Source organism: Zootoca vivipara, chromosome 2 (genome assembly GCF_963506605.1).
Source record: "Zootoca vivipara chromosome 2, rZooViv1.1, whole genome shotgun sequence".
NCBI lineage: Eukaryota > Metazoa > Chordata > Lepidosauria > Squamata > Lacertidae > Zootoca > Zootoca vivipara.
This window is the reverse complement of record NC_083277.1, coordinates 111,991,247-112,058,461: the sequence shown is the minus strand read 5'-3', so window position 1 is coordinate 112,058,461 and position 67,215 is coordinate 111,991,247. Positions and strand designations below refer to the sequence as shown.

The following is a 67,215-nucleotide window of genomic DNA, read 5'->3' as shown; positions in this document are numbered from 1 at the left end:
ATTCTTTTGTGATGGTAAATAATTTAATTCCTGAATCCAGGTCACAGGCTTACCCTATTCATACACAAATACGGCCTTAAGACAGGTAAGCAAAAGACAATGGAGAGGCTTTCCCATTTCCTTCCCATTTGAGGTCAATTTGGGAGAGTCAAAATGGCTCCAGGACTGCTCTCCTGCACTATTTCAGACACGTGGTCCATATACTTATGTATGTGTTTGCCTCTGGAAAGCAAAAACTGGAAACACCAGTTGTCAAATATCTCCAGATGGTCTGAAACAGATGGAGGCAGATGGATCCAGGTTGAAAAAGAGAGGAAGACAGACTTGGAAGCCCTTTCCAAACCCCCGTAGGGGATGGCCTTGGGCAAGATCGACTCATAACTTTTAGAGACATCTGTCTCTATGGTAGTCCGCCTCCTGCTTCCCCTCCCATAACAACAAGTTTGCCTTTGCCTGTGTCAGCCTAGCATTCCTCCCCACATATCTGGCTGCTCTTGCTTTCGGGTGGAAAAATATGGAACCCAGGGGCACCAGGAGATAGGTAAGATTTACTAGATGTCGCAGTTTGGGTGGTGGTGGTGGAGCGAGGCAAGCAGCTGCTATTTTAGGCAGCAGCCGTGCATCTCATTTGACCCCAGCCTGGTGTTGCTTCTGACCAGCCACTAATCCTCCAAGCTTCTGAAAACTTTGCCTCCCTAGGGAAGGGAGTCTGCACCACTTCCTGCCCCACTCCTCCCCACTGACTACCCCTTGACCTCCTTCCAACAGTTCTTCCAACATAGACTATATAACCCTCTGGAATGGGAGCGCATCGTTTCTGTATACTGCCTAGGTCCCTGGCACACTCTGGGTGCTAAATAATTAGCACTTTTCGGTACTAGCTTCCTAAGGGTGTTATCTGACTAGGGGAAAGTCTCATGCCTCTGATTTCATCAGCGGCTCTCAGCCAGGCGCATACTGTGTGTTCCCTTTGACTCCCTGCTCTTCCCGCCTGCCTTTTGCCTATGTTTGTGTCCAGACACCAGAGAACTCGAGCCAGGCTTGTGGTGTTTCTGATCTCTTCAAGGCTAAGGCTCCATCTAAATAGACATGGCTCCTATTGGGCCCTTCCTGCTCTCTCTCTCTCTCTCTCTCTCTCTTTCTGATGGGGCAGGAATTTTAGGCTTTCTGGGCCCCCACCCCCCCAGCCACAGCGTTTATTTAATATCCTGAAAAAAATTAAAATAACTCCTGCGGCTGCTAGGAAAAACAAAGATAAATATAATAAAAGTGAGACGAAAATAAAGCCCCAGAGAAGGGACTGGAAGCTTTCCTAACCAATGGCTGGGATCCAGGAGGGGCATAAATGGAGTAGTGATCACACACACACACACATACTCACATGCACAAGTAGGTGCACAAACGTGGGCTTGCACGATGAAGCAAAGATCATGTGGACGGTGCCACAATATTCACATATGACTGCACAAGAATGCTATTGCATTCGGCTCGCATTACCTAACCTGTACAAACATGGATGCACAGAGGCACACATGCTCACATGCCCATACACACTTAAAATAGGGTTTTGTGGGCACGACAAATATGGACAGCCAAAGCTGCTGACACCTCTCTTTGGGTATGTAAATCCTGACCCATCAGAGCAAAGTACTGGAAAGTAGAATAAACAGATCTGCAACAAAATGTTGCAGTGTTTTTCCTGCCTGAGTGCATAATTCTTTCCCCATCCCACAGTTTTCTTTTTCCTTTCTTTTCTGTCACTCTACAGCAGCCTTCTCCAACCTGGTGCCTTTGACACGTTTCGGCTGGGTCTGATGGGAGTTGTCGTCAAAAAGATCTGGAGGGCACCATGTTGGGGAAGACTTTTGTGCAGTCTGTGGCAGGCGTAACTGAGTGTGTTCAGTCCTGTGTGGGCTATTTGGGGTCGGGAAAGATGGCCCCTTCAGTGTTTTATTTTTTAAAACTCTTTTTTTTTGCACTTCTGCAAACCTTTGGGTTCCATAAACATGCTGATACCGTGTTTCCCCCTTTTTAAGACACCGTCTTATAACTTTTTTTCCTCAAAAAAAACCACGGTGTCTTATTTTCAGGGGATGTCTTAAGGCTTGGTGCTCTGTGCAATCACACATGACACTTTCTGGCACATGCAGATACAGATCAGCTGTAGCGCTGAAATCAGCTGTTCCTGGTTCAGGTGTAGCGCGCGCCCAGCGAAGTCAGCCCTGAGAAGGGAAAATGGCATTTAAAAATGCCATTTGAAGTGATTTTAGCCTGTCGCCCAGAACCGGCTGCTGCAGCGCGGAGCGCCCAGCAGCGCCCGGGGGGAGCGCCCAGCAACACGGACAGAGCGCTCAGCAGCACCAGGAGGAGCGTCCCACCGTGCCAGGCGGCGGGGTGGCAGGCCACCTTGGCATGGCGAGGAAGAGACAAGGCCGCTGGCTCGGGCGCTCCTGAGTCCTGACCCCAGCCGCTTCTACGCGGCAGCAGCAAAAGAGCCATGCGGCCACATGGAGAGGCTAGCGCCCGAGCGGGAGACGCGATCTCTGCAAAGCTCTGCACTCACTTCATCCGCCCGACGGGAAAGCGAAGTGGGGAAGAGAAAAAGAGAAAAAAACGAAGCGGCTCTTTTTCTCTTCCCCACTTCGCTTTCCCGTCGGGCGGATGAAGTGAGTGCAGAGCTTTGCAGAGATCGCGTCTCCCGCTCGGCCACATGGAGAGGCGAGCGCCTGAGCGGGAGACGCGCTCTCTGCAAAGCTCTGCACTCACTTCATCCACCCGACGGGAAAGCGAAGTGGGGAAGAGAAAAAGAGCCGCTTCGGTTTTTTCTCTTTTTCTCTTCCCCACTTCGCTTTCCCGTCGGGCGGATGAAGTGAGTGCAGAGCTTTGCAGAGATCGCGTCTCCCGCTCGGGCGCTCGCCTCTCCATGTGGCCGCACGTCTCTTTTGCTGCTGCCGCGTAGAAGCGGCTGGGGTCAGGACTCAGGAGCGCCCGAGCCAGCGGCCTCGTCTCTTCCTCGCCATGCCAAGGAGGCCTGCCACCCCGCCGCCTGGCACGGTGGGACGCTCCTCCTGGTGCTGCTGAGCGCTCCGTCCGTGTTGCTGGGCGCTCCGCCCGGCGCTGCTGCGCGCTGCAGCAGCCGGTTCCAGGCGGCGGGGAGGCAAGCTGAAATCACTTCAAACGGCGTTTTTAAACGCCATTTTACCTCCTGGTTCCAGGCCCCCAGTTGGCAGGCATGGGGGTATGTCTTATTTTCAGGGTATGTCTTATATTTCTCAAATGCTTAAAATTGTTGCCCTGGCTTACTTTTTGACTACGTATTAAAAAAGGGGAAACACGGTAACTCTCCCTTGTTCACTCGGTGGCCCTGTTTTCCCTACAGTCCTGTTGGCACTCATCACATGAGTTTGGTATTGGAAGAAGTGACTAGATGTCAGAGACGGAATGGTGGAGACTGCCTCCCCTTCCTGGCCCTTCCAGGAAGGCCTAGTCTGGAAAGTGGCCTAGTCTGCAAAGCCGAGGCGAGATACTGTGGAGAGGGCAGGTTTCATCCCTGTGTCTCCCCTCACCCTGTTCTGACCCATTACCTATCCCTGCCCCTATTCGGCCCCCCATCCCCCCCCAGGCAGGCCCCTACCTCCACTTGGCCTAGTCTGGAAAGCGGCCTAGTCTGCTGTGGCCTAGTCAGTCTGCTGGGCAATGTTGGGCCTTGTTGCTTGCAAAAGGCCTGTTTTCAGTTGGTTGCTGTGGAATTTTGTGGTGTCATCTGGTGGCGCGGCTTTGGAGGCAGCAGCGTGCGATCTGTCTTTCTGTTGGATGCTGTTGGAGTCTTCAGACCTTCTGCTGGTGATGTATAATTTGGGTGCCACTTTTTGTGTTTAATCATTGTTAGGGCAAAATTCTGGGTACGAGAATGCTCAGCCACCCAGCTCATCAGGCAAGGGCCTGTGGTCGTTGTGGAGTATAAAAGGAAGGAGTCCAGCCACAATCCGGAGCAAACAGCAAGGTTTATTACTGCGCAGCAGGTTCAATGCCAGACTGAACACCGTGAACAGGGCTGCAAGAATTTTTAAAAGTTCCCACCACCATCCCATAATGCACATCAAAAGCATCATACATACATCACTTGTGACAGGGTAAAACGTGAGTACCTGGCGGGGAAAACAATGAGTCCAGGTGTGTGTATTGCCTCTGGCTTCGGAGGGTCGGGAATGGCAGGAGATGGTACCTGAATGGATTATGGATATGCAGAGGAGCACCACCCTGGCTACGTGACCTCTTGCTTAAAGGATTATGGCTGTTCCCTGCATCCCTGAGAGCCCTTGGCCAGAGTAGCAAAAGGGGGTTTCATTTAGAAATACAGATACATGGTATTCATTCATAAAGAAATATGGTTACATAGAGTCTCAGGCAACAGAGAAAGGGTAGGAAAGGGAGCCTTTATTACGCAGGGCTTGATTGAGGGGTTCGTGTAGGTGCGATACTAGAGTGGTGTTGTAGGATCAGACGGGGTCCCCTTGAGGGCATTTGTGCCAATCTTGATTCCCAAATGAAGCCTCGTTTGGCTGCCCCCCCCCTAAAATTCCCTAACAATCATTATTTTAGGTGTGAAAGGTGTGCTTTTTTGGAAAAAAAAATTACGCCAGATGGGCATGGAATGTTGTGGCCAAATTTGTTGGAATTCAGTTTAGCGGTTACAGGGGAAGGGTGTTACATCCACACACGCAGTGGGAACATTTATATATAGATAGATAGTAAGGATAATGATAATTCAAGTGGGCTCAAGATAATGTTTTTATACACAGAGCTTTAATGCTGCCTTTCAGCCCCTCTGAGGCGACTTCCATGACCTCAGCCAGCGGTGGGCATTGTTGATGTGGAAGAGAGAGAGAAGCAAACAAATGAGAGGGAGCTCTCCAAATGCAAGCGATGGCCTTCTCCTTTATATCAGTCTCACATTTCGATGTGTGTGTGCCTTATTGATTGCCAAAAATTGGAAATGTCAAGAAGGACCATTACTAACAGATTGGCAATGTAAATTCTTTGAATTTATTAAATTACAGTAACAAAAATGATGGCAACAATTAGAATGCAATCAAATCAGAATCTGAAACAAGAATGGAAGTGTGTAGAGGAATACATGGCTAATAGATGCTCCAACAAAAACCTATTGATATGCATTGATTGATCTCGCAAAGTCAATATAGAATACAAGAATAAATGTTTAATAAACAAATCAAAGTATAAACACAATAACAATTTTTAAAACAAAATTAGGAAGTCTTCAAGTCACGAGGGGGGAAAGTATGACACAATTAAGTAAAAACTAAATTTGGATCTACAATGTACAGTGGTACCTCTACTTACAAATAACTCTACTTACGAATTTTTCTACTTACGAACGGAGCTCCGTCTGCCATCTTGGATGCGGTTTAGATATGATTTTTTCTACTTACGAATTTTTAGATAGGGTTGCTTCGACTTATGATTTTTTTCTCCCAATGCATTCCTATGGGATTCGACTTACAATTTTTTTCGACTTACAAATGTGTGTTCGGAACGCATTAAATTCGTAAGTAGAGGTACCACTGTAATAGAAAATGTGAATGTATAAATATAAGAAATGTGAAATTATATGCAAATATTATGTATATGCATTGGAACATCAAAAAATGGTTCATGAAAAAAAGTGGGTGCCCAGGCCCCCCTGGACTTGGCACCTATGGATGCCAACCTGAACAAAATATTGTAAAAAAAAAGTCATCTGTGGCGGCTGCCATCCCGAACAGATGACTCCAATGAGCAGGAATTGACAAATAGATTGGCAAATAAATTACTTCTAAATTTAATCACTTCTACATTTCCATACACCAAGAGCAGGGCCTCTAAAAAAAGAGAGCACCCCTACTCCTCACATTATCTCGTTGCCACAAAAGAATTGCAACCTCTTCTGGGACATTTATCCCATTTTACGAGTGGCTTTACAGCAGTGCTTCCCAATCATATGGCCCCCTGGCCACCCCCAATTATTCCAAGGGGGCCACAGGTGAGAATCGCATGAATCAGGACCCACAGCATGGCACTTATGAAAATCACATAAATGGAAACACATGGCACATGACTTTGGGGTCACAGTGAGAAGTGAAGAAAACAGAAGTGACCGAGGAAAAAAACAGAAAAGGAAATGATGTATAATGAAATGAAAAGGATGTTTAAAATAACCTTTGTGTAAAAAACAAAAAAAAAACAAAGCAAAACACCAGAGGCTTTTCTTTGGGGAATTATAGGAACAGAACTACCTAAAACGTATAGAAACTTATTCACGTATGCAACTACAGCGGCAAGAACGTTACTTGCCTCAAAATGGAAAGAAGCAGAAGTCTTAGCAAAAGAAGAATGGATACAAAAACTTATGGAGTATGCAGAAATGGCGAAACTTACCAGAAGAATAAGAAATCAAAATAACAATTATTAAATAAAAGAATGGAAATGGTTTATAAATTATAAGCAGATAAAAACATTGGCAGGATTATTGCAACAACCTGCAGTTTTATAAGAGTATATATTTAAAGATGAATAAATGAGCAAATTAAGAATTTGAATATGCAGAAGATATGAAAAATAAATTTAAGGAACTGTAGAAGGCGGGGTAAGGAAGTCAAGTTTTGAAATGTCAAAATGATTACAAAATTAGTGACATAAAATTAGTGAAATGTATAAACTTGAAAATACATAAAATACATAAAAAAGAAAACAGAAAAACAGCGGGGAGGGAATCCTGGCTATGTCCATGCATGCAAGTCTTACTGCGAAAGGACGTATGTTGCAGCGCACAGCACCACATCGCCTTGTGGGGCTGGCCCTTGAATTCAATAGTATCAGCCTGCAACCCGCCTACGTCTTGCTGTGTGTTGCAACTGGGCGTCGGTCTCTTAAAAAAAGGACCGCGCGCCGGACTGGGGGAGAAAAGTGCTGCGCTACCCGCCAGAACCAGTAGGTGGCGAGCTCAGCCATATGTAATACAAGCTCTCCCTCCCTCCCTCCCTCCCTCGACTGCGGCTGCGCGAGGCGTTCGCTTGCTGGGCTCTTATGGCACCTCGCGGCTCCCGTCGCCGCTGCCCGAACGGCGCCCGGGAAAAGCCAAAATCGCCTGAGAGGCGTTTGCGGCGCTCGCGCACGTCGAAAGCGGCGGGCCTGAGGGTGAGTGAGGGCCGCTTCCGAGGCGGGTGGTGTGGGCAGGCCTGTGAATCCCCTATTAATCGATCAATTGTCAGGCAAACCTCCACCTGTTGAATTCCCCCCCCTCCTCCTCACCTGTGGAAGCGCAGGCGTCGCCGCTGCCCTCTCCTTCACCAGGCCGCCCTGCCTCTGCAGCGCAGGGCCTCGGCCTCCTAGGGTCATAGAGTCGGAAGGGACCTTGAGGCTCGTCGAGTCCAGCCCCCCCCCTCCCCGCATAGCAGGAATATATAGCTGGCCCATACAGGGGTCGTTATCTGGCCAACAGGAGCAGCTTGCTATTCCTTCCTGCTGCTTTTATTGCATTTTGTCCATGGCATTGTGACGCTCATGGGAGGCAGCCAATAGCTAATAATGCTCCCCGGGCTACTGAGCAGCATTTAAAAAAATTCCTGGACTAAATCCTGCGTTAACGACAGTTTTCTGTGCCGCCGTTAAGGGTATTCGCAGTATCGTCGCCACAAGCGAACTGAACCCTGGAAATAAGTTTTAACTCGCTCTTTCTTTACATCGCCAAAAAAAGGAAGCCATATCTTTGGGTAGTGTAAAAAAATTAAAGAAGTTCTGGAATAAGTATATCATCGTTGTCATTCGTTGAATTTGTTAGTTTCCTTATCTTGCTCAGGGCGACCTGAAGCAGCTTAACAACCAAAGAAGGGCGACCAAGATGATTGAGGGTCTGGAAACCAAGCCTTATGAGGAATGGTTGAGGGAGCTGGGTATGTTTAGCGTGGAAAAGAGGCGACAGAGGAGATGTGATTGTTGTCATCCATCTGTCTGAAGAGACAGTGGAGGAGTGTGCTTTTGGGGGTTAAAGTCAAACCATTGGAGAGTCACAGCACCTGCTGATACAGGAGAGACATGTTTTGTTGCAGATGGAGGTGTCCAGTTTCACTGTTGCAGGTGCACCATGGCGTTTTCTTTCCCTCCACATTCCTCCCAGTGTTCATATGATAGCTTTCTTCAAGTATCTCAAGGGCTGCCCCATAGAAGAGGGAACATGCTTGTTTTCTCCTGCTCTGGAGGGTAGGACCCGAACCCAGTGGCTTTAAGTTACAAGAAAGGAGATTTCGACTAAGCATTCGGAAAAACCTTCTGACAGTAAGAGCTGTTCGGCAGTGGAACAGATTCTCATGAGAGGTGGTGGACCCTCCTTCCTTGGAGATTTTAAAGCAGAGGTTGGATGGCCATCTGTCATGGATGCTTTAGCTGAGATTCCTGCATTGCAGGGATTGGACTAGATGGCCTTCAGATGGTCCGTTCCAACTCTACGATTCTATAATTTATGAATGGACCAACAAAGAAAACAACAACCCATCCCACGCAGACACATTAAAGCCAATAGGAAAAAGAAATGCATTAAAAACACGCTGCCCACTTCTAAACAGCCACAGATAGTTGAAGGCCACAGGCCTGATTATAGAGGAACATTTTAGCATGTTTAGTATGTTACTGGGGACAAAATCCTCTGGTTGAACTTTACATTGCAAAATATATATACACGGAATCAGACCTATGGCATAGTGTTCTGGGGCTACTCACCTGGTGACATTGCCCCTGCATTTCAGACGCTTGCTATTTACAGTTTCCCTTACTTAACAAAAGTGGATGGTGGCCTCTCCAGACTTTTTCTTTTTTTTCAACATGTCTTTGACAAAACAATAGTGCATTAATGGTTTTCGTTGAATCTCTCTTTAACGCCACCTGAGAACAGACTTAGAGCCTGATCCTGTACATATTTGCTTGGAAGTAAGTAACACTTTCTACAGGGAAACAACTCACAATTGTATATATTCCTAAGTATTTTATCTCTTTCTTTCTTACACTACACAAGCCCAATCCAGGAGCTGTAGCACTGGCTGGATCATTGGTGATAGCACCAATTCAGCAGGGGGAGTCTGGATTCATTCTGCCCTTTCCCACTAAACATTTACACTACCGGTAGTCAATGTGATTATGTTCTCCCTGTAAAGACATGCAGAGCACACTGGGGTGGTTGGACTTGTTAGGATACCTCCTAATGAGCACATATATCTTCTAAGGCATCTCAATTCCTAGGAGAATCTGAAAATGACTCCCCTTCCCCTCAAAAATGAAAGACTTGAAGTACTTTTGAAGTGGTGGTTCTTCTAAGCTGCATGGAAATTCGGTAAACATATAGTCCAAATCATACTGAATACTAGAAAAATATGAAAATGGTACATTTGATGGCATTGAACAAGCAAAATATTTTCTCTCTCACTGCAACGTGTGGCTTTTTGTCTGGATCCCCAGGAGGATGTGTTCCCTAGCACTCTTCCCACCCCCTCCGCCTCCGGGAGACATCACACTTTATGAATTTAACAATGCCCTGGTTTCTGGCCGCAGCTATGAGAAGCTTCCACTTTCTTTCCAAGGACAGGTAAGCAACAGTTTTCAGTCACAGGAAGAAACTAATGTTAGGTGGCGAGAAAATAGACCAGGCATCCCCAAACTTCGGCCCTCCAGATGTTTTGGCCTACAACTCCCATGATCCCTAGCTAACAGGACCAGTGGTCAGGGATGATGGGAATTGTAGTTCGAAACATCTGGAGGGCCGAAGTTTGGGGATGCCTGGAATAGACGTTCTAGCTAGTACTTGAGTCATTTTGGCTATTTTATGTCAAAAGGCTTCCATAACTACTAATTGAACATGCTGTTTGTCAGATAAATGTGAAGCCAGAAAAGGAGCAGTCATCCAGAGGAAATTATTGAAAAGAATACTGGTGGGGATATTTAGTAAACAAATATGGCCAACTCCTATTTACACAGGGGTTACGTTCCAGGTCATGGCGTGTGTCGGTGGAGTGCATGTAAGCCTCTTCTGCCCTTTTCTGGTGCTGAACATGGTGCGTGGATCCGTGGTTATGCATACTTCAAACATGAACAAGATGGGAGTTGCCTGTATCATGTGCTCAATACTTAAAATAGGAGTAAAAAGTTATGCTGCACATCTGAATTCTGTGACCTACACATCTTATGCAGATTTGCACACATTTTCACAATTCATTCTACATCTGCTAGTCATAAGGAAGGACAAAGTTCTATGCCGTGCATGAAGCTTCACACCTTTAATAAGAAAAGTCCTACGTCGACCCAGTTTCTGGCTATTTTTATTTCACTATGTGTCGCCTGCACATTTTCCAGTGCATCAATCAGCTTGAAGGACTAGAAACGTGCTCCTCTTCTCCCGCAAAGTGCAAGATTTTACCTATTCTGAATTCTGCACCCATGAATTCCAGTTCCTGCATCTGTGGACTGCAGTGCAAACAAAAGTTTTGCTTTGGTTGATTCTCTCTCCTACTTTTGTTTGTTTGTTCAAGCATTCCTCCCCCTCCCCCCCGCCTTTTCACTTTCTATTGATTGTCTCGGTTGGCTATACAGCTAGAAGACTTGCCTGTCCTGACCATCCCCAAAGAAACTCTGAAAGCTCACAGTCGACAGGAACACAGCACTAAGCCTGCCTTCATCCATCACCGTGAGTCACTATGGAAGAGGTGCATCAATGCCTGGTGAGTATGGGCCAAATTTGATCTGACCTGCCTGTTAAAACAGATCTGCCCCAGTCACATAGGAAAAGGGATGAGCTAGGAAGGCTGGGGAGGGGGGAAGAACTCATTATCAGCAGATGGGGCACAGAGGGGAAGAATGCAAAGTCCTCCTTCCTTCTGCTCACTGATTGCCTCCCCACAGCCCATCATGCAATGCTTTCTCACTTAGGCAAGTATTGTGCTGCTATCAGAGCATCACTGAGGAGAAAGCACCTTTGAAGAGCAAGGTCAGACTATTAGGGAAATAACTGGTCCCTGGGAGGAAAGTTTTGCACTCCTTACATGTACACCCCCCTTTGCTATTAAATAGCATATTTACCCATTAGTAGCTTGCACAATGAAAATAACTTTTGCACAGCACCGCCTCCCCCTGTTGATGTGCAGGAGATTTCACAATGCGCTCTGCCCCTAGGCGTGACATTGGAATCGCTGGAGTGCTTGAAGAGCTTGCATATGCAGAGGAGGAGGGTGACTTGGACCAGGAGATGGATGAGCTGCCTTGGACAGATTCTGCAAAGGAGCTAGGTAGCTTTCAATACAGTTGTACATATTGGACCCATTCCCCACTTCAAACCAGGTACAGGAGAATTGAGGCATCTAGATTTTATTGGACTCCTACTCCCATCTACCTCAAACATTGCAAACATTGGCCATGCTGACAGGGGCTGATGGATGCTGTTATGCAACAACAGAGGGAGGGCCACAGGCTCCCCATCCCTGTTTTAAACTCACTGCAAAGATGCTTCGATGTCACACTGTCTTTTTCTTTGGGGCTGCTTTTAATCTCCCCACCCCATCCGGGGTATAGGATTAAGATCCATTGCTTGCCAAATCCTGTCTTGAGGCTCCACACTGCTTTGACAAATGACTCAGATTTCTTCCACCATCTCCTTTCCTTGCCCTTGCAGCTCTCCGATGGATGAAAGCAGGATCCCGCTACACATTAGCACTCTGCTGTTGGGTCTCCTCTCTCCATGGCTCCTTCTTTCCCCATTTGTCGGTGAGGCTTGTGCAAAGTAGGCCTGAGCAGGACCAAAGAACAATGGCAGTCGGTGGATAATCTAATGATCCAAAGTGGGAGCAGGGCTGGGGTGGAGGGGAGTGGAGAACAGCCATGGCAACTGAACACTAATTGCATGGTTTCCCCTCCCCTTTTTTTCTAGAAGGAATCTTATTCCCCACTCCACTCACATGTTGGCCACCCACCAGTTCCCTTGACACTGTGTTCAACACGTAGCTTGCTTCAGATCCAGATTTAAAGCTGGGTCACATCATGAGTGACTGCTGTTAGAAGTACAGTACTAATTTTTTCTCTGTCAATCCTTTCCTCCAAAGCTGCAAAGTGAAGACATGATAGCACAGTTCTCCCAGGCTGTGGATTGGTAAGTTATCTCTCCCCTGCCCCGTGTGTGTGTGTCTGTGTATGTATGTGTACGCTTCTTGGCATGCATATAGGGTGTTGAGCAGTTTCCTATCTATATAGGTGCTAGGCAGGGGACAGCAATTTTTCACTGGCTTTAACGGACTGTCCAAAAAAAGAGTTGCCATCAGGGCAAGGATTGCCCCTGACCTTATGCTACATCTCGGAATTCAGTTCTAGGGGGAAATCGCCTTTCAGCTCTACGTTTAGAGCTGTGGGGGTGCAGACAAGCCCCCCTCCAACAGCTCAGAGGCTTGCTCTGCCCCTGTACAGAAGGGGCACTGGGAGTATCTCTCGACTGTAGAGGCAAGCTCCCTCCTCTAGCTTGGAGCTAAAGAGGAAGAAGAGTTTGGATTTGATATCCCGCTTTATCACTACCCGAAGGAGTCTCAAAGCGGCTAACAATCTCCTTTCCCTTCCTCCTCCACAACAGACACCCTGTGAGGTGGGTGGGGCTGGGTGACTAGCCCAAGGTCACCCAGCAGCTGCATGTGGAGGAGCGGAGACGCGAACCCGGTTCCCCAGATTACGAGTCTACCGCTCTTAACCACTACACCACACTGGCTCTCTCTGAGCTGGAGATGGCTCAGCTTGCTCTGCCTCTTCCCTCCAAGCTCCAAGTACCCAGTGGGTGTAGAGGAAATCTCTGCTTCATCTTCGATTTGAAGCAAGGAGGCAGTGGTACATTTGTTTACATCTTCCTGTACCTCCTGGTGAGATTGAACCTTGGATCTAGGCACTAAAACTGTGCAGTATAGGTATGAATGGCTTATTTCCGAGTGGTCCCTGCAGGATGATCTGCACCCATACAAACATGCTTTGGCCTTTCCCCACTCTTATATTCACTAGATTGATGAAACTGGAATAACTACCACTCATTGGTTCTTCATTTATAATTACCAGCACAAACAAGGATCCTCACTTCACCCGCAGTTTCGCAATGAAATATTGGTGATGGAGGAATTCCTCCTTTAAACCAATACTCAGCCATCCTGCTTATGTATACGAGATGAATATACTCTGCTCAGGGGTAACCAGTTTGCATGTAGCCTTCCTTGAGTGTGTACTCTGGGTCCCATCCTCCCAAATGTGTCTAGCTTCCACATCCCCTAGCTGCCATCCGACTCTTTGTGTAATGAGACTTGCCTAATGCTCCCTTACCCTCTTCCTGTCTTCACCCTCCAGGGCAGGCTGCTCAATCCGAGCCTTCGCCTGGCATCCTCACACCAGCAAGTTTGCCGTGGCCCTGCTGGATGACTCCATCCGTGTTTACAATGCAAGCAGGTGAGAGGGTTGGGGTTTTCCTGTCCGCACGTGAGCAAGCAAATTTCTGTTAGGATTGGCAGGGCCTCATCTACCTGCTCACAGGCAACTCTGAACAACTCTGAACCAGTGAAGGCGGTGAAGGTCCTGTGTGAGTGCTTGGAGGCGGTTGGAGGATGGATGGCGGCTAACAGATTGAGATTGAATCCTGACAAGACAGAAGTACTGTTTGTGGGGGACAGGAGGCGGGCGGGTGTGGAGGGCTCCCTGGTCCTGAATGGGGTAACTGTGCCCCTGAAAGACCAGGTGCGCAGCCTGGGAGTCATCTTAGACTCACAGCTGTCCATGGAGGCACAGGTCAACTCTGTGTCCAAGACAGCTGTTTATCAGCTCCATCTGGTACGCAGGCTGAGTCCCTACCTGCCCACTGACTGTCTCTCCAGAGTGGTGCATGCTCTAGTTATCTCTCGCTTGGACTACTGCAATGCGCTCTACGTGGGGCTACCTTTGAAGGTGACCCGGAAACTACAACTAATCCAGAATGCGGCCGCTAGACTGGTGACTGGGAGCGGCCGCCGAGACCACATAACACCGGTCCTGAAAGACCTACATTGGCTCCCAGTACGTTTCCGAGCACAATTCAAAGTGTTGGTGTTGACCTTTAAAGCCCTAAATGGCCTCGGTCCCGTCTCCACCCCCATCGTTCTGCCCGGACACTGAGGTCCAGCTCCGAGGGCCTTCTGGCGGTTCCCTCACTTCGAGAAGCCAAGTTACAGGGAACCAGGCAGAGGGCCTTCTCGGTAGTGGCACCCACCCTGTGGAATGCCCTCCCACTAGAGGTCAAAGAGAACAACAATTACCAGACCTTTAGAAGGCATCTCAAGGCAGCCCTGTTTAGGGAAGCTTTTAATGTTTGATGGATTTCTGTATTTTAATGTTTGATGGATTTCTGTATTTTAGAATTTCTGTTTTGTTGGAAGCCGCCCAGAGTGGCTGGGGGAACCCGGCCAGATGGGCGGGGTATAAATAATAAATTATTATTATTATTATTATTATAACAAAGCATGGAGCTTGCATGCCAGAATCTCTCTAGCAGTGTGCAGCAGCACGCAGCAGTGCAACCTAGCATAATGGTTTGCAAATTTGTCATCTCAGGGCAAGGGCAGGGGGGGGGAGGAGGGAGGGGGGAGGTCAAACCCAGCTTAAAATGGACCCCTTTGTTTCCCAATGCCCATGGGTATCACTGGGGGCAGAAGTGGTCTTGTGGGTGGAGGGAAAATGAAGGGACAGAGTTTATTGTATATGCTTTGTATGTTTTGTTTTTATTTAAAAAAATCAATAAAAATTATTATATATAAAAAAAGGAAAATAACTGAGTTAAATTCAAATAAAGCGTAATCTTTCTTTCTTTTTAAACCCAATGAGTGAGTTGAGCCTCAAAAAAGAATACAGGCGCCCCCTCCCTTATTTCCACGGGGGTTATGTTCTGGGCCCCTGCATGCATAAGTGAAAATCGCGCAAGTGGGGAGCACCCTTTAAACATCCTCTCTGCTGCTCTCTCTCCAATCCATACTAAAAATACTGTATTCTCAACTAGAATTGAAGCTCAGGGGCCGGCAAAAGGCTGAAGGACACATAGGAAAGCGGCTGCTGCTGCTGTGCTAACTCTCACATCAGCTGTCATGCGGGGAGGTTGAGCAGCATAAACAAAGCCTCCCTCCACCTCTGGTCTCTTCAGGGCTTCCTCCGCCCTCACTGACATCCTCTTCAGGCTCTGGGGAGGGTCTCCTCGCAAGCCATGAGGACACTCCAGCTCTCTCCTGTCATTTCTAGGTTTGAATTGAATTATGTAATTATTTCCCAGCCTGTAATAGGTGGGCAGACCTCAGTGCTGACATGGGACTAAGCTGGCCAAGGGTGTTGGGGATACAAGTTAAAGTTCCCAGAGGAGTGTAATCTGCCATACGGGTGCTCTGACCTTAGTCTTGAACAAAATAGATATATTTTAATTAATCCAGTGACCTCATGTTCCATAGATGCCTTCTGAACTTTACAATGCAAGAGTGCATACACCAGATCTCCTGTCAGTTAAGCATAACTTACCTTTAAGTGCTCCTGAGTGTGAACTCTTTAGAAAACAAGAAGTGTCTTGCTGACTGGGTCAAAGCCAGATTGAGCTAGTCCAGCATTCTTTCCAAGGATCCTAGCAACCTGCAGGTGCTAATTAACCCCCCCCCCAAGGAACAGACCGCAGGAGACTTCTGCACCATCTTTTGCCTGTGCCCTCTGTAGAACTCAACACCATTGGCCATAGCACCGTTGGCCATTGTAAACAAGGAGTTAATGAGCAGAGGTCAGGTCCACCCTGTGAACCAGCAGAACGCTGTGGCCAAAAGTTTTGGGCTTGAATGTGACTTCAGAATCCTTGGCTATGAAGATCACAGGGTGGCCTTGGGCCAATCAGAGCTGCCAGTTCTTGTTCTGATATAGCCCGTGGCTATCCCCTTAGCTGGAAAGTTTCTGGTTCAATTTCTTCTGTGGTTCCCTCTTCCCTGCTTCTCTTCTGCAGTGCCACCATCCCGATCCTGAAGCATCGCTTGCAGAGGAACGTGGCATCAGTGGCATGGAAGCCGCTGTGTGCATCTATCCTTGCCGTGGCATGCCACAGCTGTGTGCTGGTTTGGCATCTGGACCCCACTTCGCTTTCCACCAGGTAACCAGCCACTTGCTGCAGGGCCTGTCTGATGTTTGACTGGCCCAGGGGCTGCTTGTTGCCACGGCCTGAGCTGTAAGGAAACACTTAGCAAAGGGGTAGGAGAACCCCCCCCCCCGAGGCCTTCATATGTTGCTTGACTGCAACTCTCAACATCCCTAATCATCAGCAATGTTGGCTGGGGCTGATGGGAGCTGGGAGTCAGCAATGGGAGAGCCCCCACAGTTTCCCCCATTCCCCGACTTAGCAGGTTTCAGGTGCTTGAGATCGTCAGGGATTCCTTTCTCAACCTGGGCTATTTCTTTAAAGGGTATCCTGTTGTTGTTAATTTATATAGTGCCCTATACCCACAGGTCTCAGGGTGGTTCACAGCATAAAACCACAATATTAAAACACAAAATAAATGATAAAAACAAAGACAGAAAGAACCCAATAATTCCCCTCCTCCCGAACACATTTTAAAAGGGCATCAGATGTCAATCAGCCAAATGCCTGATTAAAGAGGAACGTTTTTGCCTGGTGCCTAAAGGTGTATAATGAAGGCGCCAGGTAAACCTCACTGGGGAGAGCATTCCACAAATGGAGACCCACTGCAGAAAAAGGCGTGTTCTCGTGTTGCCACTCTCCAAGTAGCATCCGCAACCTTTATCCACCTGTTTTTCCACATTTTTCAGAAAATGGTCTCTACCTCTCTAAAGGCCCCCCCCCAGCAATCCAATCTGATAAGATGGTGCAAGCAAATCAGTACACAACGGTTGGATCAGGGGTGGGGAACCTCAGGTCCGTGGCCTGAATGTGGCCCTCCATGCCTCTCTGTCTGGCCCTCAAGATTATGACCTTGACCCTCGCCCCAGGCCTCAGCTCTCAGTGACCTTGCTGTGTGCCCTCCACTAGTGGTTCTTCCTGGCTGGAATGTCTCCCTAAATGTCTTCCTAAATGTCTTCCTAAATAATAGCTCTTGCTTGCCTGGATAAGGATGGAGAGCATTTTTGCTCTGACTACACCCACCACTGTTATGTGGCCCCCAGAAGGTTGCCCACAAGAGACCATGGCCATCAGGTTGCAAAAGGTTTCCCAACCCCTGCTTTTGATGTTCATCTCTGGCTCCTGGTATTTCACTAGGCAATGTGCATGTTGCCGATTTCTATAGCTGCCTATGCAGTGAAAGCAAGCATTCTCAGGATGGTGGACTGCAGGACAGCTGTGTAATCTCAGATGTACAGAATGTCAATAGCCCTGCTTATTACTGCTTCTTTGTTTGCATTCCTCCTGCCTGTGGAGGAATGATATTGTCTCCCTCTTCTGTCCCCCAACAGGCCTTCATCTGGCTGCGCCCAGGTACTCAGCCACCCAGGTCACAGCCCCGTGACCAGCCTGGCCTGGGCACCCAGTGGAGGGTTGCTCCTCTCAGCCTCACCTGTTGACACTGCCATGCTTGTGAGTAGGGCAGTTCATTTATTTACCAGATGTATTACTTGCCTGCTCCCACAGCCTTTAGATGATGTGCAAATGAAATGTTAATAATGATCCAATGTAACAGTATACCCATTGGTCAGTAGAAGCAACACACTGAGCCAAGCAACTAATTCCTCCATACCAGAGAAGGAATCACCATCAGTTCACAGGGGAAAAGAAATAAAAGAAATAATAAAGCAGTTTAAACGACTTGGGAGAAAAGACAAGTCCTTTCATGGCATCGAAACAGCACTAAAGCAGATGCCAGGAGGGCCTTTTGGGGGAAAGAGTATTCATCATTTGGGGCCACTACTAAGAAGAATCACTCTTTCATTGCCACCCTTTGCACCCCGGAAAGCCCTTGGAGGCACAGGTGGGAAGAGACTTTCTATCAGAATACTGGGGTCCTTCACCACATTAGGGCCATATAAGCTAACAACAGCATCTCCAGAAATTAATGTGGAGCCAATGCACTTAGTCCCTGTTGACAATCTAGCCACCATATTCTGTGCCACGGGCAATTTCTGCCTTTATGATGTGGGAGGGAGACCACAAAAGTGGTGGCGGTCAGAGCATGTAAAGCTGTGGCCATGCAATGACCTCGTGTGCCCGTAGCTCACAACCACAGGAAAAGAATGAGAGATTACTGGGCATCGGCTGTGGAAGCAGAAGGGCTTCCAAGCTATCGAAGGAAAGAGACATATTTGTGTTAAAGCTAGACAGAAAATAAAAGTGCAATACTGCTAAGAGCAGGCATCTCCAAACTCGGCCCTCCAGCTGTTTTGGGACTACAACTCCCATCATTCCTAGCTAACAGGGCCAGTTGTCAGGGATGATGGGAATTGTAGTCCCAAAACAGCTGGAGGGCCGAGTTTGGGGATGCCTGGTTAAGAGCGATGACTGTGGTACTCCTCTCTTGATTCTCAGCTGCCTGCTGGAGAAGGCTCTGCTCCTTCCAAAACAGCTTCCTCTGTTTGACCTTGTTCCCTTTAGGTGTGGGATGTATCCACAGAAAACTGCATCCAGTTGCAGTGGTTTGGAGGAGGTGGGGTCACATACCTGGCTTGGTCTCCTGACGGCAGCAAAGTATTAGCAGCCACACCTTCAGCAGTCTTCAGGTGAGTAGAGAGGGCCTGGAAGCCAGCAGCATGGGATCAACCCCAGGAGAGGCTGCTTCATTAAAGTAAATGAGGCACACTGCCCCACCAGCCTCAGTCTGTCCTCAGCCACCCCCACCTTCTTACTTGCAACCGGTCCAGGGGTTGGTCCTGCCTACCAATTTTCTCCTCCTTAGTCTCAGAGTTGCCTTTGTAGAATTGAGCAGAGAGGATGGAACTGGAACTGGTTAGCTCCTCCTGCCATTGGCTCTAGCGCCACCTACTGTTGGCCTCCCTGTTTTCCAGCGCCACCAACCCCAGTGGTTAGCAAGCCACCATTGATTAGCCCTCTGTGTCTTGTCTAGTGCTGGACCATGACGGCAGGTTAAAGTGGAGAAGCATTCGTTGCCACAGTTCCCCCCCCCCCCCTGAGCGTTTCCTTATACTGAATTGCACTCAGAAGTAGCTCTGCTTCTTTCTACCCCCTCATGCTTCTCTTTGCAGGGTGTGGGAAGTTCAGATGTGGACTTGTGAGAAGTGGCCAACCATCAAAGGTCCTTGCCAGGTAAGTCAGGGAGGCAGCCCGGGAAAATAGTTGACGAAAGCAACCGGAAGCCCAGGCCCTCTTACTTTTCTATTGCTTTCTCTTTCAGAGCCTGTGGCCCTGCAGATGTTGCTGGACTACAGCTCCCATCAGCATGAGCAATGTTCCGAGCTGTTGTGAGTTGTAGTTGAGCAACACCTGCAGGGTTACAGGTCCCTATCATTGTTAGAATAATCTATAAAGTAGGCTATTATTTGCTGTGGAAACATAGAGTAACCTGTGCCCAGTGAGTTTGTGGCTTTGCTGAGATCCCCCCCCCCAAAAAAAGGCCTCCATTTATTACTTGCTTGACCACGGGGGTTTTCTTCCAAGCCCTACTTGTAGCAACCTGACTCACTCAAGCCTCACTCTGACTCCCCTTGGTTTTTATGAGTCAGCCTCTGAAATATCCATGGCTACAACAGTCCTGACTATGTCCCATTTGCCGAATGTGGCATTTCTCACCTTGAAAGTCATGTTATGCATTTAGCATAGAATTTTTAGACCCTCCTTGACAAATGCCTCAGTTAAAAGTGTGTCTCTTTATGTGTCTTCCCCCCAAGACTGGCTGTTGGAGTCCAGATGGCAGCCGCTTGCTCTTCACGGTCCAGGGGGAATCGGTGATATATTCTTTGTCTTTCCTGGAATATAGCGGTGAGTAACTTGAGCGGCTTGTAACTAGTAAAGCTGTACGGATTCTGCAAATGCAGAAAATGGGTTCCAAGCCCACCACTCTGCATCTTCCTGTCTGTCTCAATAAGTTTCTAACCTATAAGCCAGGGTTTCCCAAACTTGAGTCTCCAGTTGGTTTTGGGCTACAATTCCCATCATCCTTGACCACTGGTCCTGCTTGCTAGGGATGATGGGAGTTGTAGTCTAAAAACAGCTGAAGACCCAAGTTTGGGAAACCTTGCTATAAGCCCTACAGGGGAAGGCCTTGAAATCCTGCCCGGGACAGGGACCTTTGCTCCCTGGCAGCCTCCAATTCTGTGCTAACTAGCATCTCATATGTGGGCTGTCCTTCACCTAAGGACCTTGACTTAGCCTACGTGGTGTCTGCTTCATCTTCAGAAAACCCATGAAGTGTGGGAGGCTGAGAGAGAGATGATTTTTTTGTAAGGCTACCCAGTAAACTCTGTGGCTGGTCGGGGGTTGGATACAGGCATTTATCTTCTCTCAAAGTTGCTTGCAGATGTAATGCTCTCCCTACCTAGTACTTACCACAAATACGCCACCCTTTAATTTCAGACCTTTTTTTATTTTTGGTACTCTGACCTACCGCACGCGATTGTTTATCGTCCTGTGTATACCAGCACTTTCCTCTATTTAAAAGCTTCCTTCTGGCTCCCCTCCACCTCCCACTCCCAACTACTACTAGGGGAGAGACTGTAGCTCAGGGGTTGGCAAACTATTTGTGCCCACATGCAGGAGTGCGGCACCCGTGGGCATGCGCCCACTCCCACTGCTCTTTCCCTGCTGGCTTTCGGAGCCATGGTGGGGGAGGAGGAGGAGGTGTCTGTGGCTTCCGATTGGCTGCAGGAGCTTCCTGCAGCCAATAGGAAGCCGTGGCTGTGTCCCGGAAGTCAGTCCCTGTGTTGGCGCCAGTTTAGCTCTGTGCAGGGACTGACCGAGCGGGCGGCAAGGGCCGGGGGCCAGGTTTAACGACTCTCTCGGGCCGTATGCAGCCCACGGGCCGTAGTTTGCCGACCTCTGCTGTAGCTGAATGAAGGGGCACATACAATACCTGGCCACCTCTGGAAGCAGCAGCATAGCTAGCCAGTTGGGTTCCTGGAGTGGCATGTGAGCAGAGTGAGCCACTCATGGGGGCGGGGGGAGCTGTGGCAAGGTGCACTGCATGGAGCCTTGCTGCCGCCTCCCCTTCAGCTGTAGGTGAGGTGGCAGGCAGGTAGGGGAGGTGGCAGGCAGACACAAGCCCCATGCTGCCGTTTTGGGCAAAGTGGAGCCTGCAGGTTCCCGAGCCACCACATCAATCCCAGGCCCCGTGGTAAGTGCCGCCACCCCCACCCCCCCACGATGTGGCGCCCAATGCCCCCCCCCCGCTATGCCTCTGTCTGGAACCTCTGTGTGTCTGTATTTTAACGGATCAGGTAGCAGCTGCTGGGGAAGAGCATCCTCTGCCTGAGACCCTGGAGAGTAGCTGCAAGTCATGTTTTTTTTATTTATTGAATTGCTGCTCTAATTTTCATTCAGATGAATCCCAAAGCTGCTAACAAGCAGTAAGTAACTATAATATGAAAGGACACAATAGTAGAACACCACAATTGCAGCGTAAATGATATAGAATCATTCACGAATCATCAGTGAAACAATTGCAATCTTTAAAACACTTGTTCATAAAATTGTAGAGTTGGAATGGGATTCCAAGGGTCATCTAGTCCAACCCCCCCTCTGCAATGCAGGAATCTCAGCTAAAGCATCCCTGACAGATGGCCATACAACCTCTGCTTAAAAACCTCCAAGGAAGGAGAGTCCACTACCTCTCGTGGGGGTCTGTTCCACTTCTGAACAGCTTACTGTCAGGAATTTTTTTCTAATGTTTTGTCAGCATCTCCTTTCTTGTAACCCTCCAGAGCAGGAGAAAACAAGCATGCTCCCTCCTCCATGTGACAGCCCTTGAGATACTTGAAGATGGCTATCACATCTCCTCTCAGTCTCCTCTTTTCCAGGCTAAACATAAACAACTCCTTCAAGCGCTCCTCATAAGGCTTAGTTTTCAGACCCTTGATCATCTTGGTTGCTCTCCTCTCCACATGTTCCAGCTTGTCAACAAAGCAAATAAGCTAAACATTAAGGAAGAGTCCTATTATACGATTAACAAATCAATACATCATTTATAATCTATAAAACAATATTAACAGCATCTACAAAATAGCAACCAAAAAGTAAACTAAGCCCTGTTAAGTTCTTACACACACTTTCCACACCACCATGACTCATAATATTTCACTGTTTCGCTGCTCATTAAAATACACATAATGCCTGTGGCAGCAACTCCCTTCTGAAGGTTCCTTGGGCTGGAGGTGAGGGCAGCAAAGGTGAAACCAACCACCCCCTAATGGCAAACAGTCTCCCCTCCCAATTATTCTGTTACTTATGAAAGCTCATAGGGTAAGGCAGGTGGGAAAAGCCATTACCTGCTGGCCAATACAGACTCTCCTTCCTGCAGGTGGACAATACTGGATTAGAGGATCAAATAGTTTGATTTCCTATAAGGCAGGAGTGGAAAACCTTTCTCAGCCTGAAGGTCTCATTCCCTGCTGAGGGCTGCATATCAGTGGTGGGTGGAGCCAGAGCAACAAATGTGATTATTAACCTTGCACAGTCACCTAGTGTCTGCTTATACACCCCCTCTATCCAGGCAAATGAGAGGCATTATCAGAGTGACACATCTCAGCCATGCAAAAGCACTCAGGGTGCGAAGAAGAGCCAGTGAGAGGGGCTTGGTCTGGGGATAGGTCCAAGGGCTAGTTTGAGAGGCCCTGTGGGGCTGCATTTCCCCCAGGCGTCAGGTTCCCCATACCTGCTGTAAGGAAATGTCCTAGGTTCTTCCTCCTCCTGTTGTTTTGTTTCCCTCAGAATGACTTTTTCCATCCTCTTCTCAGGTGAACAGCAAGGGCAGGTTGGTGGGTCGAAAACAGCTTCCATTGTTGCTGATCTGTCGGAAACCACTTTTGAGACCCTGTATGGAGAGGAGAGGTGAGAAGAAGGGAGAAAAATATGTGTCTCGTAAGTGCTGCACAAGCACATAACTTGAGTGTTAGTTGGTGCAAGATTCTAGCCCTTTAAGGCTGCTAAGGTAGGATTCAGAACGTGGACGGTGTTGTGTAATATCTCAGAAAGGGAGTGGGGTTGGGGTCTTCCCGAGCAGGAAGTCTTATACTGTATTGCATTCCCTTCATCATTAGGAACAGAAGCAGAGAGACTGGTGCTGTGTTGTTTTCAGAGAGTTCACCCCAACGCCAATATGTTGTTATTTATTACCGGTAGATGTTCTAAAAATCCATGCTTTTATTACTCTGAAAATGCACAAGCATTTGATTACCTTGCTGGATTCTGATTCTGCTGGTCACATGCAAGAGGAGGGACAAAAAGTTGCATGCTGTGGTTTTGAAGCCTTACCAGACCCTCACTACAGGGGACTCTGCTATTCCCATCCAGCTTGTGAATTTTGTCAGGCATTGCTTATAGTCTAGAAAGTGAAGCTCCTCTGTTAGCTTTGCTATTAGGTGCTGCGTGTTGTTTAAGTAATCTTGTTATATTTATAGTATAGAAATGTGTGGGGGTTTTGGGGGGTATGTTGCTATATTTTAGTTTTGCAACGTTATTGTGAAATTATTTTTGTAGTGTTTGTTCGAAATGCCCTGTTTCTTTGTTGTAAGTCGCTATGAGCATAATTTTTTGGGTGGAAAAGCGGCATACAAATAAAATGAATGAATGAAAGTGTATCTGTGTAGTCTTGGAGGGCTGGAAACCTGCTTTTTTAAAAACAATAATAGAAACAAAATTAACAAGATCTTAAGTTTTATAACCCACACGAGCCACAGAATGAATAAAGGCTTCAACATTTTGATTATTTTCTTGCTTATCTTAAAAACCCATCTTAATAATCAGTGTATGAATATGCAAAAGTCCTGCCCTCCAGCTATCATTTTTGTTGGTTTATTACATTCCACCTTCCCTCCAAGGAGCTTGAGGCGGCGTTCTTCCCCTTCCTATGTTATCCTCACAACAGCCCTGTGCGGTAGGCTAGGCTGAGAGGTCGTAACTGGCCCAAGGTCATCCAGTGGTCTCCCAGGCCTAGTACTCGACAAATACTGTACCACACTGTGGTATAAATACTATACCACTTCTCCGCACCAAGCATCACCCTGATTGTGATCCCCAACTCTTCTCTTTGCTAGAGTATGGATGTCTCACCTTGAGTGTTTCTCTCTTGGCCTTTCACTTTGTATTCTTGTGTTCCAGGATTGGAGGGGAGGTGCTTTCCATGGTCTGGGACCCAAGTGGCGAGAGGCTTGCAGTTGTCATAAGAGGTAAAGTCCTCTACAGTCAAAACTTTTGACAAGAAAGGGAGAGTTGGGAAGCCTGTGTGCATTTCTCACAATAAGCCAGTACATGCCGTAATGGCCTGAATATAAGCCACACTTTTTTTTTCTTTCAAATTCCAACCATGAAAAGTTAAAGTGTGGCTTAAATTTGCGGCCTTAAAAATGGGCTTCTACGATATTGCTGTAGGATTTTCTTCTACATTTGCCGTTTGCGGGTGTGTGTGCCTGCGGAATTTTAAGGGAGCTGCTTATATTTAGGTATTCTCTCCCCCCCCCCCCGAATTTTAAAGGTGTGGCTTATATTTGTGGGTGTGGCTTATATTTGGGCCAGTATGGTGATTTTTATTCCAAATCAGAAGGCAACATTTTTTTGGGGGGGGGGCGACCATTCCCCCCAAGCCCAATAAAGCAATGCTTCTTACTTTACTTTTTGGAGTATGCACACTCAGGCACCTTATGCAGATTTGTTTAGTCAAGTGAAAAATGTGTTTGCCTCTTTTTTTTTTGTTCTTTTCAAATGCACGCAAGTGGTGGCTGACCCTTTTCCCAGTTGCTGTTTGTGTATCTGTTTTAATGGACAGAGGATACATAGGCACATACTTCTCACTTGTAAGTTTCTAGTCCTCGTGGTTTGGTTTTTTTTGCACTTGTGTGGCTCTCCTCGTCCTACCCCCTTTCTTACCCTGTGAGGTCAACGAGACCGAGAATGAATGGCAAGCCTAAGAGAGGGTTGCCATATTTCAGAAAGTAAAATTCCTGACACCTGCAAAGCTGTTGAGCTTTTACACCCAAAAACCAGGATGTCCATCCCTACCCTGCTCCCAAAAGGAAAATGAGAACCAGCCCTTTTTTTCACCCTGTCCTGTTGGAGAGATGGCAAGTGTCCCACGCATAAGCTTAAGAGCACGAAATGGCTTGTGTTTGGTAGTGCTTAAAATAACTCTTCTCTAATCTGCATTTTAAAGCATTCTGTGATCCTCTCTAAGGCCGGGGCTTCAGAGAAAGAGAGGGAGAGGTCCAGGCTGCACCTTGGTTCAAAATTCCTAAAATGCGATTCCGAATTCTAAACCAGGCAGTTTTTTGTGTGAGCCCTGAATCTTTTGAAAGAGCGCGGGAGGGACGATAGCAGTTAGCACCAGTTTGCAAGCACACCGGATCCTTCCTTGTGGCTTCGTATTTGATGGGAAAGACTTGTTTCAACAGGAAAGAGACAACTCTGGTTTTCCAACTGAAGCAGGCCACTGCCTGGCTCAGGCAACACACTCTGTTCAGCCACCCCTTTCGCTAGCCTTCCTTCGTACCCTCCTTGAGTGTTTTTGTCGCCTGGCTAGAATGTGTCTGCCTGCCCTCTTAATGCCATTTGCTTCACTGGGTGGTGGGTGGCAAGAGGTTTGTGAGAGTATGTAGAAACCCAGCATACAGTGGTACCTTGGTTGTCGAACGGCTTGGCTCCTGAACAAATTGGCTCCTGAACGCTGCAGACCCAGAAGTGACTGTTCCCGTTTGCAAATGTTTTTCAGAAGCCAAATGTCCGACGCAGCTTCCATGGCTTCCGATTGAGTGCAGGAAGTTCCTGTAGCCACTCGGAAGCTGCGCCTTGGTTTTTGAACAGTTCCAGGAGTCAAATGGACTCCCAGAACGGATTAAGTTTCAGAACTAAGGTACCACTGTATTACCTTTCTGCAGGGAGTAAACAAGCACCATTCCAGTCACATTAGTTGCTGTATCCACTTTTGCCTTTGGGCTCTCCCATTGCTGACATGGTGCCCCTTGGAAGATTGTCTACAAGGGCACATGACCCTCAGTCTGAAAAAAGGGTTGCCACCCTTGTTGTGAAAGATAAACATAACATGATGTCTGGTGTACTTCCATCTCTGCAATCTGAGCCCAGGCTATTATCCAGATGTTTTAGAAGCCTCAACAGAGACACCAAGGGTACTGAAGCCCTACCCATCTAGTATCCTGCTCTCAGCAGTCTTTGTAGATTGCATTGACAATACTTTTTTAAAAGCCTATCATCATGGCCTTAATGGCTACAGGCCTAAAACAGTAGGCTCTGCCAGATTTCTGCCCATGTTGCTCTGTGTCACCTTTTTCTGTTTTCTTTTGGCAGGAAATCGTGATGCTCCCGACTGCAGGGTCATCATTGCCGTGTTTCGCACCCGCAACAGCCCCGTGTTTGAGCTCTTGCCATGGTTTGTATTGACATGCTTAGGTTGTCTGGTTGCTCTTAAACTGGAAATGGAATTCGTAAGCCCCATGTCATTCCAGCCTTTGTACTGCTGTAGGTGTCAAAATGTTAGGAAGGTGCCTTATAACCTGGTCGGAGTATATGACCCTCTAGATCAGGGACATTCAACTCCCAATAGACTGCAATCTACTCACAATGTAAAAAAAAAACTGGCAGTGATTTTAGGAAGCCAAAGTTGTGGAGATTTGGTTTTTCTTTTCTTTTCTGCTTTTCTGTAAGGAAATTGCTGAGGGGCCGGAGATCAACCAGGATCTACCAGGAACACCCCGCAATCTACCAGTAGGTTGCGATCTACCTGTTAGACATGCCTGGTCTAGATCATTATTGTCTATTTGTGACTGGCCGCGGCTCTCCAGAGGGTTGGTCAGAAAGCAGACTTTTGCACCTGCTACCTGATCCCCTTTTTTAACTGGAGATACCTGGGACTGAACCTGGGACTTTCTAGATACAGAGCAGATTATTATTATTATTATTTCATTTCTATACCGCTTTATATTTTTAGGGGGGAAATCTCAAAACGGTTCACAACCTACAGTAAGACATGAAATACAAAATCCTCAATTAAACACCACTGGAGAAAGCGAAATATAAAGTATGCATTCAAAACAACATAATTAACAGGAAACTAAAATTTTATCTTAAAGATTTTTTTAAAAAAGCATTACAAAGAATGTCAGTGACATCAGAGTTGACAAAAAAGTTTTTCTCTTAAACATTTCAAAAGAAAACATGCTTTCTTAGATACCAAATCCCACATTTAAAACAGCACAGTTAGCAAGTTAATAATATGCTGCACCATTAACCTCAGACTTTCTGCAGCGTTTCCATGCGCTCTGGTTTCTGTGCGCTCTTGGTTTCTGTCACGGTGTTCTGTTGCACCAGAAGCGGTTTAGTCCTGCTGGCCACATGACCCAGAAAGCTGTCTGTGGACAAACGTCGGCTCCCTCAGCCTGAAAACAGGATAAACACCGCGCCCCATAGTCGCCTTTGACTGGACTTAGCCATCCAGGGGCCCTTGACCTTGACCTGTCTGCAGCTCAGTGGTAGACTGAGTGTGCATTTATATTACCTCCTTAGAATGCAGTGAAGTTGTTCCACGCCACCAACGATACATTTCACAGCTCTCCACCACCCCTATTGCCCAAAGCTGTTCACATCAACAGGACTTCATTAGTGTCAGATTCGTTTCTGTTCGTTAAGCACCAGGGGGAGGGTATTTCTTTACCCCAGGGGTCAGCAAACTTTTTCAGCAAGGGGCTGGTACACTGTCCCTCAAACCTTGTGGGGGGCCGGACTATTTTTTTTGGGGGGGGAGGGAATGAACGAATTCCTATGCCCCACAAATAACCCAGAGATGCATTTTAAATAAAAGGACACATTCTACTCATGTAATAACACGCTGATTCGCGGACCGTCCGTGGACTGGATTTAGAAAGCGATTGGGCCAGATCCGGCCCCCAGGCCATAGTTTGCCTACCCATGCTTTACCCTGTGCAAAGGTGTTCACATCTTTAACAGAAAAAGAATTAGGAGCAGCTTAAGGACTCTGGTGGGAAACTGATTTGAGAAACAATGCATCAAATGATAGTATCTTATAACAAAGCACAAGGGTACGCATATACATTTTTTATAAAGACGTGTAAACATGGATTAAAAACCCATCACTGAAAATGCAATGAGTGCACAGTGTGAACATGGCTGGAGTATTGGATTTGGATAAAGGAACTTCATGGTTTAAATCCACCCAGCCACAAAATAAATGCTTAATTTCTTCAGGGCTGCTACACACATGACAGATACATCTTACAGAAGTAGTATGGATTTTTGAGTGTAAAAAGTGTACCATAGGAAGCTCTAGTGGGTTGCAGGCAGGCAAAACAGGAGTGCACTAATAATAATAATAATAATAATAATAATAATAATAATAATAATAATAAATTTATTTATACCCTGCCCATCTGACTGGGTTTTCCCTGCCACTCTGGGCAGCTTCCAACAAAATACAGTGGAACTTCGGTTTATGAACACCTCGGTTTATGAATTTTCGGTTTACGAATGCTGCGGACCCATCTGGAACGGATTAATTCACTTTCCATTACTTTCAATGGGAAAGTTTGCTTCGGTTTATGAATGCTTCAGTTTATGAACAGACTTCCGGAACCAATTGTGTTCATAAACCGAGGTACCACTGTATTAAAAATACAAAAAAAATAATCAAACATTTAAAACTTCCTTAAACAGGGCTGCCTTCAAATGTCTTCTAAAAGTCACGTACAGTGATACCTCTGGTTGCGAACGGGATCTGTTCCGGAGCCCCGTTCGCAATATGAGCTGTATGCAACCCGCGTCAGCGCCTCTGCGCACGCGCGGGGGTACGCTTCTGCGCATGCGCATGATGTCGTTCGACGCTTCTGTGCATGCACGAACCGCCGAACCCGGAAGTAACACGTTTCGTTACTTCCGGGTTTGGCGCGTTCGTAACCCGTGTTGTACGCAACCCGCAGCATTCGTATCCAGAGGTATGACTGTAGTTGTTTATTTCCTTGACATCTGATGGGAGGGTGTTCCACAGGGTGGGCGTCACTACTGAGAAGGCCCTCTGCCTGGTTCCCTGTAACTTCGCTTCTTGCAGTGAGGGAACCGCCAGAAGGCCCTCGGAGCTGGACCTCAGTGAACAATGTGGGTGGAGACGCTCCTTCAGGTATACTGGCCTCCTTCAGGTTATTCAGTCGTCATGAATGGGCTCATAGCACGTGAGGGTGAGCATGTGGGAGCTGAAGCAAGGGGGTTCTTTTGCATGAAAGGGGTAATCCTCACTGGAGATCTCATGCTCTTAGTGTCCTTTAGCCTATGACTCAAGCTTTTTTGTGTGATGTTAAATGAGATAAGAATCACAAAACACTTCCTACTCTGCAAGTGCTGTATATGGACTACTCTGCATGTAAGAATAAAACTGATCAAAGCTCCATATCAAAAGTCTGCGGTTGGTATGAGCTTTGCAGATTAAGCAAACTCAGATGGCGCCTGCAATTTTACATACGGTAATTTTGGGGAAAGGCAGTGTACTGCCCTGAAATGCTGAGTGCTGATAATCTGGTCCAGTACCACCCTTCCCCTCCTCCTCCTCCTTCTGTTGCTGCTTGTGAGATTTCCCCAGGCACTACTGCCCTTATGCTTTTAAGCTTATCCGCAGCCACAAAGCTCTGAAGCGTGCTTCTTCTTTTAATATGAAAACTGAGATTTTCAGGCTTTTAAAATATGATTGAAGAACAATTGCGTTGCATGGGGGAGCTGCCAGGGATTGTGTCTTGTGTGGCAGTGATGCAATGATAATAATAATAATAAATTGCCAACAACAAACAGGTACTGTATACTGGGGGAGCAATGAAAAAAACAAAACAAAAATTAAAATCAGGGAAACATTTGGTAAAGACCTATTTTCCCCTGAATTTTTTAAAAAGTTGTTTTTTAAAATAGTTTTTACACGCCTCCTATGCAAAGTTCAGGAAGGGTCTGGGCCCAGCAAAGCTCAGTGGGCAGAGCATAGTGTAGGGTTGGCACTGCTGCAGTTGCTCACCAGGCCTCAATGCAGAGCCAAAGTTTCTGGTGAGCAGAGCATGCGCAAGAACGACATTTGAAAGAATGTCACCAGCTGTTTAGGGCTTTAAAAGCTTAGTGCCAGCCCCTTAAATTTTTTTAAAATTTATTTTTATTAAAGAACCAGCCCCTTAAATTGAGCTCATGAACCAGTGAAGTCAAGTAAGACGGTTGTGACATGTGTTGCAGCAGTTGTAGGAAAGATGGGATGAGAAGAGAGACCTTAGAGATGTTGTGTTAGCTAGAGACCGTAAAGGACAGCATCCTGTGGTTTGTTTTCAGCACAAGGCAACTTTCATGGACCTCACAATTCAGCATGTAACCATAGCTCTGATTATCTTGCTCACTAATTTATTTATGGGCCATAGCATTTGAAGCTGATCCGTTAATATTGTTTAATTTAAAGCTGTTTCTGATTGAGCCTCATTTAAAAGAAAAAAGAAAAAAGCTTTGCTTAGAAGAAGGACTCCTTTCTCTCTCATAAGGGAATGCCTCTTCTAGAATAGTTGCTATATATATATACACATAAATCATCTTAACAAACAGAAGATACTTCTTCTATTCTCTTATTACTCGATTTAAAACTCATCAGATTTATTCCTTTGAGACTACTTTGTAATTGAGTGATAGCCCTAACTTATTTCTAATATTTATAGTTCCCCTGTTTATAACTCAAGGTGGTTCACAAGCAGAGTCTAAAAATAGTTTAAAAGAACCTATTTTTTGAGCGGCAAATTAAGAAATAAATAATTGCAACATTTTGTGTATAAGATGACACCCAATTTTAAACTTTAAAAAATTGGGGGGGGGGATAAAGTCTTATACACAGAAAAATACAGTAAACCTCAAAACAGTTTGCAAAACAAATGAAACAATGCAATTCAATTATCAGTAAAAGAAACAGTTAAAAACAAATATTAGAAAACATTCATAAACAATGAAAATCAACAGTAACAATAGAATCAACCTCTTTGACATGTCTGGATAGGCTTGCTAAACAAATGTTTTCAGCAGGTGTTTTTAGCAAAACATCTTGTTTTGGTGTTTTAATCTTAGGATAAAAAAAGGTAAATAGGTGAGACATATTTTAAACCTTCACCCGTATGCTAATCACTGAAACAGTGCATGTTTATTTTATTTTATTTTGAGGGGTAACAGATGCTTTCCCTGAGAATTGATAAGTACCGTAGTCACGGTGAAGGATGTTGCATGAGAACTGGAGGTTTGCTTTGGTACTTTAAAGTGTCCCACTTAATTGTGTGTTGTTCTGCACCCCAGAAGCGAATGCCCTCCTTAGCACAAAGGCCATAGGAGGTAGGAGACTGGCAAGCACAGTTTCTCCACTGTTGCTGCTGGTGACAATATTGCCAAAAAGATTCTCCCCATCACAACTGCTTCCCCCTGTGATGCCTGCCCTTTTCTTTGCACGTGCCCCAGAAATGCAGCGCCTGTCAGCTCTCTGATGCCTTTGAGAAAGCAGAAGTATTAGGGTTATACCACCAGTACACATGATATTTTATAGGGTTAACATAAGCAAAAGGTTCTACGGCTCTCTCTTAAGAGGGTAGATCAATAGAAGCAGCATGGTCTGAATCGGCTCTCGCCAACCTGGTGCCCTCCAGATGTTGCGGACTGTCGTTCTCATCACACCCGCTGACATCGGAGTTGTAATCCAAATCAACCTTCTCTCGGTTAATCTGAATGCTTAAAATAAATAAACCTAAGGAGGAAGGGGGAAAGAGAAGAAGGCTAAAGGGTTAAGCCCAATGGTCTTGGAGTTTTAGGCTGTGGTCTGGGAGGCAGTTTCAGACATAAGACAGCTTCAAGGGCCAATGGGCTGTTTTTTGTCCTAAGACTACTTTTCGTGTGTCTGTATTGGAGCCTAGGCCTGCAGCATCACATCACAACAGCCTGTGAGTGCCCCTTGTAATAATGGTGTCTGTATCTCTCTTCCCCCCTACCCTCCTTTCTTCAGTGGTTTCTTACAGGGAGAAGACGGTGCTCAGCCACAACTAGTTGCTTTCCACCCTTGCTTTAAGAAGGGAGCTCTTCTGACAGTGGTAAGCGTTCAGCCTTCGCCGAGATTTTGAGGAGCATCTGCTATAGCCTGTGGGAAATGCTGATAAGGGCTTGTTGTTGCCCCAGATAGGAGCTGCTGGAATGACTTCTGTCTTGGCTAAGCAGCACCTAGACGGGGCTGTGGACTAGTAAGAGAAAGGGATAACAGTAACTATAATGCATGTTGGTATGAGGCATTAATTGGAGGACTCAACATGCTCTGCAGTCGAACACGGGCACCATAGCGCACTTGGATTACTGCTAGACTAACATGAGCTATGCAGTAACGGCGGCCTAGTTCCTGTTATCAGCTCTTTCCTTGGTGAAAAAGCTGAATAATCCATTTTACTCGCATTCGGGTTAGTACCAGTTGCAGGATGCATTTTGCTAATTGTGAGGGACAGGGGATATCGCGAAGTCCCTCCCCTCCTGAGTTCAAGCCCGTCCCCGAGCAAAGGGGAAAGCAGGGAGAGTTCCGATTCCAGTGGGGAAGCAGGAAGTCGTGTCCGAGGCTCAGGCAGGGTAGAGGAGCCAGGGTCCCAGGTGGGACAGGAAGGGGCAAGTAAGGGGGGAAGACCCATCCCCCCAACTCCAGAATTACGCAGGAAGAGGAGGGGCAAGAGGATGGGTCTGCCAAAGCTTTTGTGTTGGAGAAAGACGCGCCAAAAGCCATTAGGAGGTTCTGAAACCGACTGACAACATCGCTCCGTGTAAATAGCAATGACTTGAGCACTGTAAATACGCAGCACCAATAAAAGAATAAAATGCAGAGCTGCGTAGCGTCGTTACTCTGAAGTAGTCCACTCCGGCCACTGTGACAGCAACCTCCTAATCATTTTTGGGCTACTTCGGAGTTGCCGGGATGAGCGTGTCCGAGGCGGAGAAGTGGCGGCAGATCGCTGAGCAAGCCCAGCTAGAACTGCAACAGCTGTCGCTGCAGGCGCAGGGAGAATTGAAGGCAGCTAAAGAGGAGACTAAGAAGGTCCAGGACGACCGGCTACAACTTGCGGAACAGGTGAGAGAGCTCCAGGAAAAAGAGCAGCATTTAAGGGCGGTGGCGGTAGACCTCCAAAACAAGCTGGATGCAGAGAAAAACAAGGCGGGAGGGGCTCCCCAAGTCCAAGTGCTGCCAGGAAGGAGAGCAGGGACCCTTGTAAGCAAGTTCAATGGAGACCCGAAGGAGTTTCAGGGCTTTGAGACTGAGATCGTGTATGCTCTTGAGCTGCACCAGAATGAGTTCCCCGATGATGAGCACAGAGTAGCGTTTATTGTGGAACATCTCACCGGAGCAGCCAGGGAGTGGCTAAGACCATTAATCGCAACCAAGAATCCTTGCATGAAAAATGTCCAACAATTTCTAGAAGGTTTGAGGACGATGTATTCGTCCGATAGTCATTTGGACCAGACTAAGGAGGAACTGCATAATTTACGCCAAGGAAATATGACAGTTCGCGCATATTGGGCGAAATTCACCATGCTGGTGCACAGACTGGGGTGGGTTTTGGATTCGCCTCCCATGCAAGCTGCGTTTTACTTGGGTTTGAGCGAGGAGGTGAAGGATGAACTCTCGAGAGGTCCAAAGCCCAGTACTATGGATCAGCTGAGCAAAGCAGCTCTGGCGGTGGGGGTGAGGCAGGAATCCCGGTGGAACGACAAGCAAGCGACGCGCGCAAAGCGGGCTTGGTTCCCACGGTCGCAGGAGAAGCCACTCCCTCAACAACCCTTTCAAGCCACGCCTGGAGCCAGCCAGGACCAGGAGCCCATGCAGATTGATAGCGCGCGCGCGCGGGCTTTTCAAACCCCAGCGGCGCCAAGACGCAAGGAGGGAAGGGGCGGGAATTGCTTTCTCTGCAACTCACCCCAGCATCTCGTCAGAGACTGCCCACATCGCAGGGAGTGGCAAGGAAAGGCGGGAACGGTGGTGCCCTCCCCCACTGACGCAGCACCACAGCAGGGAAACGGGAAAGCCTGGCTGCAGGAGACAAGGGGCAGCAGCCAGGCACAGTCAGCAGACAACAGCCCCAGCCCGCCCACCCGCACAGAGAGGTGCAGAGCCAGCCCACCCCTCCCAGAGCAGGAGTGGTTCTAGAAGTGACGCTAACGCTCCCAAATGGCTATCCCCTGACGGTCCTCGCCTTAATTGACAGTGGGGCGTCCGCCAACTTCTTCTCGAGAAGCTTTGCAGAAGAGCACCAAATCCAGCTTTTGCAGTTGGATTTTCCTCTGCACGTGGCAACCATTGACGGCAGGGAGCTACTGGGAGGGGCCATCACACATCAAACCCCCCCCATGAGAATGACGGTGGGAAGGCACTCAGAGACACTGGCGTTCAACGTCACCACCATCTCAGACCCCCCCATCGTCTTGGGCATGAGCTGGCTGGCGCGCCACGACCCCTCCATCAGTTGGCACCAGAGGTGCATCACGTTTGGGTCGGACTTTTGTCTGGAACATTGCATGCAGCACCAACCAGGGGAGGGGCCTCCGATAGCCACGGTGGCCACCATGCATATCAAAGGGGGTGAGGCAATACCCAAGCAGTACTGGGACCTGCAGGAGGTCTTCAGCGAAGCGGAGTCCGACCACCTACCCCCGCACAGGCCTTTTGACTGCCAGATCAACCTGGTGCCAGGGGCGACGATACCCCCAGCCAAGCTGTACGCCATGTCAGACCAGGAGCTGGAGGATCTGCGCGCTTTCATCGACAAGAACCTCAAGCGGGGGTTCATAAGGGAAAGCAAGGCAGCAGGGGGCAGCCCGGTCTTCTGGGTGGACAAGAAAGACACGCAACAGCGCCGTCTTGTGGTGGACTTTAGACGGCTGAATTCGGTGACAGAGCCAGTGGCTTTCCCCATGCCCAGAGTGGATGATCTCCTGACAGCGGCACGCAGGGGCAAGATTTTCACCAAGCTGGACCTAAGGGGGGCGTACAACTTGATCAGGATCCGGGAAGGAGATGAATGGAAAACCACGATGTTCACGCCTCTGGGCTCTTTTGAATATCTGGTGATGCCCTTCGGTTTGCAAGGGGGCTCAGCATGCTTCCAGGCCTTCATGCACCACGTCCTGGGGTCCCTCCTCTTCAGGAAATGCTTGGTCTTCCTAGATGACATCCTTATCTACTCGAATGACCCAGTGCAGCACGTGAAAGATGTCAGAGAGGTGTTGCAACGCCTGAAGGAGAACCACCTGTATGTGAAGCTGGAGAAGTGCAAGTTTCACACCAAAGAGGTGGACTTCCTGGGCTACAAGCTGTCAGACAAGGGGCTGGCGATGGACAAGGACAAGGTGCAGGCCATCCTGGACTGGCACAGCCCCAGGACGCGCAAAGATGCCCAACGCCTACTAGGCTTCGCTAACTTCTACAGGAAGTTCATCAAGAACTTCTCTCGCGTTACGGCTCCCATCACGGACTGCCTGAGAGGCAAGCAGAAGTTCAAGTGGACACCAGAGGCGCAAGCAGCGTTCGAAAGCCTCAAGAGAGTGTTCGCCTCAGACCAAAACCTGTTCCATGTGGTGCAGGACGCGCCCCTACGCATTGAGACAGATGCTTCTGAGAAAGCTGTGGGCGCAATTTTGTTGCAACTGGACGCCAACAGGGAGTGGAGACCCTGTGCCTTCTTCTCCAGGAAGCTGACACAGCCTGAACGCAACTACACAGTGTTTGATAGGGAACTTCTTGCGATCTACGCTGCGTTCCAGCACTGGCGACACTTCCTGGTGGGCGCAAAGCACCCCATCCAGGTGTGCACAGACCACAAGAACCTGGAGTTCTGGAGAACTGCCAGGGTGCTCAACCAGCGGCAGATACGGTGGGCAGAGTTCTTCTCGAACTTCAACTTCTCCATCCACTACATCCCGGGGGAGCAGAATGTCAGGGCGGATGCCCTCTCCCGCAAGCCAGAGTACATGGAGGAGGAGGCGCCACCAGCCCCAAGGCACATTTTCCCCCCGTCGGCATGGTCCTGCGGAGCAGCTGTGGTGAGCGAGGCAGAACTCACAGCACTGACGGCAGCGGATGAATTTGCCAACCGCATCTTCAGAGAACTGAGAGGGGGGAGGGAGCAGGCAAAAGACTTTGCAGAACGCAGAGGGCTGCTTTTCTACAAGGGTGCGCTGTACCTACCCACCACCCAGCTTCGACGTACGGTCCTCAAGCAGATGCACGACAACCCTACAGCGGGGCATTTTGGAAGGGACAAAACCGCTCACCTAGTCATGAGACACTTCTGGTGGCCAGGGGTGCGGGAAGATGTTCGAGACTATGTAAGGGGCTGTACCACCTGCCAGCGGGCGAAGGTGGTCAGAGCAGCGCCACCAGGGTTGCTGGAGCCCTTAGCCACACCACACAGGCCGTGGGAAGTGGTGTCCATGGACTTCATCACAGATCTGCCTTCGTCCAGGGGTAAGACTGCAGTGTTGGTGGTGGTGGACCTCATGTCCAAAATGTGTCACTTTATACCGTGTGCCAGGGCAGTCTCGGCAGAAGAGACAGCCAAACTGTTTGTTGATCACATTTTCAGACTGCATGGATTACCTTTAAGGGTTATTTCGGATCGTGGCCGCCAATTTGTTTCCAGGTTCTGGCGGCGGCTCATGAACCTCCTGCAGGTGGAGGTCAGCTTGTCGACGGCTAGACACCCGCAGACCAACGGACAAGCGGAGAGGGTCAACGCCATTCTGCAGCAGTACCTGAGATGCTACGTCAGCCAGCGGCAAACGGACTGGGTGGATCGCTTGCCACTAGCAGAATTTGCCTACAACAATGCAGTGCACGTCTCCACAGGGGTGTCGCCCTTTAAGGCCAATTACGGGCGCGACCTCAGATCTTTCCCAGAGAGGGAGAGGGAGGAGGAGGAGGAGGAGGGCCCACAGGCTGAGGATTGGGCAGAGGAACTGGAGACGGTGCACCAGCAGCTCAGAGAACACTTGGAGAGGGCCAAGGAAGCGTACAAAAAGGGGGCAGATCGCCACAGGCGACAAGGGGAGGTCATCAGGGTGGGGGACAAGGTGTGGTTGTCCTCGGAGGGCCTTCCCACCAGAGGGAGGTGCAAGAAGCTGGCACCCAAATGGCTGGGCCCCTTCACGGTCACGCAACAGGTCAACCCGGTGGCATACAGGCTGGCACTGCCAGAGGACATGAGGGTGCATCCAGTGTTTCATAGATCGCTGCTGTCGCCGTACAGGGAAAGCAGCAGGCTCAGGGACAGCGAACAAACCCCCGAGGGAGGGGGGGAGAGGGAAAACAGGGAGCAACTCAATGAGGCCACGGCCATCCTGGATTCAAGGTGGGGGGTGGGGGGCCTGGAGTACCTCATGGCATGGGAGGATGCTCCACCGTCCCAGAATGAATGGGTTCCCGCCACTCAGATACAGGAGGAATTCTTGGTGGAAGAATTTCACGCCCTCTTTCCCCACAGACCCAAGCCCTGGCACAGGGAAAGGGAGGGGGAGGAGGAGGAGGCACGGGAGAACAGCTCACCATGGCGCTGGGAAGCGGAGTTTGAGGAACCAGAGGATGAGGTATGGGTGTCGCCAAGATCCACCCAGTCAGAGGCAGGAGCAGATTGGCAAAACATTTTTACCCCCACCAGCTCAGACGCCACGGACTTTTTGGGATTCCCGTCCTCCCAGGCGGAAGGGGGGGGCTCGCAGGACTGGGGGGAGGTGTTCACACCAACGGGATCGGAGAGCACCGAGTTTTTAGGCTTCCAGTCGTCACCGACACATGGGGGGGGCCTGGGGAGGGGTGAAGGAGAGCTTGGGAGGGGGGTGGATGTGAGGGACAGGGGATATCGCGAAGTCCCTCCCCTCCTGAGTTCAAGCCCGTCCCCGAGCAAAGGGGAAAGCAGGGAGAGTTCCGATTCCAGTGGGGAAGCAGGAAGTCGTGTCCGAGGCTCAGGCAGGGTAGAGGAGCCAGGGTCCCAGGTGGGACAGGAAGGGGCAAGTAAGGGGGGAAGACCCATCCCCCCAACTCCAGAATTACGCAGGAAGAGGAGGGGCAAGAGGATGGGTCTGCCAAAGCTTTTGTGTTGGAGAAAGACGCGCCAAAAGCCATTAGGAGGTTCTGAAACCGACTGACAACATCGCTCCGTGTAAATAGCAATGACTTGAGCACTGTAAATACGCAGCACCAATAAAAGAATAAAATGCAGAGCTGCGTAGCGTCGTTACTCTGAAGTAGTCCACTCCGGCCACTGTGACACTAATGTTCGGAATGCTACCAGTAACCTTCTTTAGGGTGGGTCAGAATGTTCACGGGCTGTGAAATGCGTCTTGTCTTGTTTGCTTTAAGGATTCTAGAATCATTGTTGAGCACGTACTGTTGTGATTTTGGCACACTGTGTGTCTGGAGGGCAGAGGCTGATCTGTTCAGTTGGGGTCTGGGTGTCTTGTGCACCACTCTATGATTCTGTCCTGGACTCGGCACAGAATTCAACAATCCACAAATCTCAAGCTTTTTAATTTGAGCTTCTAGTCCTTGAGACTCTTTTTTTAAAAAAACATACTTTTTATTAATTTTACAAAATACAAAAAAAAGAAAAAAACGGTACATACATAAACACCTTTTCCACCTCCTTCCTACCCACCCACATGGGTCCTCCCCTGCCACAGAAGTATCCCATGTATGTGAACAGTCAGAGATGGTCCATTTTATGCTTGGATTTCTGTCCTCCTCCCCCTACCCTGACCCCAAAGCCCCCCCCTGCCACCAGGGAGCTCCAGCAAACCAGGGCAGTACGCAGGAGGCCATCCATCCAACCATCTATTGTCATACCAAAAAAAGAGAAAAATAGAAATAGGAAAAAAGAGAAAAAAGAAAGGGCAAAAAAGAAAAGAAAAAAACAATACAAAACAGAAAATTTTTTCTTACATTCATAATTGTAAAACCATATTTTGTGGGCTTCCCCTCCCCCCCCCCTTCCCCGGTTTTCATCCCTTTTTTATCATCTGCAACAGTTTCTTACTTTATAAAAATACACCTTTGTAACTTATACAACTTATAAATCAATTGTTAACATTTTCATCTAATATTCAAATCACTGAAAAATCAAACTCCCATTTTATCTTCCCGTGCCTAATTTTTTCTCCCTCTATAAGCCTCCATATTTTCACATTTTCCAAAATCCATTCACTTTTAAAACTATAACTATTCTCAATTTAACCTTACATCCCCGATTACCGGCTCCACCCCCCCAATCCAGCAAATTCCATAATCAGCAGACCAGTTATAAACCTGTTGATCCATCCTTATAATCACAACATCACTTTCCCTTCACCCCACCCCCTGTTTACAGTCTTTTGCCATCCAGGCCACCATACAGGACCCCTGAATTTCTTCTCTTCTCTGCATATTTTTTCCTTCTTCCCTGTGGGCGTTCTGGAGTTCCAATAATACCAATCGTGCCCCCCTCAAAGGCAGGGCACTCCATCCAACTTTTTGTAGAGTAAAGTCATCATTTTTTTCGTGGTGTGCTTCATTTTGTGTTGAATCATCACAGTCCTCATCTTCATCTAGTCCTTGAGACTCTTTCCCCCAAACTCTGAGAGCCCGACACATATGTACGTCCCTCTTAAATGCTGAAAAGGTTTAGATTGTGAAGAGTATAAATTGCCCACTTTTAGAGGTGCTCAATCCCTGTGCTTCTCGTGAACTGATTTGGGCATACTGCTTCATTGGAAGAAGATAAGCTCAGAGGAGCAACTTAACTCAGAGATGCAAGAAACCACCTCTTTTTGAGAATAGGATGTGACTGAATATCTGGATTTCACCCTGTCCCAGAGTGCCACTTCACACACAGACAACAGTGGCAGCTTCCCTCTGTGGTTGGATGTTCTGGGGCTTCCTTTTTTTGTTGTTGTTACATGCCAGGAGTTTTCTTACGGCATGCCAGCTTGCCCAGGACCAATTTTGGGAACTGCCGCTTGGGAGCACAGGAGAAGTGTGTGTCCATTGCCATTTCAGAGGCCAGGTCCAGGAGGGAGGGGCTCCTTCCAGCCATGAGAAGCAGGTGAAATGATGAAACGTAGCAAGTAAATACGCCACGTTTTGTAATATCTATAGGTGACAGAACCCACCTTTCCTTGGAACAAGATTCCTAGTGCAGGGGCATGTATATGCAGTGGTCCTGCTAAAGGGCCCTCTGTTTCCACCCCACCATAGGATCCCCTCTTGTTGAGGGCCAAACAGGGCAGGATATGTAAACGGTGATCTTCTGCTCCTACTTCATTTATTTATTTATTTCTTCTCTCTCTTTTCAGTGCTGGTCAACAGGAAAGGTCAGCCACATTCCCTTCTTCTTTGTGGTTGCCCAGTTTCCGTCTTTCAGCCCTGGGCAGAGTCCCTTCATACCTTTGGGCAGTAGAAGCAGTGCCCGGGAGCAGCCATTGTTTTCTGAACTCTAAGGGCCAACATGCTGGGCTTCCTCCCTACCAGCCTGTGTACCTTCAGAACATTGGAGATGCCTTCAGAACATTGGAGATGCACACTGTAAAGGCTGCTTCTGCCCAAGTTCAACTTTGGAGAGCGCCGCGTCTTGTTTCTGTCAATTGCAGTTGAGGCGTCGATCAGCTGACGTGCTGTCTATTAGTAGGCTATCCACAAGCAGCCTTTGAAGCCAAGAAGAACGTCTGCCAGAGATGGACCACTTTGTAGTTTTCGCATTTGAGACAGAAAATAAAAACAACAAAGGGTGAATGTTTTATTTCTTCAACATTTCCAAGCAGAAGCATTCTCGGGGCTTTTACATAATTGGATTCAAAGGGCATCGTATCTCGGAAATTATCCCAAGTCAACATCATCCGCACAAGCAGCAGTTCCTGGATATTTCAGTTATTTCTGCTTCCTCCCCAGCAAGGATCTTTTTCACAACTTATGGATCTGCCAATTTCGCGTCCCTTTCCACTGTTTGCATGCTGGGATGAAAGAGGTGTGAGGGCGGCCAGGAGACTGAAGTTGGGCAGGGCCATGTCTAAATGACAAGAGCATATGCTTTTGCATGCAGAAAGTCCCAAGTTCTGTGCTTGGCAGTTCCAGGTAGGCCTGGGAGTGTCCTCTGTCTGAAACCTTGGAGAGCCACTGGCAATCAGTGTTGTAGTAAGTACTGAGCTGAATTGACCAATGGCATCTTCATAAAAGGGGGAAACATATAATGAGAGATCAAGGAGCTATAGCTAAGTAGTAGAGCATCTGCTTTGTATGCAGAAGAACCTAGACTCAATCCCTGGGATCTCTGGGTAGGGGGTGACCCCAGAAGACCTCTTGCCAGTCGGTGTAAACAGTTCTGAGCTTGGTGTGGCCCAGAGGTCTGATTCTGTATAATGGCACCTTTCCCTTCCAGCATATTTTCTTAGGGGCGATACAGAAGTTAAACTGTTGCACGTGTATCCTGCGCATGGTGGAGCATACATGTGCCTCGATCCCGGTATCGTGTGCACCTGTCAAAACCTCTAAGCTGTTGTGTGCACAGCTGTCAAGTGTCTGGGGGCTTTTGAGAGTTATAAAATTATGAATGGTGTTGGAAGAGGTCTCTCCCAGCCCCCTTTTTCAGCAGGTAGTTTTTAGTACCAATGTTAAGACGACAGCACCTGCTGAAACCCCCCCCCCTTTTGCCACCTCATCCATCATCCTGTGCATTTGTATTTAAAAGTCCCGTTTTCAGCAACAGCTGACTCCTTAGTGTGTGTAGGGTGGGTTGCAGCCCTTATCAGCTGCCTCTGCCCAGTGTTGAATCTGACCCTCCCTGCTGCAGACTTTTGGCTCAAGTGCCGTGTGATTACCATAATTGCAAAAAAATAAAATAAAATAAATTCTCTAGAGCAGTTGCAGTCTTTAATAACCAGATAAGAAGGCATAGCCAGCAGTTTGCCATGCAAAGGAGAGAAACAAAGGCCTCTTTTTTGAAAATATGGAAATAGATTCGGTTCAGTTACTTAAAAGGCTTGGTCAATTAAAAGTGGCTAGGAACAGAAGCACTAGGGAATAAGCAGAAACGATGAAATCTGAGGACTTAAATTGAACAGCCTCTTGTTAAAGATTGCCGAAGGCGCATTTAGAAGGAAGGACCAAGCTCCATGTTATTGGGTTTCATACATTTTATTTTGAACATTTTGCTTTCTGTCTTTCAGAAGTCTCCTGAAAGGACAGTTACATTTTTAGAACCAATGTTCTAACCAATGTTATAAAAGGGGACATTTAAAGCAATCCAGTAATAAATAATCTTTTCTCTCCCCCACCCCAATGCCCGGTTTGAGTCTTGGGCCTTACATTGCTCTCAGAAAACACACTGGATCTGGCTAAGTTTCAACCAGTGATCTTACTGGTATGAGTGAGCCTACCTGTATACCTTAAGATCATACCTGCCTGCTATCTGTGTTCAAAGTGTAAGGATCTGGAATGCTTACCTGACTGTACCTGATTGTAAACAGATTGCCTGCCTTAAATCTGTTTCAGGCCCAGGAAATGTGAATCATAGAATTGTAGAGTTGGAACGGACCACAAGGGACCATCTATTCCCCCTCCTGCAATGCAGGGATCTTTTAGCCATCCCAGCTATGGGGTCAACTTCCTTTTTGATGCTGAAATAAAAAGTGGTTGTTTTATGGGTTCTTAAATCTCCTAACTTCCTGAGTTTGGAGGGTCTTTTCTTTGGAAGCTCCCATTGAGTAGCCTCTTTTTGGAATGGCACTGAATATCCATGCAATCTCTGTGTCTTTATAGTTGTTGCTGCTTGTGAAAATTGATTTCTTACAACCTAGAAAGTGGAGACCTTATTTACACACACTGCTTTCATTTGAAACTCTGGCCCAAGTTGTTTAAAGTGTATGTCTGTAAAATGTAATGTGCGAGTGGGGAAAATGTGTGTTTGGATACAGGTTTCTTAGCTGCAGCCCAGAAAGGAGAAAGCTGCTTGCTTTGCTTGCATGCAGAAGGTCTGAGGTTCAATCCCTGGCATCTCCACATAGGATCGGGAGAGAACCCTGCTTGGAGCACTGGAGAGCCACTCATAACCAGTTGAAACCCTGGAGAGCTGCTGCCAGTCAGTGTAGGAACTAGATAGACCCAAAGGTCTGACTTAGTATATAAGGCAGCTCTATACATCCCTACATTCTGCAGTCACCAAAGAGGCAGGATTAAATGCAGCTGTTCCGTCTGCAGGTTTCCCTGCCACACAATGTGGAGAAAAGGGGACTGGAAGGAGGCAGAAAAAGCCACTGAAAGGGAAGTGGCTGCAGCGGAACAGATGGGGCAGAAACGCCCCAGTCAAAATAAGGGATTAAGAGAACAGGGACTTATGATTGTTTCATGGTTAATCCCCCTAGCATTAAGCTGTAATATCTTTGCCTAAATCCCTGGCAAATGGGAAAAGAGAAGCTTGAGGACTCTCTGCAGGGGTGTGTGTGTGTGTGTGTGTGTGTGTGTGTGTGGATTGGGTTTGCTGCATAGGAGCAATGCAGCCTGTAATTCAGAAAAAGAAATTGTGCAGAAGGGGGAAATCGGATCTTCAGCAAATCATTTTTGGCTTCCAACCAGCAGGCATATGAGGTTGGCCCTCTTTCAATTGCTAGGAGGTCATAGGGTTAGGAAAGCAAGAACTGGGGTCCAAGGGCAGTTTTAAGGAGGAACCAACCCACCAAGGTCCTCACTCACACACCTAATTCCCAGGTTTCTTGATAGGAAGAAGCTGACAACAGTTAACAATAGTTTTATAACCATTTTCAAAGCAGTTTCTGTTTGTTGGGGGGGGGCCCTCCTCAGAACCCTTGGTTCTCAGAGGATGGTGCTGAGGGTGTCTTCTTCCAGCTCCTCCGGGCTGGGCTGCTTGCTGGGCAGGGGCAGCGACTTGAGATACTCCAAGTGTCGCCGGGACTCTGCTTGGTTGCGTCGGACGTAATAGATGACATAGGTGATGACCACGGCGAACCAGCAAAACATGGTGAGCAGCATGGCCAGGTCCGTGTTCCTCTGCTGGCCCAGGCAGAAGTTGACGCCGGTGTTGAGCAAGCGAGCTAAGGTCTTCCCGGTGTATTCCTCCCACTCCGCAGTGGCACACACGACGTCCTCCACGGTCTCTGCGTCCAGAGGAAGAGCCTCCACCAGCTTCTGCAGGGAGCAGTCGCAGTGCCAGGGGTTGTCGTACAGCTCTAGCCGGGCCCAGGTGAGCATGGCAAAGGGGGCGAACTCCATCCTCTCCAGCTGGTTGCCGGAAAGGTCCAGCAGCCTCAGCCCCCCGCCCAGGCCCCGGAAGGCCCCCGGCGCTATGCTCTCGATGAGGTTGTCGGCCAAGTGAAGCTCGCGGAGCTGCTTCAGGCCGTAGAAGGCCCCGTTGGGGACGTGGGTGATCCAGTTGGAGTCCAGGTAGAGGACCTGGGTGTCGTGGGGGATGTCGAAAGGGATGGTCACCAGGTCTTTCCGGTTGCACCACACCACGCCGCTCCCCGGTGGGCAGTCACAGCTCTGTGGGCAGGGGAGGCCGCCGTGCAGGATCAGGACCAGGAGGAAGAGGGAGAACGATGCTGGCATCTCTGCATTGCTCTCTTCTCTCTCCGGGTGTTGCGAGTTCACGAAGAGGTGGCGGAGGGACCAGAATCTTACCTGAAAAAGGGCAGGGGAGACAAAAATGAGCCAGTGAGAAAGAGCCTCCTAACACATTCCATGGGTTGGTTTTAACAATATTACCACACCCAGTGCTGTTACAGTAAGTTACCGGGACACGGGTGGCGTTGTGGTCTAAACCACTGAGCCTCTTGGACTTGCTGATCAGAATATTGGCAGTTCGAATCCCCGCGATGGGGTGAGCTCTGTCCCAGCTCCTGCCAACCTAGCATGCCAGTGCAAGTAGATAAATAGGTACCACTGTGGCAGGAAGGTAAACAGCGTTTCTGTGCACTCTGTTCCATTGCGCCAGAAGCAGCTTAGTCCTGCTGGCTACATGACCCTGAAAGCTAGCTGTGGACAAACGCCAGCTCCCTCGGCCTGAAAGCAAGATGAGCGCCGCAACCCCATAGTCACCTTTGACTGGGCTTAACCGTCCAGCGGTCCTTTACCTTTTTTAAAAAACCACAGTAAGGACCACCCTTTTAACCCGTGTTTTCCTTCCAGAAAAAAATGTGCTGGTACCTTTTACCCTTGAGTACCCCCAGGAAAAAAGGACTGACCGCACTAGCATTTTTTTAAAACCAGGCTTCAACATCTGCTCCAGGTATGTGCTGCCGTTCGCATCTCACCTTGATTTGCGATTTTCTTGTTTTTAAAAGTGGAAATTGGTTCTTTGTAGTGATCTGATCATTACCATAGTGATCATTTGGGACAACTGTTTTCTCTCTCTCTCAACCCACTGCTCTCCCTTTTGCTCCCTCACAGCACTTTAGCTTTTCTAAAACTTATTAAGTGTTTCTCCAGATTGTAAATCCTGCTATATGTTGCAAATGCTGCTGTGCTCAGTTCTGCGCCCATAACTTTTGTGTTCCTTGAAAGGAGCCTCTTTCCAAATTTGCTTTATATTTTATTCTTGACACATACCCTCTGACAGCACAATCTGTTTAGGGAGGTCTTCTAAATGCCCATGCCATGCCACTTCAGAGTTTTCACATCCCCCTCTAATTCAGCAGCAAATAAAATGGCTGTGTAGCTGAATGTGGAAAAATTGGAATGACAGACACACAATCACAGATAAACCTGCTTCGACAGTGGAAATAGTCTATTAGAATAATACTTGGGTTGGTGGCGGTGAATGATGTTCAGTGCTTATAAAATGTGTGGGAGCAGTAATAATAATAACAACTAAAAACTCTTGGGACTATCTAACTTCCCACCACGTAGCAAGAATGGTGATCAGACCTAGAAAAGTGGGAGCTAATCTGAAGACACGAAGGATGACTGGGGGAAAACTATTCAGGCTTTTGAAGTTATAATTGGATGTCAATTACCTTTAAGCCCATTGTTGATTATTCTGGGATATATGGGAAAAGATACATTTCTGAGCATGTCATTCTGGTAAGAAAATTTTATTATGCATCACTTAGCTGCCAAATGGCGCCCATCTCAAATACCAAGATTAAAAAAGACTGGATTATGAATGGATACCATTTTGCAACGATGGTGAAATTAACTGAATTTACCAGAATGAGGGGAGTCAGAAACAAAAACACACTGAAATATGATGATCTCCTTTTTTGTCATGTATATGGAGCAGACTTACCAAGATACAACCATTTAATGCTGGACTAAACAACCTGCAAAGTCTCTTCCAGCTATATGATTCCTTGAGTAAGAAAACCAGTGCTCACCCCATTTGCTTCTGTATGAGTCACTGTTTTGGTTGTGCTTCTTCTGAGGGTGAGTAAATCTGTTGCACCTCTGCACTGGGATGGGATAACCTGAGTTGTGCATATATCTTTTACTAATTACACACCTACCTCCAAAAGAGGGTGATCCAAAGTATCTATTAAAAGCTGTTTTCTCACTCTGAATTAAATGCAGGTTCCTCCAGACTGTCAGTTTTCAGGGATTCAAGCGCATAGTGGAATTTTAGGTTTGTGTAATAAAAGTTTATTAAAGCACCCTGTCGCCCTAGCCCAACAAATCCGCTTAAAAAGCGACAGACTTCTTGCAGTTTGGAAAATTACAGGGAAAGGCTCTCTCAAAAGTGTAGGTTAAACGAACAATAAGACATGCAAACAATCCTCAAGCAAATCGGGACGATTGCATATTGTCATATAACCACCCCACGAAAGGAAATCTAAACAATAAAGACCTGACCTTGTTCAACCACCATCTAAGCTTTGTGCGAGCAAATCAGGATGAATGCGCAATAAGGTCATCTGGAGGAACCCTGGGTTTAATATTTCCTCCTGCTGGTGCCCTAGTTTCTCTCTTTCAAGGTTTCTCTAGCAAGCCATGCTTTCCATCCTTTAGGATTAAGCACCCAGGTGACAGAAATACAGATTCAGAGTAGATAAAGGCTCACAACCCTGCGCATACGTACCTGAGGAGAGCAATCCCCATTGAACACCGTAGCTCTTACTTCCAGGTAAATATACGTAGACTTGTGCTGTAACAGTGCATTCCCTTGGGGCTCACTCACGCAGGTAGAGCTGGGATGGGATTGCAGCCACAAGGATGAAAAAAAATGCTCCTGGTATTTCAGGACTATATTAATTTGCTTAGCTACTGCGTCCCAAAAAGGGCTCGTTCAGGAACATTGCCAAAACTTGTATGAAGTGGGTTAGTCTGCACTCAGTGACTTATTCAACAGTTGACTGTGTTTCTTAAGTCACTTGCTCACTTAGGGTTGCCAAATTTCCAAGCAGCCTCTGCGCAGCGCCTTTAAGAGCTGCATGCAGACGTTAGCAGGTCATGTTTGGTTTGATGCTGTGAAAAAGACCCCCTTGTGCTCTTCAAGGGCGTGAGAGCAGGCCCCCATACACCTTCCCAGTTTGGGAACTCAAAACCTCAGCGTTGCGTAATGGTTAGAGAACCTGGGTGGCCAGAGTTCAAATCCACATTTGGCCACAAAGCTCGCTGGGTGACCTTGGGCCAGTCATTCCTCTCAGCCCAGCCTACTTCGCAGGGTTGCTGTGGGGATCAAATGAGGAGGGGGAGATCCATTGTAACCCCACCTTGAGCCCCACCTTACAACAACAACAACAACAACAACAACAAAACCCTAGGATTTCCTGTTAGATAATCTTCTATATTTTTTAAATCCACAACTATCAATTATATACCGAGCTAGGGAGAGCAGTCTCTGTTGAGTTTCTGTTTCGGGCTGCTCTTAAAAGACCACAGGAGTCTGTTTGTTTTAAGCCTTAGTTGCAACTCTCACCCTGCACCCCACCCCACCCCCACCCCCGTAGTTCTCACTGCTCCAAACACACCTGTGTGAACAGCGCAGTCGTGGTCAGTCTGGTCCGAAGCAGGTCCGGTCTGACTGCAGCTCCAGGGACCATCTCAGTAGCACCTGAAACATCTGCTGGGCTTCCTTTGGGAGCAGGTGGGCAGGTGGCAGAAGCCCTTGGGGGCAGGATTCTAGGAGTGCATCCTCCTGGCTCAGCTGCTCGGTCTACTGCCCATCAGCAAAAGAGCTTGAGACACGCACAAGCGCTGACAACCGAGAGGGGACAGCCTGCCTCTGCTGGACTGCATGAGCAGCAGCAGAAGAAGGGACAGCTATGCTTGTGAAACTCAGTTCTGCTGTACAGTGGTACCTTGGTTCTCAAACTCCTTGGTTCCCAAACACCGAAAACCCGGAAGTAAGTGTTCTGGTTTTTGAACATTTTTCGGAAGCCGAACGACTGATGCGGTTGTCGCCTATCAGAACACCTGCACCAATCAGAAGCTGCACCTTGGCTTTTGAACATTTCAGAAGTCAAACGGACTTCCGGAACGGATTAAGTTTGGCGTTTTTGTTTTTGAGGCTTTTTCGGTTGATTCGTTTTTGTGATTGTGTGGAACCCAGTTCAGCTACTGATTGATTGACTCTGTGACTGCATAAATGGATAAAAGCCCCCCATCCAAACAATGACTATCATCAGTGCAGGTAAGAAAAAAAAATTCAATTTTATTTTCTATCATCTACAATACCATCTTACTTATTTTACAGTACAGTACAATGATTATTGCTTTCGTTTTATGGATCAATGGTCTCATGAGATAGTAAAATTCATGTTAAATTGCTGTTTTAGGGGTTGTTTTTAAAAATCTGGAACAGATTAATCCGTTTTGCATTACTTTCTATGGGAAAGCGCGCCTTGGTTTTGGGATGCTTTGGTTCTGGAACAGACTTCCAGAACGGATTAAGTTTGAGAATCCAAGATACCACTGTATTTAGGATTGGCCAAAATGTCTCAATTACCCAGAATTGAACCCAGACTGGGCATGTTGAGTGCATTGGATATTGGGGGGGGGGGGAGGCAGAAAGGCTTAGGAGGCATGGAGGGTGCTAAGCAAAATAATGCAGTGAAGTCCCTAAATTTGGATGCAATAAACTTCAGCGCAGGAGCCACTAATCAGGGTATGAAGATGGCTGCTGTTGCATCTGTCCATCTAGCTTGGATCTTTTCAATCGAGGTGGGGAAACCTCAGACCCAGGGGCCAGACATGGCCTCTAGGCTTTAGTCTGGAGACATGGGCAAGGGCCTTCTTGGTGGTGGCTCCTCCCATACTTCGGAACGTCCGTCCCAGTGAGCCTCTTTGTCCTTCCTCTGGCAGGTGAAAGCCACTTTCTTCTGACAGGCTTTTGGGAACTGACTTTTTTTTTAAAGGGCTTTGAATAGTGCTGCGCCGTTTCACAATTTGTATTTTAATGATTCATTTTTATTTTGTCCCTTTGCTTCTACCAACAATTTCCTTCATAAAACATACCAAAAAAGGCTGCTTTAAAAAAAATAAAAATCAAAGTTTATGGCAAACCCACAATCTCTCCCCCCCCCCCCCAGTCCAACTGTGTGGGGCTTTGAGCCTCATGAGCTGCTCGCGCCGGATTCGACCTCCCGCGCCAATGTCTTCCGCGCCATTTCTAGCGCCCCCTCCTTGGTGCGGTTCCCCCCGATGAAGCCGCTGGCGTGCACAAAGACGCAGCCGGGGATCCCACTGGCCTGAGAGAGCTCCTCATCGCGTAAACCACACCATTCGGCCAGAAGCGACAACCTGATGGGAGGGAAAGCGAGAGCCAAGAATGACTGAAAGAAAACCCACAAGCTTTGAATCTAATATTATTTATCATGTTTATATAACCAACCTTTCCTCAGAGGAGCTCCAGGTGGCGTACGTAGTTCTCCTCCCTATTTTATCCCCCCACAACAACCCTGTGAGGTAGGTCAGGCTGAAAGGCTGTGACTGGCTCAAGGTCACCCAGCGAGCTTCGTGGCCAAGGGGGGGGGATTTGAATCCTGGTCTCCCAGGTCAAAGACCAACACTCTAACCACTATGCGACACTAGGTCTAGGAAGGGCACCTGAAGAAAATGAGAGGGATGGTATCCCACAAGAAGGGGAAGAAGGCTCTGCTTTGGCACATGGTTTTTTTTTAAAAAAAAATGTCTTCACTGACAATTAAAAGGCTTTCAGGAGGGGGGATCTTTCCCAGTTTTACCTGGGTAGGACAAGGATTGAACTTAGGAGCACTTTCATGCAAGACATGTGCGCTGCCAGAAAGTCAGAGCTCTCTCCCAATATACTTCATAAAGACTGAAAAAAGGGAGCTGCATTATGTTTGCTACAGCAAAATCACCAGTTTTTGGAAAGATGACAACTTATTGTAGTGTCTGCTTACAAGGGCTGCAGCTCTCAACCTCAGATGCCTGCTTAGATGATCACTTCACTATTTGAAGAAGTTAGTTCTAGCCTTATGTCGTATTTGATTCATTAGCCCGAGGGAGTGGACTCTCGTCCATAAATTCATGCCGCAATGAATTTGATAAATCTCTACGGTGCCGCAGGACTCTCTTCTGATCTGGCTGCAACAGATTGATAGCAGGGGTAGCCAGCGTGAACTACATTTCCATCATCCTTGAACACTGGCCATACTGGCCGAGGATTATGGGAACTGTAGTTCAAAGCATCTGGAGGCTGCCACATTGACCACCCCTTTCTTTAAGGGACAGAATTATTAATCAGGTTTAAATGAAAATATAAGTCAAGGGTGAGAGATGGTGTCCTGCATTTGGGGGCTCCCCAGAGTTATGGGATTTCAAAATGCTCTCCCCATCCCACAATATAGGACACAAAGGGGGGGCATTTCATATCCCTTGCTCACCTGTTCTGGAAGGTGTGCAGCGCAGCAGGAACACACTGCACCCGCCACTGGCCCCCCAGATCCGTGTACAGGACAAATTTGAGAGGCTTCTTTATGCCCAGCTCTTGCTCGAGGTTGAAAAGGTGCTCCTTCCATGGGCAGCCACCCTGGGCCAACACCAGAATCTCACCGCTAGGGTCAACCTGCCAAGGAAGGAGATGCGTGTCATTCACAGCCACCAACTGCGCCAGCAGACATAGGAGGACTATGTGCAAAAAGGTGAGAGATGTCTGCCAGGTAAGATCAGGAAGCTTACTGTTCCAGACTCTTGTGCAAAACCTAGGGGGCACCATCAGGCCGCTGGAGGTCTAAACCACTCGTTTTTCTTTATTTCTTTAAAAGTTTCTAGTCCTCAATATTATGTGCTCGCTCTGCTTACGGCTCCACAACTGGAGGGGGTGCAAAGTGAGCTTCCGCCAGGGTGGAAAGCAAGAGGCACAGCTGTGTGTGAGTCATTTCCACCCATGTCCTCCCACCTGCTAGGAACACAGGCCATTGATCCATCTGGGCCAGTACTGTTTACACTGACTGGCAGCAGCCCTCCAAGATTTCCAGACAAAGGACTCACCAGCAGTTGCCAGGGATTAAACCCTGAGACCTTCTGCACACAAAACGGATGCTCAGTCACTTAGCTACGGGCCTTCCCCATCATGCAAACACACAGCAAGATAGTTGCATGCGCACACATCATGCCAGAGAAATTGCATTTACACCGTTCTTCCTCCTTGGGGAGCCACCTCACAAGAAATCTCATCTCACGGGAAAGCAGGTGCTTAGTGAGAACGGGAGCTGGAAGCACATTCAGAGGTGTGTTCAGAGTCCTTTAGACCTGCCCTCCTCTCGTGATGCCCCCTGGGGAAGTGGCAGGGGTATACCTCAAAGCGCTGCTGGATGGCCTTCTCCACAAGGGTGCGCGCAGGAATCCAGGCACGGTAATAGTAATCGAGGCGGTCCAAGAATTCGTTGCCTACCAGCTCCATGGCCTTCTGGAAACCAGGCTGGGAAACAAAGCACAGGGTCGGCAAATTATCTTCTCCGAAGCCATGTGGAATCGCTCCCTCGGGTCATGCAGCCTGCCCCACGCATGCCTTAGCTGCTGGCTTATTTGGAGAGTGCAAGGTGGCGGCCCCTGGACAACCTCTCTCAACACTGTTCGAGATAAGCCAACGACTCGGGTTTTTAATCTTGCTGCTGCTGCCTCTTTGCTCTTTATCAGCTGAGATTTGCTCCAGCGGACAGGAGAGACACGTCCTAGCCAGTGATGGTCAGGCGAAGGCAGTCACCAGGCCACAGACGCCACAAGGAGCCTGGCCCTCGAAGGGAAAGAGATTAGGGCGCTGAGCTGCGGTGCCAGGCCCCTGAGTACTTGAACCTGAGTTGGCAGCAATGGGTGGAAAAAAGCCTTTGGGAAGTTGGAACGGACGTCTCAGTACAAAATGCTGGTCGCTTTGAGACATCGCAAAGCTTGACCACTCTGGGGCACACACTCGCACAACACCTTGAGGCCCTCTGCTCACAACAGCTTCATGCAGATTAGAAGAGGCACCGGGGCCAATCTAAACTGTTCTTCCATGGATCTCCAGAATTAACCACCGAGGTCGCACTCTGTGGTTCTTAAGGATGCAGCCCCATCATTCAGAAGTCACCCAACCAGCTCCCCATTTAGTGAAAGGCACAAGTTAACAAATGTGTCTTATTATTTTATGCCTGAATATACTTGCCTGAATCTACTATGCCTGAATCTATGCAGCTTCGGACCCTCGTACCTACGGGACCGCCTCTCCTGGTATGCCCCGCGGAGGACCTTAAGGTCCACAAACAACAATATTCTGGAGATCCCGAGCCATAAGGTGGCTAGATTGGCCTCAACTAGGGCCAGGGCCTTTTCAGCATTGGCCCCAACTTGGTGGAACGCTCTTTCACAGGAGACCAGGGCCCTGCGGGATTTGTCATCTTTCCGCAGGGCCTGCAAGACAGAGCTGTTCCGTCTACTGTTCCTTTGGGTTGGATTCAGTCTGACCCCTGTGTTTTCCTCCCTCGTGGTTTGGATTTATGGACTACTTAAAATGAGGCTGCATTTTAAATTTTAATATTGTATTTTAATCTGTATTTTAATAAATTGTTTTCTTTTCTTTTATGTCTTATTGTAATTTTATTGGTGTTAGCCGCCCTGAACCCGGTTTTGACTGGGGAGGGCGGGGTATAAATAAAAATTTATTCTTCTTCTTATTTATTTATTATTATTACTACTTGGAGGTCTTTTTACTCCTTCGTTTTCCTAACTGGGACACAGAGAGCTGGAAAATACAAATACAATTCAGATCCCTACCTCGGTGTCTTGATCCTTGTCATTCCAGCGGGGGTTCAGGTAGGCAACCCTGGAGCTCACATTGGTGGTCATGGCATAGTGAGGTTCCCCATCCCATTGGGAGATGCCGTTGTCTATGGCATCGATCTCTTCCACAAAGTTCTCGTACAACTAGCGGGAGGGAGAGAACAAGAAAGTTCAGTTGAGTGACCTGCCCTGGAAAATTAGGTTTTGTGGATCACAGGGAGGTTGGAACCCCGCTAAGATTCAGCCCCCATGCCTGCATACTTTAGGGGCATGGCAGATACTTCCCAAGGTCAGATTCAGCAGCGAGGGCATCAAGGGGAAGCCCCACAGATATATGTGTGAACTGAGAGGGTTAATAGCTCAGCATGTCGTCCTTTGTACCACGGGGCTTGTTCTCATATAAACAGGAAGTAGTACCTGTTGCTGTTGTAACCTTCTGTTATATGAGACCGTATGTTTTTATTCTGTCTGTTCGCGTCGCAGCTTCCAGCGAGACGGGTTTGAACTCTCCCGGCTGAGTTGCTCTAAGCAATAAATCTCTCTGTTTTAATGAACAAGGGAGTGGACGTCAGTTATTTCTCAGGCATGGAAAGGCACTGAAAGTCTGATAAAGTTTCCGCTGCTACAAACTGTTATCTGAACTCAAGAGGAAAAGGTTTCTAGACGTTTTAGAAACAAGGCTTGACATTTGCAACGGAGCACACTGGGCGAGTATTTTTTGCAAGTGTCTGGAACACAGCTAAAGTTGTTCGTAGGCAGATAGATTTCTCTGCTATCCTTCTGTCTCACAAAGCTGTGTTATTGGTAACTGCCAGTTAGACAACTGGACAGGTCAACAATATGCATAAGGCAGCACTGCTGGATCAGTACCACCAACGCCACTACAGCCAAGGTGGCTAACCTGTGGTGGTCCTCCTGATTGTTGGATTCCAGATCTCATCACCCCTGATCCTTGTGGCCACAATCAGATAACAATACCCAAGTCTAGCTCGGCACCCATTGAATGACAACGTCCTGCTGTGATGACCTCATTTGGCGTTTTGTATTGGCACACAGCCTCCAGTTAGATGTTGTCGTTTAGTCGTGTCCGACTCTTCGTGACCCCATGGACCAGAGCACGCCAGGCACTCCTGTCTTGCACTGCCTCCCGCAGTTTGGTCAAACTCATGTTCGTAGCTTTGAGAACACTGTCCAACCATCTCGTCCTCTGTCGTCCCCTTCTCCTAGTGCCCTCAATCTTTCTCAACATCAGGGTCTTTTCCAAGGATTCTTCTCTTCTCATGAGGTGGCCAAAGTATTGGAGCCTCAGCTTCCTTCCAGTGAGCACTCAGGGCTGATTTCCTTCAGAATGGATAGGTTTGATCTTCTTGCAGTCCATGGGACTCTCAAGAGTCTCCTCCAGCACCATAATTCAAAAGCATCAATTCTTCGGCGATCAGCCTTCTTTATGGTCCAGCTCTCACTTCCATACATCACTACTGGGAAAACCATAGCTTTAACTATACGGACCTTTGTAGGCAAGGTGATGTCTCTGCTTTTTAAGATGCTGTCTAGGTTTGTCATTTCTTTTCTCCCAAGAAGCAGGCGTCTTTTAATTTCGTGACTGCTGTCACCACCTGCAGTGATCAAGGAGCCCAAGAAAGTAAAATCTCTCACTGCCTCCATTTCTTCCCCTTCTATTTGCCAGGAGGTGATGGGACCAGTGGCCATGATCTTGGTTAGATAGATAGCAATTAGATTAATCCAGTTAGATAGCATGCTCAAAACAGTGACTCACGCAGGAAGAAAGGGGACCCGAGGCAGTCGGCTCTTGCTCTTTCATCGTTTCAAAATAAATATTTTGGCCTCAAGAACGAAATGTACCTCCTATCTTAATTTGGAAACATGGGGTACCTTGCCCTTCTTTGGAATACACCAAAGCAGGGGTGGAGATGCTGTGGCCCTCGATGCCCAGCAGGGCCAATGGGCACGGATAAGGAGATAGGAGTCCGGAAATACCCAGTGGGCCACAGGTTTCCCCATCCCTGCAAGAAATAGCCCAAGGGGTTGAGTTCATTCATTCCCCCCATTGTTCCAGAGGCTTTTGATGTTGGGAAGGGCTCTCACAAACCTTGTCATAGAGCACATGCACGACGGGATCCTCCTCCTTGAGGCCCAGCTGCTTCGCCAAAATCTCAGAGCCAAAATGGGTGTAAACCAACCCTGCACTGCTCAGTTTGGTCAGCCAAGGTTTGTCAGGCTTCAGGCTGTGCATGGAATCCCCGAATGACCTGCGGGAACAAGGTGGGATCGGGGGAGTCAATAAAGGACAACCCGAAAGAGGGAGGAAAGCCTGGAACGCTCCCCTTTCCAAGCAAATAATACCAACCCCAAGGAAATGAAAATTTCCCAGGGCCCCAGACCCAAAATTCTGAGACCCACCCCCTTTCGTATACAAACTCCTGCAATTAGTGTGTCTTATTAATGAGCAACTCTTGGAAACAGCAGTGCAACAGGAATATTGTAAGGAGGGAAGTGCATTGGATATCTGGAACAAGCTGTTTAAGGCTGGCATCCCCAAACTGCGGCCCTCCAGATATTTTGGCCTACAACTCCCATGATCCCTAGCTAACAGGACCAGTGGTCAGGGATGATGGGAATTGTAGTCCAAAACATCTGGAGGGCCGAAGTTTGGGGATGCCTGGTTTAAGGAAACATGGAATGTGAAAGGGAATTAGGGGAACTTACATATGCATGTCAGTTTGCACAACTCTTTCAAGTTACCAAGGTTTTCTCCACTACAGAACTCTCCTTAGTTGGGGCTGAACCTCTTACAACAAAGATGGGGAGGTTGTGGCCCTCCAGATGTTGTCGGACTACAACTCCCATCATCCCCAACCACTGGTCGTGCTGGCTAGAGCTGATAGAGCCCAACATCTGGAGGGCCACAGGCTCTCTGTTCTGATGTGGCTCTTCCTGTCTCTTTGCTCCTGGGCTTGTTGTCTTTTGCCCTTTCGGTTCTGCATGGACTGCACACCAGATGAGAGGGTGGTGGTAGGCAGCACTAGAAAGGATAGGGCTAGATTTGAAAGGTCCGAAGGCTAAGGGTTTCTAGGAAATGATATACAATGAACTGAAAAAGATGTTGAAATGGACCATTCCCCAAAAACCTAAAGCCTTTTGGTTGGGGATAATAGGGACGGAGATTCAAAAAACAACCTCTGACTAACCTTTTTATGCATGCAACAGCCGCAGCTAGAACTTTATATGCACAGAAATGGAAAGACACAGAGACTCCCCGCAATGGAAGAATGGCTTATAAAACCAATGGACTATGTGGAAATGGCGAAACTGACGGCTAAAATAAGAGGACAAGCTGATATCTTCATAGAAGAATGGAAGCCATTGGTGGATTACCTATCAAACTATCATTCTTCTACGAAATCACGTGCAGGATTTGAGATATGAGCAATGGAAGAATGTGGAATATGGATTTGGGGGCTTAGAAAATAAATACAGTCAAACCTCGGTTCCTGAACGCCTCCCCCTTTTGGAATGTTTCGGCTCTTGAACTCTGAAAACCTGGAAGTAACTGCTCTGGTTTTTGAATGATTTTTGGAAGCCAGACGTCAGTTTCCTACTGTATTGAGGCTTCCACTTTCAGTTTTCAAACAGTCTCCCAGAACGGATTACGTTTGACAACCGAGGTTTGACTGTACAGTATAGATGTGTTTTAATGCAGCTCTTAAGGGGGAATAATAATAATAATAATAATAATAATAATAATAATAATAAATAAACACCAGGGAAGGAGGGACAGGTAGTCAAGAAAATGTGTGACAAAAAATGAGATATATATTTGGAGTTATGCAATAATTTGGAAAAACATTTTTTTAAAAGAGATTTGAAAGGTCATAGAAGCATAGAATTGGAAGGGACCCTGAGGATCATCTAGTCCAACCCCCTGCAATGCAGGAATAGGCAGATGTCCCATACAGGGATCGAACCTGCAACTTTGGCATTATCAGCACCACGCTCTAACCAACTGTGCTGACAGGGTAAGTGGTGGTAACCTTGCTATTCCACTAGCTGCCAGCACTGGGAGGAAAGTCTGCAGGAATTCAACAGTACCTCTGGTGATGGTCGTAGCGATGCTTCTGAGGGTCATATTCGCCCCCAACATCCACCACCACGTCGCACTCTGCCAGGAGCTTAGGATCCCGTGTCCGGATGATCTCTGCATCCTGAGGGCACAGCAGGGCGACAACAAACAAAAGCCATGAAACAAATCGTGCCCCAGTGGTATTCCAGGCTGTCCGCTTTGCAGTTTCTGATCTCTATCTCTTCACCATTCCTTGGTGCCTTCAGGTGAAAAAGATACACCAGGTAGGCAGGATGAACACCTGTGACTGAGAGCACAGGACCACTTGCTCCCATATGCAAGCCCTCGAGTTGATCTTCGTGAGGTGTGTGTTTCTGCATGATGGTGACTTTAAGAAAAAAACAGTTTCTAGCTCTCGTGATGGTGAAGACAGTTTTTTAAAGTATATGGGCAACATCTGGTGAAATCTCAGAAAGCAAGGGGAAGGCTTCCCCCAGCTTCTGTCCCCCGCCCCCTCCAAAGTTTGGTAGGAGAAGCTGTATAAATTATGGAAACTGCAAAACTACTTGAAAATCTGCATAATCCCATAGCTGCCAAGTTCTCCCTTTTTAAAAGGGAAATTCCCTTATGCTGAATAGGCTTCCTCGCGAGAAAAGGGAAAACTTGGCAGCTATGCCATAATCCATGTAGGTTCCCTGGTGCAGAATTATAATTAAGTGCAAAATACACCAAGTCCTAATAAGATGGAAATCCTCAAATTGCCTTTCTGCAGGGAGTAAACCAGCACCATTCCAGTCCCACAATGCTCCTGCTTCCTACCTTTATGCTATTAGGACTTGGTGTGGTTTGCAACAAATTTATTGCAACAAGAACTACAGTGGTAAAGTTCGCAAACCGGGACACTACTTCCGGTTTTGCGGAGTTCGTAAACCGAATTGTTTGTAAACAGGACTGTTCTTAAACCGAGGTACCACTGTACAGAGTCTTGTGGCACCTTAAAGACAAATTTTATTGTGGTGTAGCTTTGGCGAACTTCATCAGCTGCATAGTGTGATCCTCAGTTCTCAGGTATATATAGACAGGTGGATGTAAAGGGGAAAACTGCCATCAGGACTCAAGAGTGTGTGACAGGAGTTGCCTTGTCCCCGGGGCCTGGACATTGTCATCTATTCTGCTCCTGGATCTGATCTGGGGCAAGGGCTGGGATGGTGATGGTGGAATTCTCTTTACCGAGAGTGCAAGACACCCAGAAGGGCCGCTGACACCAGCCAGGAGTTGTAAGAACTACCATTTAATAACTTGTGCTTGCTTTTGCTGTCTTGACCAAAGGGAAGGGTATAAAATACCGCAAAGCAAACAAGCTACATTCCCTGCTATTTACCTCCAGGTTTTACACGCGCAAGCACAGATTTACGCCCACGTGCATTCATACCAGAACAGCTAAAGATCGTATCTCCACGCTGCGGTCCCAACAAAGACGTGACACCACCACCCCCAACCCCGACCCCGACCCCCATTTATACATAAATGCACACTCATTCTAATTGCACAGATGGTGCGATTCGCTTAGCAATTCAAATTTTTGCGCAAGTGCATTGGCCGCGGGAGTTGCGCGGCGTGCAGGTTGCCGCATCCACGCAGTTGCTGGTGGTCCTAAGATCAGCCCCTGCAAGAGCCCAACTCGGAACGTCACGTGTGAATTGAATCGGGGGTGTGGGAGGAAAAGGAAGGAGGGTAGCTGAAAAGGCTTCCGAATCGAAACCGGATTAAGGTAGCAACCCGAAACTCGCCTGCTACACACGTGCGCGCGCGCGCGGGGGGGTGTTACTCCGGAGTAAGCGGCCTGTGCACAAGAAGACCCCAGCTGCGTACCTGATAAGAGGGCAGCAGCCGCAGGAGGAAACACGCGAGCGCCTCGTCGCAGTGGAAGGTGCCGCCGTGGGTGCCGATGCGGGCCGGTCGGGGGCGCTTCGGACCGGACATGAGGCTGCGAGTCAGGCGTGGAATCCCAGCCAACACGCAGCGCATGCGCATAGCGATGGAACGCCGGCCCGGGAAGGCGCTTTGCTTCCTGCCTCCCCCGCGCTCGCCCCGCCCGCTTCTACCGTATTCCTGAGACCCCAAGCGCAATACAATGTCCCTGGACTACAAGTTTGGGAAATACGGTACTGCTGGGGATGAACCATCAGGGGGATTTTATGGAGGGGTGAAAAAGCGGGCGTGGAGTTGGAGCCACCAGCCTCGCAACGCTTCTTCATCATGTCTCGTAAAAGTAACGTGCGGAGCGCCCAGGCATGGTATGGGGGTGCGTTTCTCAAATGTTTAAAGCCCAAGTTACACACATAAACGCCACTGTGGTGGGTTGCATGTGTCGTCTCGCAAAGGACCTGGGATCGAATGCTTCCTCAGCTGCGCATGCTCACTTTGAGTCAGTCACTCATTCCCTTTGTCTATCCTACCTCACAGGGTTGTTGTGAGCCCTCCTTAAGGAAGGGTGAAGGTTGTTTTTTAAAAAACAACAACAGCAATTGTCCCACCCACCCGCCTTCCTGAACACAAATAGAAGACATGTGCAAGTATATTTAGGGGACAAGCATCCCCCCCAATTTGAGAAACCTTCCAAAAAAAGACAGTTTTCACTCCTAGATGTGCGAAAGAGTCTGCAGGCCAAACAAAGTGTTTCCTGCTTATGCAGAGTTTAACAGGGACTTCTGGCAACGCTTCTCCCATTTTCTAATGTTTGGTACAAATGGGGGTGGCAGATAGCAGTGACTTTGAATAACCTTGTGCCAAAGAGAGTGAGTTTGTGTGTGTAATTGTGTAGTTGAAAGGATTCCCTGAGGGTCATCTAGTCCAACCCCCTGCAATGCGGGAATCTCAGCCTGCCCGCCCCCATCCAATAAGAATGCACTCAAACTTCCCAAACCATGTTGAAACACCTTCTTTGGGGACAGAAACTTCTTTGCTTTCATCTTCAGGCATGTTGCATCTTTGAAAACATCCTTGAAGCACTCCTTTTCTGTGTCTGTTAGTTACTGAACTAAGGCAGGTTCGTAAATGAATTGTCGCTATATAGTAGGTAAGAACTATGGACTCCTATGGAGACACCACCATGACCGGTGCAAGAATGGAGCAAAGCTCTCTGTACATTTGGATTTTCTTCTTCTTCTTTGAAGTGTGGGGTATATAATGGGGAATTGGTGCAGCCAGGAAATCTGCTTTTTAAAACGTGGTTATGAGCTGCTCAACTTCGTCCCAGAGAGAATGAAGTGGCAATCCTATTCTACTTGCCTGTGAGCAGTGGCGGAGGAACCCTTTCTAGCACCCAGGGCGGCACAGCCCGTACGGACTGCGCATGTGTGGCATCCCACGCATGCACACTCCATACGGAATGCCGCAGATGCACATATGGGATGCCCCTCGCGCAGCAGTCTGAACGGTCACCGTGCAAGCAGCAGCCCGTCCAGACAGTGTGCGAGATCGCAGCTGGAGGGAGGCAGGGGCCACCTTGTCACCCCTCCCAGTGTGGCACCCGGGGCGGCCCGCCCCCTCCGCCCCTGCCTGTGAGAGTAAACTCCACTAAACTCAATGGGATTTAATTCTGAGCAGACCTGTACAGGATTCCCCTGTAAGTAAATCACTCAAGTGAAATGATTTTTTTCTCACAAAGCAGTACGTTTTTATTAATAAGGTAACAGCATTCTACACTTACAACTACGAAAACAGTATTCAATCATTCTTTGTCCTGTCAATAAAGCTCTGGAATAGGTTTTGGTTTTTTAAATATTAGATCTATTTATCCATTAGAAAAAAAAAGCCCAAAGATGTACAGAGGAATAAAAAGATAGCATTCGCCTCTAGGTCTTCATCATATTTACCACCACTATAATTAAAATATAGATTTGTCTCTTTAAATAATTCTACTGATTTTTTTATAAAGTGCATTGCATGATTTAAATTACACAAGGCAAGAGATGATTTGTGTTTCACATTTGGAAAGAAGTTACTCCTCTCTTATTGTACAGGTTTGGCTTTCACATGCAGACTTGGCAAAAATAAACCCCAGCATCTCTGAAAAAGAGCAGCTATGATTCAAATATCATTGTCCTTAAAATGTCTAAAATCCAATTTACATTTTACAATAGACCATTTTCAACCCATATTAAATAGCTATTTACACATTCAATTATTCCACAAAACCTGGTGCAAATTGTTCAGCATAGGCATAATTAACACAGGAGCTGGGTATCTAAATCACTCTCCCAAGCTACTGGGAAAATACAGCAGCCTGGTTTGTTTTCTAATGACTGCAAACAGTCTTCTATCCTCATGACTTAGGGCAGACAACCAAAAGACAACACACACCCCCAACAAAATCTCATTGAAAAAAAAAGAATCAGAGGAAAAACAGCAATAGATCTGTGTGAAAGATTCACAATAGAACTAAGAGCTTTCTTGATTTAAAAAAATAAAAAATAATCCAGGGCTAGCTAGCTCATCTACAAGCAGTTTAAAATAACACACGGGTTGGGGGAGCATGTTATGTTCTACTCCTCTCTTCTCCACATTGACAGAACAAGCATTATATTGATACCTCCGTCCCTTTAGGCTTGAGGGTTATTTCCTGAGACAGGATGGAAATCTCACACCCAAGACTGTGATTCCTACAAATGTTATATACCTTTTTGTTTCAGGCAAGTCTCCCTCCACCCCTTAACCAAAGAAAGAATGGCAAGGAACTGCTAATTTCCCCTTTGCAAATAAGCCTAACGAGCTCTCTCAGAATCGGCAATGTGTCCTTTAATTTAGCACAACTGCTTCTCACATTTTGGGAGGCGGGCAGGCTTTGCAAGGTACATCCACTCAATAACGTTCTCCTGGATAAGCAACTGGGCATCTTTTACAGCGGTACATGCCAGGGAATTGCCGCAACTCCCTGGCGCATGGCCACCATGTGTGCGCAGATGCACATCTCCCTTTCAAACCTTATGGCGCTCATGGCAACAGCATGAGGCCGAAACACTGCTAACCGTGTAAATGGCTGTATGCTTACATGCAGAGTCAGGTTGCAAATGCCACTACAGTATACAAAAAAACCCTAAAATATCTGTTTTATTTCAAACGTTTGACAAGCCTTTCTGAAGTAGCTGAATAAAGTGGCTGATATTTCCCCCTGCAACTCAAGTGGGCTTTGAAAATGAGTTTGGGAGGCTTGCATTACAAGCCTATCTATCTATAGACATGAAGCAAATGGGTACTTTCTTCTCGTCCCCACTGCCAGGCTGCAAAGGTCTATGAAAAGGGAAATAGTTGCACTGCTAGGAGGTGGGGGGACGGGACACACACCACAGACTTACTCCATGTGGGTGGGCTGCCCTTGTGCCAGCTCTCTAATGCGCACAGAAGGAAGTTAAAGACTTTGATGAATCCTACCAAATCCTAGCAATTAAGACTAATTTTAGAGTAAAAGAATCTAGCCATGGCTTTGGGAGGAACCGATTCATTGCTCTGGAGCAGACTCGAGGCACTTTGCACAATAATTACTTTCTACCCTACCCTATTACCCTACTGACACCTAGTGAGCAAAAGGGAGATTTCAATCCCAAAAAAGGAAGCTCCCTTCCCTTCCCTACCCTGCTCTATTCCCATATGCAAAACCCTACCAGCACAACCCCAAAGGATTTCTTAAACTAAGGGGTTCGATGTGACCTTCCTTTGTTCACGGAACTGAATTCTCATCATCTCACCAGACATTTTAAGTGACAATCTGTAGCTGTGTATACAGTGTGCAAATTGCAGCTATTGCGGTAATAAAAAACCACACACAAATACAATAACACATTGATGAATGTACACTATGTGTTTGAAAAGAGTAGTACACTTGTATGTATTTGATGAAAAAGGCCACTCTATCTATCAAGCGACTAGGAGAGAACGTCTATATTCATCTTTGCTCTCTCTCTCTTGTTGACAGTTAATTTAACATTTCTGTTTTGTACAATTAATAGCTATGTGTCCTCCAATCTTACTTTTGAATTCTTTGGGACCAATGAAGCTACAGTGGTACCTCGGTTTATGAACACAATTGGTTCCGGAAGTCTGTTCATAAACTGTAGCGTTCATAAACTGAAGCGAACTTTCCCATTGAAAGTAATGGAAAGTGGATTAATCCATTCCTGACGGGTCCGCGGAGTACTCAACCTGAAGCGTACTTAACCCGAAGCATGGGTGTAATTGGTTCCGGAAGTCTGTTCATAAACTGAAGCGAACTTTCCCATTGAAAGTAATGGAAAGTGGATTAATCCATTCCTGACGGGTCCGCGGAGTACTCAACCTGAAGCGTACTTAACCCGAAGCATGGGTGTAATTGGTTCCGGAAGTCTGTTCATAAACTGAAGCGAACTTTCCCATTGAAAGTAATGGAAAGTGAATTAATCCGTTCCAGATGGGTCCGCGGCGTTCGTAAACCGAAAATTCGTAAACCGAGGTGTTCATAAACCGAGGTTCCACTGTACAACTAAATATCCCAAGCAGGTTCTTTGCAATGAAATTACTTTATTTAATATTGACGATGAATTACTTCCCTTTTCAGCACACAGCTCACATGTGCTTTGTTTTTCCAGAGGTCATAGACCAGAAGTTGTCAAACTCACGAAATGTTAATTTCAACCTCCCTGAGTGTTACTAAGGGCTGATTATGGCTCCAGCATGAAGGTAGGAGTCTATCAAATGCTGAAGATGATCATCCAAATGTCAAGGACCAAATGGAGCAAGCAGCATGCAGACCTAGTGGTGGGACGAAAATATCCTTAAATAAGAGACATGGGGGAATGATCAACGGTCTTCAATGTCTGTATACTAATGCACAGAGCATGGGAAATAAACAAGATGAACTTGAGCTCTTGGTACAGCAAACTAAATATGACATAATAGGCATCACTGAAACCTGGTGGGATGAGTCTCATGACTGGAATGTAGTAATAGAGGGATACAATCTATTTAAGAGAAATAGACCAAACAGGAAAGGAGGAGGAGTAGCTTTATATGTTAGGGATATGTATACCTGTGAAGAGATCCAGGATTTAAAACTTCAAAGCCAAATTGAGAGTATCTGGGTCAAAATTAAGGGAGAGAAAAACAACAGTGACCTCATTGTGGGAGTTTACTATAGATCCCCAAGCCAAACTGAGGACACAGATGATGCCTTCCTGGAACAGATGGCCAAGCATTCCAAAGGAAGTGAGATAGTAGTAATGGGGGATTTCAACTATCCTGATATTTGTTGGATGTCAAACTCAGCCAAGAGCATAAGGTCGAACAGATTCCTCACTGGCCTTGCAGACAACTTCATTGTCCAGAAAGTGGGAGAAGCAACAAGAGGATCAGCCATTTTAGATCTGGTCCTAACCAATGGTGATGACTTGGTTAGTGGGGTAGAAGTGGCAGGATCATTAGGTGGGAGTGACCATGCTCTTCTGGAGTTTATTATCCAGCGGAAAGGAGCAACCAAGCATACTAAGGTCCAAATTCTAGACTTTAAAAAAGCCGACTTCAGAAAACTTAGGGAAAAGCTGGGTGAAATCCCATGGACAGTAATACTAAAAGGGAAGGGAGTTCATGATGGTTGGGAGTTTGTTAAAAGGGAGATATTAAAAGCACAACTTCAGGCAATACCAATGAGACGGAAACATGGAAGGTGCCTAAAGAAGCCAGGCTGGCTATCTAAAGAACTTTTGACTGAGTTAAGATTTAAAAGGGATATGTACAAAAAATGGAAAAGGGGGGAAATCTCCAGAGAGGAATTCAAACATATAGCCAGCACGTGTAGAGACAAAGTCAGAAAAGCTAAAGCACAGAATGAACTCAGGCTCGCCAGAGAGGTTAAAAGCAACAAAAAGGGCTTTTATGGGTATGTCCGTAGCAAAAGGAAAAACAAGGAAACAGTGGGGTCACTCAGAGGAGAAGATGGTGAAATGCAAACAGGGGACAGAGAAAGGGCAGAACTCCTCAATGCCTTCTTTGCCTCAGTCTTCTCCAAGAAAGAAAACAACGCCCGACCTGAAGAATATGGAGCAGATGATTCAGCAGGGGAAACACAGCCCAGAATAAGTAAGGAGGTAGTACAAGAATACTTGGCTAGTTTAGATGTATTCAAGTCTCCAGGGCCAGATGAACTACATCCAAGAGTATTAAAAGAACTGGCAGAGGTGATTTCAGAACCACTGGCAATAATCTTTGAAAATTCCTGGAGAACAGGCGAAGTTCCAGCAGACTGGAGGAGGGCAAATGTTGTCCCTATTTTCAAAAAGGGGAAAAGAGAGGACCCAAACAATTACCGCCCAGTCAGCCTGACATCAATACCAGGAAAGATTCTAGAGCAGATCATTAAGCAAACAGTCTGTGAGCACCTAGAAAGAAACTCTGTGATCACTAAAAGTCAGCATGGGTTCCTGAAAAATAAGTCATGTCAGACTAATCTGATCTCATTTTTTGACAGAATTACAAGCCTGGTAGATGAAGGGAACGCTGTGGATGTAGCCTATCTTGATTTCAGCAAGGCCTTTGACAAGGTGCCCCATGATATTCTTGTAAAGAAGCTGGTAAAATGTGGGCTAGACAATGCTACCATTCAGTGGATTTGTAGCTGGCTTACTGACCGAACCCAAAGGGTGCTCATCAATGGCTCCTCCTCATCCTGGAGAGTAGTGACTAGTGGGGTGCCACAGGGTTCTGTCTTGGGCCCAGTCTTGTTCAACATCTTTATCAATGACTTGGATGATGGGCTTGAGGGAATCCTGAGCAAGTTTGCAGATGACACCAAGTTGGGAGGGGTGGCTAACACCCCAGAGGACAGGATCACACTTCAGAATGACCTTAACAGATTAGACAACTGGGCCAAAGCAAACAAGATGAATTTTAACAAGGAGAAATGTAAAGTACTACACTTGGGCAAAAAAAAATGAAAGGCACAGATACAGGATGGGAGACACCTGGCTTGAGAGCAGTACATGTGAAAAGGATCTAGGAGTTTTGGTTGACCACAAACTTGACATGAGTCAGCAGTGTGATGCAGCAGCTAAAAAAGCCAATGCAATTCTGGGCTGCATCAATAGGAGTATAGCATCTAGATCAAGGGAAGTAATAGTACCACTGTATTCTGCTCTGGTCAGACCTCACCTGGAGTATTGTGTCCAGTTCTGGGCACCACAGTTCAAGAAGGATACTGATAAGCTGGAACGTGTCCAGAAGAGGGCAACCAAAATGGTCAAAGGCCTGGAAACGATGCCTTATGAGGAACGGCTTAGGGAGCTGGGTATGTTTAGCCTGGAGAAGAGAAGGTTAAGGGGTGATATGATAACCATGTTCAAATATATAAAAGGATGTCATATAAAGGAGGGAGAAAGGTTGTTTTCTGCTGCTCCAGAGAAGCGGACACGGAGCAACGGATTCAAACTACAAGAAAGAAAATTCCACCTAAACATTAGGAAGAACTTCCTGACAGTAAGAGCTGTTCGGCAGTGGAATTTGCTGCCAAGGAGTGTGGTGGAGTCTCCTTCTTTGGAGGTCTTTAAGCAGAGGCTTGACAGCCATCTGTCAGGAATGCTTTGATGGTGTTTCCTGCTTGGCAGGGGGTTGGACTGGATGGCCCTTGTGGTCTCTTCCAACTCTATGATTCTATGATTCTATGACATCTGA

General features: G+C 47.4%; 4 protein-coding genes across 7 annotated transcripts in view; 1 reads left to right on the top strand and 3 right to left on the bottom strand.

Annotated features, from left to right (window-relative positions):
• The first annotated feature begins 7,110 nt into the window (after window positions 1-7,110).
• AAAS (aladin WD repeat nucleoporin) lies at window positions 7,111-41,006 on the top strand. 2 transcript variants are annotated; one of them, XM_035101216.2, is made up of 17 exons: window positions 7,111-7,197; window positions 9,508-9,634; window positions 10,636-10,763; window positions 11,215-11,327; window positions 11,711-11,802; window positions 12,138-12,184; window positions 13,408-13,506; window positions 16,055-16,198; window positions 17,515-17,635; window positions 18,647-18,771; window positions 19,255-19,315; window positions 19,897-19,987; window positions 22,957-23,050; window positions 24,320-24,387; window positions 26,516-26,597; window positions 32,226-32,310; window positions 40,571-41,006. In XM_035101216.2, the coding sequence occupies exons 2-17, from the start codon at window positions 9,512-9,514 to the stop codon at window positions 40,712-40,714; spliced, it is 1,617 nt and encodes a 538-aa protein (XP_034957107.2). In that variant the 5' UTR covers window positions 7,111-7,197; window positions 9,508-9,511; the 3' UTR covers window positions 40,715-41,006. The 2 variants fall into 2 exon arrangements, with proteins under 2 accessions (XP_034957107.2, XP_060128035.1); XM_060272052.1 differs by lacking the exon at window positions 7,111-7,197 and adding an exon at window positions 7,236-8,982.
• A 3,072-nt stretch (window positions 41,007-44,078) lies between these two features.
• On the bottom strand, window positions 44,079-44,831 carry LOC118077575 (leucine-rich repeat-containing protein 3-like). Its single transcript, XM_060270983.1, has one exon. It carries the CDS (start codon window positions 44,829-44,831, stop codon window positions 44,079-44,081), a length of 753 nt encoding a protein of 250 aa, XP_060126966.1.
• Window positions 44,832-48,181: 3,350 nt separating this feature from the next.
• MYG1 (MYG1 exonuclease) lies at window positions 48,182-59,568 on the bottom strand. The gene is made up of 7 exons (XM_035101215.2): window positions 59,392-59,568; window positions 57,549-57,661; window positions 55,549-55,708; window positions 53,433-53,582; window positions 51,979-52,101; window positions 51,065-51,246; window positions 48,182-49,958 (listed from the first exon to the last, which is right to left on the bottom strand). Exons 1-7 carry the CDS (start codon window positions 59,551-59,553, stop codon window positions 49,772-49,774), a joined length of 1,077 nt encoding a protein of 358 aa, XP_034957106.2. The 5' UTR covers window positions 59,554-59,568; the 3' UTR covers window positions 48,182-49,771.
• Window positions 59,569-67,212: 7,644 nt separating this feature from the next.
• The window catches only part of VDR (vitamin D receptor), a 73,877-nt gene continuing 73,874 nt past the window's right edge, over window positions 67,213-67,215 (bottom strand). For all 3 annotated transcript variants that reach the window (XM_035101210.2, XM_035101211.2, XM_035101213.2), the window contains one exon: window positions 67,213-67,215. This exon is cut by the window's right edge and continues 1,508 nt beyond it. The gene's annotated coding sequence lies outside the window, so the exon portion shown is untranslated.

Bases quoted from the DNA above. Each gene is read 5' to 3' on its own strand.
- AAAS (XM_035101216.2), top strand. From the start codon at position 9,512: ATGTGTTCCCTAGCACTCTTCCCACCCCCTCCGCCTCCGGGAGACATC. The intron at 11,803-12,137 runs GTGAGGCTTGTG...TTTCCTCCAAAG, and splicing joins CCTTCTTTCCCCATTTGTCG to CTGCAAAGTGAAGACATGAT. The intron at 13,507-16,054 runs GTGAGAGGGTTG...TCTCTTCTGCAG, and splicing joins CGTGTTTACAATGCAAGCAG to TGCCACCATCCCGATCCTGA.
- LOC118077575 (XM_060270983.1), bottom strand. From the start codon at position 44,831: ATGCCAGCATCGTTCTCCCTCTTCCTCCTGGTCCTGATCCTGCACGGC.
- MYG1 (XM_035101215.2), bottom strand. From the start codon at position 59,553: ATGCGCATGCGCTGCGTGTTGGCTGGGATTCCACGCCTGACTCGCAGC. The intron at 57,662-59,391 runs GTACGCAGCTGG...CTGTGCCCTCAG, and splicing joins GGCTGCTGCCCTCTTATCAG to GATGCAGAGATCATCCGGAC. The intron at 53,583-55,548 runs GTTTGTGAGAGC...CCCTCCCGCTAG, and splicing joins TGCATGTGCTCTATGACAAG to TTGTACGAGAACTTTGTGGA.